The 72089-nt window shown below is 38.0% G+C and overlaps 3 protein-coding genes across 3 annotated transcripts in view; all 3 read right to left on the bottom strand.

Moving 5' to 3' along the window:
* The window catches only part of LOC138843074 (UDP-glucuronosyltransferase 2B13), a 13054-nt gene extending 40 nt beyond the window's left edge, over positions 1-13014 (bottom strand). The window contains exons 1-6 of the mRNA XM_070047221.2: positions 12249-13014; positions 11503-11651; positions 9314-9445; positions 6575-6662; positions 4266-4485; positions 1-2454 (exon numbers count right to left, since the gene is read on the bottom strand). The exon at positions 1-2454 is cut by the window's left edge and continues 40 nt beyond it. Of these exons, the coding sequence (XP_069903322.2) occupies positions 2175-2454; positions 4266-4485; positions 6575-6662; positions 9314-9445; positions 11503-11651; positions 12249-12975 (1596 nt within the window). The 5' untranslated portion in view covers positions 12976-13014 and the 3' untranslated portion in view covers positions 1-2174. The remainder of the gene's footprint in view (positions 2455-4265; positions 4486-6574; positions 6663-9313; positions 9446-11502; positions 11652-12248) is intronic.
* An 18650-nt stretch (positions 13015-31664) lies between these two features.
* Positions 31665-44978, bottom strand: LOC138843393 (UDP-glucuronosyltransferase 2B13). The gene is made up of 6 exons (XM_070047218.2): positions 43831-44978; positions 43079-43227; positions 39898-40029; positions 37398-37485; positions 35970-36189; positions 31665-34162 (listed from the first exon to the last, which is right to left on the bottom strand). The coding sequence occupies exons 1-6, from the start codon at positions 44555-44557 to the stop codon at positions 33883-33885; spliced, it is 1596 nt and encodes a 531-aa protein (XP_069903319.2). The 5' UTR covers positions 44558-44978; the 3' UTR covers positions 31665-33882.
* A 20289-nt stretch (positions 44979-65267) lies between these two features.
* Positions 65268-72089, bottom strand: part of UGT2B13 (UDP-glucuronosyltransferase 2B13) — a 12709-nt gene continuing 5887 nt past the window's right edge. Inside the window, 3 exon segments of the mRNA NM_001171014.1 lie at positions 65268-65705; positions 67512-67731; positions 70832-70919. Coding sequence (NP_001164485.1) covers positions 65426-65705; positions 67512-67731; positions 70832-70919 — 588 coding nt within the window. The 3' untranslated portion in view covers positions 65268-65425.

Genomic DNA, 72089 nt, shown 5'->3' with positions numbered 1-72089 from the left:
TAAATGACAAGTCTCATAGTTATACAATTAGTCTCTGACAGAGATATTCTAAGAACATATCATTTGCAAGATGAAGTTCACTATTTATTGAAATTCCTCCAGGTTCTGTGGAGTTTGCCTGTTCATACCTTTAAGTAGTGTATTTGATATAAGCAAGAAATACACAGATAGTAATAAAAATGAAGAATTTTGTACAAGTTCTGTTTTTCCGATTCTATCAATCTGACTTGACTATATTTAAAATGTTTGAATACTAAAACATTTGAATTTTATAGTAATCAATAAATATTGAAACAAGAAACATAGAAACCATTTTATGATTTTGAAGATTTAATGTTTAATTGGATTTTTATGATCCACTGCTAAGTGTATCATGTCTGCATATATCCTAATTATGTCTATGTAGTTTGCTTCATGTGAAAAGATTTCTCAAATAATAAAACAATTGACAAAACTGCTTAGATCACCACTATATATTTATATACATATATATTCAAATATATTTATTTCTCTGACTCAATTTTAAAACAAAGCTCGGTTTTAACAACATCATTAATGAATCTGTATTGGTTACTTCATGAGTATATAGAAAGATACTTGAATTTTTCTTTGGCAATGTATGTAGAACTTCATTATTCATGACAATGGACATGTATAAGTTTCCCCTCTTCTAACAATACCTTAATGAAAAATTTAATAAAAGAAAGCACTTGTCCATTTATTATTCTGGACATAATTATCACAGGTAGTTACATTAACAATTATTGTTAAAAACTATTTTGTAGTGTAGAGAGCGCTTGCAAATCTTATGCAGGCTTCTGTTCCACATGAATGTTAAAAACATCTCTTGTCAGGCTAAAAAGTGTCATCCACTTGTTTTCTTTGTTCTCTCTGTTTACTTTTCCATCTGCATTCTGTGTCCAAATGCTTTGGTTAACAATGTTTAAAGGCAAGACATGGAGATATTTTTACTTTTAAACAACTTTCTCCAAAATAGGTTTTAAAATTGGTGTGCATGATAAGTAGTTTTTCATGCCATCCACAATGGCATGTGGATGTACTGCGAGGGGAGACTACATTAAAAAAAACTTCTAGTTTCCATATCCTCAGTGTCCTGGTTATTAAATTAGTTGGAAGTATCTGATTTGAAAAGGCAGGGCGAAGTAATGGAAATCTTCCTATAGGAGGAGGGAACTCTAGCATTGTATATATTGAATAAAGCAAACATTGTAACTCAAGCATTTTCAAGACATAGTGTAGAAAATATATCTCACCTTTCTAACCAAATAATTTACAGGATATTACACAGATTTAATTAGTAAGTGTTAGGGCCGTCTAAACAAAAAAGAATTTTTCTTGATGACATGTTTTGTATTTCAGGAGAAATGTGAACTGTGAACCCCATGTAGTACAAAAGAGCATCCTAAGCACCGTGCTAAAAGACTTGAGCAATGTTGCTCAGTCTTGCATCTGCCCTGAGTCACGTGCTATATCCCTACAAGTGAACCTGTCATCATGTCTTGGTTTTTGCTGAGGAAAACACAATTCTGTCAAATTACAAAATGGACTTTTTCTAACATACCTTGATAATCACTTTTAGTGATTTTCTACTTCATTCTTCTCTAATGTTCCTTTTACACAAAATTCTTTTCTTACTTGTGGTTCACACTCTTTCTACTCAACCCTCACTTTTCAACTTTTTTAATATCATAGTCACTTTGAGTTAGTTAAAGTTCAGGTCAGTTTATCCTGGAATCTCTCTAGATTCATGGAAATCTTGGTAAAATCTGTGTACCCCCCTTTACAAGGATCTGGCTCTGGTTTTCTTTGGTTTGGATACGAATGTTCTACTTGATTGTATGGAATTCAATAGATGATGTTTCTGGAAATACACATGAACACCTCAGGCTTCACTCCTCAACCACCACCAGGTTAAAGTGCCAGTGAGTCTCATTTTTCAGTGCTGTGGTTAAAGTAGTATTACTTGAGGATCTGTGCAATTTGAGTTGTGTGTTTCTAAAGGTTTAATCAAGAATAAAACATCTGGAAAAATCAGGAAGGCACAGGTCTGACCAAATGAGAAGGACCATCTTCCACACAATGATACATAGTCTTTGATATCAAAGGAATGATTTCAACTCTGGTAAATTAATAGCCTCAGAAATTAACAAGCTCTAATCCCTCTTTTTCTTCTTTCCTGCCCCAAGAACATTTCGATAAACAAGAAGGCAACATTTCATGATAAGGTAAGTAGTGATTGCCACACAGGCCAGCAGGAACCCAATCACATCCAGAGAGTGGTACTGGTACCAGGTGAGGTCATGGGCTGCAACCCGGAGATGTTTGGCTCCTTTGTGGCGCATGACGTACTCGATCCAGAAGACTGCTCGGTCCAGCGGCTTCATGGGCTGATCGTGGTGAATTCTTGATAACGTCATGGTGTTCTCCTTATAGCTGAAGGAAAATTAATGGACATCATCTTATAGAGTGAACTAGGAATTGTGGGTCTATACTTTTCATGTAGATGGGAAAGATGAGTGTCAAGAAAATGTAGAAGAAAAATTATCTCTTCAGAAGGCATTATAGAGACCTTACATTTATAGGCTGGAATTTGTTGAATACATAAAATGTGAAGATGCAGAGAGAGGTTTGGAAAGATCCAGGATTTCTAACATCCCAGTCTAGAATTTGAAATTAGTTACGTCCTCTGGATAAAGGGAAGCTAGTGAAAGCAAAACAAGCAAAACCAACAACAAAACTATTTGAGATGTGGAGCTGGCATTATTCAGTAAGCAATTGTGAATGGACCTGACATACAATGTTCAAAATAGTTCAAAATTTTAAATGTAGGCTGCTGGTCCGTCACATTGGTTAAGTAAATGTCTGTACAATGTTAATAAGTAGTTGGTATCAACCAGGAGTTGGTATAGTGTTGAAACGTTAATCATTGGCCGGCGCCGCGACTCACTAGGCTAATCCTCTGCCTGCAGCGCTAGCACCATGGGTTCCAGTCCAAGTTGGGGCACTGGGTACTAGTCCTCATTGCTCCTCTTCTAGTCCAGCTCTCTGATGTGGCCCGGGAGGGCAGCGGAGGATGGCACAAGAACTTGGGTCCCTGCACCAGCATGGGAGACCTGGAGAAAGTATCCGGCTCCTGGTTTTGCATCGGCACATTGCTGACTGTCGAGGCCATTAGGGGAGTGAACGAATGGAAGGAAGACCTTTCTCTCTGTCTCTCTCTCTCACTGCCTAACTCTGCATGGCAAAAAAAAATAATCTTTAATGAATGAAGTTATGATTAAAGCCATGAAAGTATGAAAACATATTGCCTTTCTTTGAATCCTGACTCTTACTGACATTTTCTTGACCTTTTTTCAAATTTCTGTGATCTCAGTTTTTATTGTTAGATGAAATAATGTTGGAAGAAAATATCTCTACTTTAAAAAAAGGATTATTCCATCTTCTGTATTGCAAATCAGTTAAATCTTTATTTTATAATCTTCCAGGTAGGACAGCAATAACCACAGCCATAGACCTAAGAATATCCCCATATGTAACAGAAATATCTCCTTTGTGTTCAGGAAGTTTTAACTGAGTAAACTTGAAAATCCTAGTTGCTACTATCTATCCGTGACAGCACTGCAGCATTAGATTAGAAAATTTGAGAACCTTGGAGTGTCACTGAAAATATGATTTGATAGTTCCATGCAGATTTACTGAAAACAAATCAGAATAATTTTTTTAAAACACAACTATATGAATATATATATGAAATAATGGCACATATACTGGTACACTATTGTTTACTATTAATATGTATTCCACATATCAGGTTTTATATCTTGTATCAACACAACAAAATTGATTTTGAAATACAATTTTAAGAGTTCTTATGCTGAAAGAAAATTGTAACTGTGAAGATCGTAAGTTTGTACAATTATAACATTCCTGCTTCCTGGCTGCAACTCTGTTCCTAATACTTCCTTGTCATCCTCTGTTAACCTTCTTCATTGATGTTCCACATTTCAATCATTGGCTAATTCAAAATTTGTGCACTGTTATTAAGCCTCTGAAAATCATTCTATATATCCATCACAAAAAGTTACAGTGATACTCCCAGTGAATTATTGATGATTATCCTCTAGCATTAAGCAAATCTGTACTCAATCTGATGTTCATGTTCTAAATTAGAATTGAGTCCTTATTCCTCCACTGAAAATTGATCTGAAAACACTGTGTAATTTTAAAGAAACAGTAATACTCACGAAGGGTCATTAATGACTGTCTTCAAGGCATTGAGCAAATCTGCACTGGACATTGTCTTCAAGTTCAACTTAACAGCTGCTCCCTTGGCCTTCATGTAGACAATGTTATCAAGTTGATCTCCAAACAAAGGAATGCCCACCATGGGAATGCCATGGTAGATTGCCTCGAAGACACCATTGGCTCCACCATGAGTTATAAAAGCCTTGGTTTTTGGATGACCTGGAATTGAGTGATTTTTAGAAAATTATTAATTATAAATCTTACAAATGAAATGAGAAATGTATAATATGAGGCACTAAAAGCGCAGTGTACTCTAACAACACAGTATCAATGTCAATGAAAATGAATTTAAATAGCTTTTAGATCAAGAGAAAGAGGCACCTAAGTGCACTGGGGAGGTAAGGGAATGTCACGTGGAAGAGGTGGTGTGTGACATGAGGCTTGTACTGTATGCAAGATTGCCAAATGGGTATGAACGAGTACATTCTGGAAAAAAGGAACTGTATATGTGTCAAATTAAAAGGTCGAGTGCCTGTTAGAACATGCTCTCTCCAAGAAACCATGCCATCACTAAATGTGATTTATAGGTTGTAGAAGGTTGCCCACACGCTATCTTGAAATTCCTTATTACTTTAATTTAAAGGTTGTTGATGTTTCCCACAGAAAACATAGAATTATGCATAATAACAGAAGGGTATTAGTTTTGGTGGTATTTGTAAATTTCTATATTAGGGGAAAAGGCAGATGACAAATGTAATGTTTGAATTAGAATTCAATCTGACAAGCCAAGAGATTATTATTATTTAATTAATATGTTTGTAAGAAACAGATCAAGCACTAGACACACACATACACACATACACTTACACACACAGTGCAAGGGAAGTCCTTAGAGCAACAAAGAGAGAAGGAGATCTTACTATGGTTCATTCATCAAATGCACCAAACAGCTGGGAATGGGCCAGGCCGAAGCCAGGAGCTGGGACTCAATCCAGAACTCCTGTGTGGCTGCCAGTGACTCAAATATTTTAGCCATCAGCTGCTGCCTTCTTCATCTAGGGTGAGTCAGCAGGAAGTGGGCATCAGAATTGGAGCTGGAACTTGAATCCAGGAACTCCAGTATAGGAGGCATGTGTCCCAAAAGCATCTGAACCCTTCAGTGAAACGCCTTCCCCCCTGGAAATTACTGAGACATTCTCTCTGAGAGGTACATACACTGAAAATAAGGATACTTTGATTCTGGGCCTACAAATTTTGTATCATAAAATTCCAAATCTTATAATACATTTACCCTAGGACTGGGCAAGGATTGCAAAGCCATTTGGTTGATTCTTTAGTTTTTTTTTCTTTTATTTAATGAATATAGATTTCCAAAGTACAGCTTATAGATTACAATGGCTTCCCCCATCCCCATGACTTCCCTCCCACCCGCAACCCTCCCCTTTCCCGCTCTCTCTCCCCTTCCATTTATATCAAGATTCATTTTAAATTTTCTATATATACAGAAGATCAGTTTGGTATACATTAAGTAAAGATTTCAACAGTTTGCTCCCACACAGAAACACAAAGTGAAAAATACTATTTGAGTACTCGTTATAGCATTAAGCCTCAATGTACAGCACATTAAGGACAGAGATCCTACATGAGGAGTAAGTGCACAGTGACTCCTGTTGTTGACTTTACAAATTGACACTCCTGTTTATGGCATCAGAAATCTCCCTGTGCTCCAGTCATGAGTTTCTAAGGCTATGGAAGCCTTTTGAGTTCTCCAACTCTTATCTTATTTAGATAAGGTCATAGTCAAAGTGGAAGTTCTCTCCTCCCTTCAGAGAAAGGGACATCCTTCTTTGAAGACCTGTTCTTTCCGCTGGGATCTCACTAACAATCTTTCATTTAGGTCCTTTTTATTTTTTTTCCAGAGTGTCTTGGCTTTCCATGCCTGAAATGCTCTAATGGGCTTTTCAGCCAGACCCAAATGCTTTTAGGGCTGATTCTGAGGCCAGAGTGCTGTTTAGGACATCTGCCATTCTATGAGTCTGCTGTGTATCTTGCTTCCCATGTTGGATTGCTCTCCCCTTTATTTATTCTATCGGTTAGTATTAGCAGGCACTAGATTTGTTTATGTGATCCCTTTGACTCTTAGTCCTTTCATTATGATCAATTGTGAACTGAAATTGATCACTTGGACTAGTGGGATGGCATTGGTACATGCCACCTTGATGGGATTGAATTGGAATCCCCTGTTATGTTACTCTCATCTTGATCGACTGTTACTAGTGTTTTCAGTGTCTGTTCTCCAGAGTCTTACCAAGAAGGTCATTCTGGGGGATCCACTTATAGAGCCGAGTGTTGGATCCTAACATGTCTGGTTCCTTGCCTTCAAATCGCCAAAGAACCTGTTTGGTAAAGTAATAGCAATTTCATGAATTGGATTTCTAATTATGGCATGTTAAAATTCTAAGGAGGTTGGGAGATCACTCTTAAATACCTTGGATTGGAATGACAAAGAATAGAGGGTAAGAGAAATTAAGTAATGATAATTAAATGATGAAAGCCTTCATGTCTCATGTACTCTTGCTGCATTCAGTCAGATTTGGAATGTATTCATGTTGTGTGACATATAGGATATAACCCAAGTACGATGATGTGTGATGAATTCAAGTATTTAAGAAATTATTAGGTGGTATTCATTCAAATGAAAGAAGAGGAACTGGCTGGTGCCATGGCTGACTAGGCTAATCCTCCGCCTTGCGGCGCCGGCACACCAGGTTCTAGTCCTGGTCGGGGCACCGGATTCTGTCCCATTTACCCTTCTTCCAGGCCAGCTCTCTGCTGTGGCCCGGGAGTGCAGTGGAGGATGGCCCAAGTGCTTGGGCCCTGCACCCGCGTGGGAGACCAGGATAAGCACTTGGCTCCTGCCATCGAATCAGCATGATGTGCCGGCACAGCGTGCTGGCTGTGGCAGCCATTGGAGGGTGAACCAATGGCAAAAAGAAGACCTTTCTCTCTGTCTCTCTCTCTCTCACTGTCCACTCTGCCTGTCAAAAAAAAAAAAAAAAAAAAAAAAGAAAAAAAAAGAGGAACTCATTACCAGTTTACATGTAATCTACATCATCTATATATCTGTAAGTCTATATAGATAGAGATATATAGATATGTGCGTGTATGTTTGTTTGTACATGTGTTTGTGTTCACCATGTGAGACGCATCTTCCAAACCTATTAACATTTTTAAATTTAAAAAATGGAAACAAGGTTTTATTTGCATCTACTGTTCCATTTTTTTTATGAGAATCTGATTTTTTTTTAAGATTTATTCATGTATTTTTAAAGCAAAATTACAGAGTGGAAGAGGCAGAGAGAGAGACAGAGAGAGAGAGGTCTTCAAGCCACTGGTACACTCCCCAGAGAAGTGCAATGGCCAGAGCTGAGTAGATCCTAAGCCAGGAGACAGGAGCCTCCTCCATGTCTCCCACACGGGTGGAGGAATCCAAGGACCTGGGCCATTCTTCATCACCCTCCCAGGCCACAGCAGAGAGCCAGAGCAGAAGTGGAGCAGCCAAGACCCAAAGCAAAGTCAACACGGGATTCTGGCATTGCAGGTAGTGGCTACACCAGCTATGCAATCGCTCAGGCCCAGAAAATTTGTCATCTTTTAATTTGAGAAATAAAATAGGTTGGCACTGAGGAACTACATTTAATTTGTTATGTAAAAATTTTAAGATACATTTTTGATATGAAACCCTAATAGTATCGCTACTGCTAGAACTGGAATTTCTTTTAATATAGGAAGAAAGAGTCAGTTCATAAGCATACAGTGTCTGAAAATGTCCATTATTGTGATAACGCTAAATTTTATTTAACTGACTATTAGGTTTTCCACGATGTATTGAAAGCATTGACAGCTGTTAATGCTGATTACTACTATAGCCAGATTATTTCCATGTCAGCTACCAAAATAAGGTACTGATGTTAGAAATCTGAATTTATCCTCATAAACTGGAGTATTTATCCTCATAAACTGGAGTGTACCATTTCTATTTGCTTTAGGAGAGGTAAAGTAATTTCTGATTCTCTTTGTGATATTAACATAGGGAGTTACTAGAGGGATTTATCAGCTAGAAAGCTAAAAAGTAGTTGCTGAATACCAAGAGTTCAAAGGTGTCTTGTATATATCAGAAATGTAGTTCCTACTATTACTTAAAGAAGGGGACATCGGAACTCCATCACGTGTCAGGCTCACTTTGAAATGATTCCTTCTTGTACTGCCATCTCCATCCTCAATCCAGAGGAATTGCACTCATGAGTTAGGATCACAGTTCTGTGGAGTGATCTTTTTATAAAGTACAACAGGTGCCTTCAGAACAGGACCCATCTCCAATTTTTCTGCTTCTATCTCTCTGCGAAGCCACTGCTAGGGTCCAGTAGTGAGAGGCAGATTAATTTTTCTGTTTCTCTAAATCTATGTAGATGAGTGCATAGCTGGATTCAGGCTTTGTTAGCTCTGGACTTCTGTTCTCTGAATAGGCTCCTGATTAGTATCTTAAATACCCCTACATACAAATTATGGAAAGTAAAGAGGCATGGATTATATCAGAATCCTAAACTTTATAATGCTCTTAAGATGTGTTTCAGTATTCCCTTAATGTTATTGAGGTAGTGCAGTCAGTAATGAAAACTCAGCTTCTGTCTGAATACAGCTTTAGTGTACACAGTGGCTTCACAATCCCACAAGGCAAAGAAGCCAACAGCAGGGTAGAATTCAGAGATTTCTCTTTATCTGCCTGCTAAATGATTGAGTTTTCCAAGGTTTCACAATTCACCTGTTAGGTACATTTCTGATCAAAATGTCAATGTCAAAGTTATCTACAATGTAATATACTCTGTGCTATTTTTGGACCTGTGAAGGAAGAGTTTAACAGATGTCTGAAGAAAATTAAAGATATCATAAGTATCTCCACTTCACATAGGAATATGTGTAATGAGACACTTTGCAGAGTTTAGCAGGCTCATTCAGCGGTTGCCTGCCCTTAGGGCACATTTCTGACCTTTTGTGGCAGCTGGGCAAAGGCTGATGCAATCACATTGGCCCTTTCTTCAGTCAGGTTACTGATCATGGACCCCAGGGAAAACACCACCACTCCCTCTTCTCCAGAGCTCTGCACAAAGTCTTCCATCTCCTGTGAAGAGAAAATTGGGTCTGTCATAAAGAGCAGCATTGTTGGTTATCAGGGTCTCAAAACCCTTTCTCTTCCCAAACTAAAACTCCATGCCCTATGGACATTATGTGATACGTGTTTAGAGCACTGAAATCCCAATTTATATTCATCTTGTATTTTACAGAAAATATGTGATATTTTTATCTTCTTTGTTCTTCTGTTTGCAACTAACCCTTCTATTTTAGCTGATTTAGTGTTATTAAAAGTTCTTTGGTGGAACAATTTATAATGGTGTGATAAGTATGTGTTGCATATATTTGTGTATATATAAATTTTAATCATTCCTTAATATTCAGTTTAGGTTACTAAAAATGTATTCTTATAAATAAATGCTACAGATACTGATCTGGCACTTACTAGTTCCTTTTATGTCTTATAAAACCAAAGTGTATTCTTTTAAGTTATTCTATGTTATTTGTTAAATTTCTGTCTTCTCTTACAAAAGGATAGAGATTATATTAGCTTATGATAATTAATAAAAGTAAGTTGGTAGGGGAAACAGATGCTTTAACAGAATATGTAATTAAGTTTCAGAATTCTGTATTTGGTTTCAATATTGTTTATGCAACTAAATCCATGAAGTCTGAGAACCTGAATTCTGCAAATATTTGAACAGAATTGACACTGGTGCATTAAAAATGTTGGAAACCATAATTGAGAGTTATATCTTTTATTATTATTAAGAATAAAAATGTAATTGTGAAAGGACAATAGAACAATGTCTCATATGTAGGTCACCTTATAAATAGGACATTGGACAAATATGAAACTTTTCATGTATTGCATAATAGCAAATAAATGACTTTCATTACTAGTACAATTATTTTCAGTGCAAAGATGCAAAATACTTTAAGAAAGCATTCCATCACATTTATGGCAATATGTTGTTGGATTCATGTGACACAGCTTGTTTGGACAGTGTCATTGGTCTTACCAATTTTGAATAATATGAGTTCTCATGTCAAATCATCTTAGACAGTAAAGGGTCCAAGCATTTTATACTTTCTTCCTCTTGAAATGTCCTGATTTAAATAATTTTAGGTATGTTAAGCAGTTTTTTCTTTTTAAATCTAACACATTTAAGAAATCTTTCCTGTCTTTTTCACAACTTTGTGAATAATCCATGCATTTACTAGACTCATATCAATTATTTGTTTGAAGAAAGTCTTGTACAATTTTAAACCTTTAAAAATTTTTTCAAGAACTGCACAGATAGAGATGGGAAACATTACTACTTGTCAGCAACAACAACGAATAGCAATATGAACCAGTGGATTAAAGATCTCTGTATCTCACTCTGTATGCATGTGTGTGTATGTCTGCCCCTCTCTTTGTAATTCTAATTTTGAAATAAATAAATCTTTAAAAAAAGCCCTTTTTTGTATATTTCTTCTTCCCTCTTCTCTACACCTATTCCTGCACATCCTTCATATTTCACCTTTATCAGTGGCTCCTGGACATCTCTTATGATCCTTACTAGATACTCTCCCAGCACTGTCCTTTCCAATCTAAATATTTCCACTGAAGTTTAATTATTTGCTCATAGTGTATCCTAAAAGGATCTAAAGGAGATGGAGGAGAGCAGACACTGTGTCTACCTTGCTTCTGTATATGTCCAACATATGCTTCTGTTATATCTAGTTACTTCATGAATATACATCAAAAAAGTGACTTGTATTTTCTTATGTGTTGAATAATGAAGACCTTAATTTAACAGAGTCTTGTCTCAAAGTCTCCCAGATATTGCATTTTACTCTGTAATGAAGGTGAATTCTGGATACTTGTGATGGTGTTGAAATACAAGCACTTTTTAAATTGTCCATGGAAAGTGTACATTGGCTTCTTATTCAAATTTCCATGAACTTTTAAGTCCCCTCATGTGAATTTCCCCCTGGAAGGATTTTTGCACCACTTCCTATATCTCTCCATTTGAATCAAATGTTGTAAATGAAGAATGCAGAGCCATTTCCACGTAAAATACGAAGCGAACCAAATATAGCACACAGGAACTTACTTACCTGAGGCAGAGGTTTGGCAGGTTTGCAGTGGAGCCCTCCGATGAAATCAAAGTTTGGTAAAAGTGGCCGAGGAAACTCCAAGTCCCAGTAGCTTCGAATGAGCCACATGTCAGCTTTCCCCATTAGCTCCAAGAACGTAACAGGTCTTCCTGAATGTGAGAAAAAGAAAGAAGAGGGAGAGTAGTGAGGGAAATGTGATGTGAAGTACATTATGTCAAATTCTGAAAGGCGTTGGAATTATGCAGTGAATGATGTATAAAGTACACAGTGTGAAACCGAATATGTTCTATAGGCATCGTATAATTTACATGTAAAATTTATGCATGGTTCTCATTATATATATGTGTGTGTGTGTGTGTGTATGTGTGTGACAATACCAGGGAATAATAAACATAGAATCTCACCTCAATAGGCTCATAATCATAAGTAACCATTAAAATAGAGCACTATAGAATCAAACATGGAAAATGTAGAGTAAAATAGGCATGGAAAAGCTTGGTGAAATCCTCCGTATTTCTATTTGTGGTTGTATGCCGCCCTGGAACACCCTAATCTAGTGATGGTCCATTGGCTTAAACTGACCCTGTGATGTAAACACTATTGCATTACATTTGTGAGAATGACAAATCTTTTTATATTTTTATTTCATTATTTTACCTATAAAAGATGAATTCCTTTGATTTTGCATTCATACAAGCTCACATTCAAAGTCACAAAAGTTAGGATCAATTAAAAAGATGACTTACCCAGTACTTCACTGTAAAATCGATTCCATCGCTTCTCGTTAAATTTTGGGAACCAAAAGTCAAAGTAAAGCACGCAGAGCAGATTTTGTACCCTCTCCATGAATGTCATTTGACTGCCTAGACCAGACATCATAACAGGTACATAGGAAGGAGGCAGTAAGAGTCCTCCACCATGCTTTTGCAACATGTAGCCAAAAAAGCCACGAAGACTGTACACAAGGGGTATTTTAAGTAGCTCAGCCAGCAGCTCACCACCAGGACTAACAGGATCTGCAAGAACAACATCAAATCTTGATTCCTGCAGCTTTGTCATGAGTTTCTTGTTCAAAATGACTTCTTTACAGATGTCTTCACAAATGTCAGAATATTTTAAAACAACCATTTTCGTTAATGAAAATGTTTCCCAGTAACTCTCTATTGACACATTATTTATCATTTTATAGACCCAATCCATGAAAAAATTCTCGATATCATCTTTACTGTAGGATGTATGGAAAGTTTCAAATTTAATTCCCGATTCATTGTTGGAACCAATTACAACAGAAGCTGAAGATCTCAGGACAGTGACTTCATGGCCTCGCTGGACAAGTGCATCTAGGATTGTCTTCATATTCATCCAGTGACTGAATTCCATAGGCCACACCAGCACCTTCCCACAACTCCCAGAGCTGAAGCAGCAGCTCAGCTGTAGCAGCAGCAGTAGAATTGAAATGCATTTCACAGACATCCTGGTGAAGTGCAGTGCTTCCTCTCCAATTGCTTTTCCTTTCTTAGCTAGTCAAACTTGAATCCATGAAGAAATTCATCATATAGTTAAAATATAACCTGAATTAGTCATAGTAAATATATCTCAATCAGATCTGTACACTGAAATGGCATTTGGAAAAAGTTAAGGTAGATGACCTTCTGTGTATATCAGTGTGTTTAGAGACTCCCCCACATTTTTAAGGACTTACAGAGAGAGGGAAAAATAGCGAAAGACACCTTCCATCCACCAGTTTACTCCTTTAATGTTCATAACTGGGGACTAAGTCCAAGCTGAAGCCATGAGACTGTGGAATTCCTTGGGTTTCCTATTTGAGCAACAAGGCCCTAAAATACTCATGCAATCTTTCTATGCCTTCCCAGGACATTATTGGGAGTTCAATCAGAAATGGATCAGATAGGACTTGAACTTCTGTCACTTGAACTTATGCCAGTGTTGCGGACAGCGGCTTATCAGTTGTGCTTCACTGGTGACCCCTGGAGTCTCTTTTATGATTAAGTGCTGCCACCTCTCTCATATTCTCTGACATGCTTGTGTAAGGCTGTTGGGTTATGTAAGAGATTTTAGAGCAGTGACCCTAGCAGCAGCAAGTGAGAGGTGACTTGCATCTGCAGTCTCTGTGACACAGAACATGATAATGTTTCTTAGCCTGGTTCAGGGCATTTTTTGGGTAGAATCTGATAATACACATGCATCCATTTTGCTAAAGTAATGTGTATAATTTAGTGTTTCATGGTATTCTCATATAAATATGTAAACACAATCACTAATCAATTTTTGGGCTTTTCATAACTCCAAAAAAGAAACCCAATACCCTTTATCCTTTGTGCTTCCCCTTCCAATGTCTGATTCCTACAGTCATAACAAGTACTCATCTACTTTCTGTTTCTAGAGATTTGCTGTTGCCGGAATTTCATGTTAGTGAAATACTACAGCATTTGAGGTGGAAACACTGACGTACCTCTCTGTCAGTGACCTCCCTGACTGATGAGTAAGTCTGCAACCTCTTTTCTTTTCTTTTTTTTTTTTTAAAGATTTTTGTTTATTTATTTGAGAGCTAGAGTTACAGACAGTGAAAGGGAGAGGCAGAGAGGTCTTCCTTCCATTGGTTCACTCCCCAAAGGGCCGCAATGGCCAGAACTGAGCCAATCTGAAGCCTGGGGCCAAGTGTTTCTCCCAGTCTCCCAAGAGGGTGCAGGGGCCCAAGCCCTTGGGTCTTCCTCTTCTACTGCTTTCCCAGACCACAGCAGAGAGGTGGATTGGAAGAGGAGCAGCTGAGAATAGAACCAGCGCCCATATGGGATGCTGCACTGCAGGCGGATTAGCCTACTGTGCCACGGCATGGGCCCCCTGAAACCTCTTTTCTTAGGTTGCTTCTCTTATCATAGAAGCTCCAATGTTTGAGTGAGCTGTGCAATGATTATTTGGGAGTTGGATTCTCAGAATGCAGTGCTTGAATAGAACATCTATGTTAAGAATACAACTAGTCAAAGTGATCAGTTTCAGTTCATAACTGATCATAATTATAGGATTAAGAGTCAAAGAGATCACATAAACAAGAGTAGTGCCTGCTAATACTGAGAGATTTAAAAAGGAGAGAACAATACAACATGGGAAGCAGATACACAGCAGACTCATAGAATGGCAGATGTCCTAAACAGAACTCTGATCTCAGAATCAGCCCTTAAGGTATTTGGATCTGACTGAAAAGCCCATGAGAGTATTTCAGGAATGGAAAGCCAAGACACTCTGGCAAAAACAGAAAAAATGATCTAAATGAAAGATCTCTGTGAGTGAGATCCCAGTGGAAAGAACAGGTCATCAAAGAAGGAGGTACCTTTCTCTGAAGGGAGGAGAGAACTTCCACTTTCACTATGACCTTGTCTAAATTAGATCAGAGTTGGCGAACTTGAGAGGCTTCTATAGCCTTGGTAACTCATGACAAGAGCCTAGTGTGATTACTGACGCCATAACCAAGAGTGTCAATTGTTAAATGAACAATAGGAGTCACTGTGCACTTATTCCCCATGCAGGATATTTGTCCTTAATGTGTTGTACAATGTGCATTAATGGTATAACTAGTTTTCAACCAGTACTTTACGCTTTGTGTTTCTGTGTGGGTGCAAACTTTTGAAATATTTACTTTGTATGTACTGAATTGATCTTCTGTATGTAAAGATAATTGAAAATGAAAAAAAAAAAAGGGATACAACATGAGACCCTTCTTAGTTACTGGAATTAACCCTGACACATAGGAGACCTCTGTTTATAAGAAAGCCACAAGTACTGTTGTCCTCAATCTGGCTAATGGAAGTACAACTTATGTCATAATTATAAACTGAAAGCTGTTGAGCAGAGGACACTGGTGATCCAGTCAGCATCTACCTGCGGTGAAATTACTATACACTTGGCTAGAAAGTGGGGAGAAGGGACAGGGCAAGGGTTAAAAACCACAGGCTCTCACTGCTTTTACCAAGTCTTTGAATCTCTCTCTCTCTCTGGCTCTCTCTCTCTCAATATTATATGCTCTATGTCCAAATTCGAGAGCTATTAGTTGACTGTGCTTTTAAATACTTTTCCCTAGTTATTCCTGCCTCCCCTGAAAGCTCATCTATGGAGATTTTCACACTGCTATATGAAATTTTTCTTTTTCTTCTTACTATTTGTTGAATTCTTTACAATCAAGCTTCGATTATAAATATTAAAAGCATTTCGGGGCTGGCTCTGTGGCGTAGTGAGTTAAGCTGCCGCCTGCAGTGCTATCACTCAAAATAGGTGCGAGTTAAATACCTGGCTGCTCCATTTCTTTCTTTTTTTTTTAACTTTCATTTAATGAATATAAATTTCCAAAGTACGGCTTATGGATTACAATGGCTTCCCCCCCATAACGTCCCTCCCACCCGCAACCCTCCCCTTTCCCACTCCCTCTCCCCTTCCATTCACATCAAGATTCATTTTCGATTCTCTTTATATACAGAAGATCAGTTTAGCATAAATTAAGTAAAGATTTCAACAGTTTGCTCCCACACAGAAACATAAAGTGAAAAATAATAGATGATTTTTTAAATGATGATGAAATCAGATCAGACCTATTGTCATGTTTAATCCCAGTGAGAGTCAAGCTGAGAATTGATAATTTCTTTTTCTTTTTTTTTTTTACAGAAGATCAGTTTAGTATACATTAAGTAAAGATTTCAACAGTTTGCACCCCCATAGAAACAGAAAGTGAAATATACTGTTTGAGTACTCGTTATAGCATCAAATCTCAATGTACAGCACATTAAGGACAGAGATCCTACATGAGGAGTAAGTGCACAGTGACTCCTGTTGTTGACTTTACAAATCAACACTCCTGTTTATGGCATCAGTAATCTCCCTATGCTCCAGTCACGAGTTTCCAAGGCTATGGAAGCCTTTTGAGTTCTCCAACTCTTATCTTATTTAGATAAGGTCATAGTCAAAGTGGAAGTTCTCTCCTCCCTTCAGGGAAAGGTACCTCCTTCCTTGAAGACCTGTTCTTTCCATTGGGATGTCACTCACAGAGATCCCTCATTTAGTTTTTTTTTTTTTTTTTTTTTTTTTTTTTTTTTTTTTTTTTTTTTTGCCAGAGTGTCTTGGCTTTCCATGCCTGAAATACTCTCATGGGCTTTTCAGGCAGATCAGAAGCCTTTAGGGCTGATTCTGAGGAGAGAGTGCTGTTTAGGACATCTGCCATTCTGTGTGTCTGCTGAGTATCTCGCTTCCCATGTTGGATCACTCTCCCCTTTATTTATTCCATCGGTTAGTATTAGCAGGTACTAGACTTGTTTATGTGCTCCCTTTGACTCTTAGTCCTTTCATTATGATCAATTGTGAACTGAAATTGATCACTTGGAATAGTGAGATGGCATTGGTACATTCCACCTTGATGGGATTAAATTGGAGTCCCCTGGTATGTTTCTAACTCTACCAATTGGGGCAAGTCAGCTTGAGCATGTCCCAAATTGTACATCTCTTCCCTCTCTTATTCCCACTCTTATGTTTAACAGGGATCACATTTCAGTTAAATTTCAACACTTAGGAATAACTGTGTATTAATTACAGAATTAAACCAGTCATATTAATTAGAACAGACAAAAAAACTACTAAGAGGGATAATGTATTAAGTTGTTCATTAACAGTCAGGACTATGCTGATCAAGTCACCATTTCTCATAGTGTCCACTTCACTTCAACAGGTTTCCTTTTTGGTGTTCAGTCAGTTGTACCGATCAGGGAGAACATATGGTATTTGTCCCTTTGGGACTGGCTTATTTCACTCAGCATGATGTGTTCCAGATTCCTCCATTTTGTTGCAAATGACTGGATTTCATTGTTTCTTACTGTGGTATAGTATTCTAAAGAGCACATATCCCATACTTTCTTTATCCAGTCTACCGTTGATGGGCATTTAGGTTGGTTCCAGGTCTTGGCTATTGTGAATTGTGCCGCAATAAACATTAGGGTGCAGACCGCTTTTTGTTTGCCAATTTAAATTCCTTTGGGTAAATTCCAAGGAATGGGATGGCTGGGTTGAACGGTAGGGTTATATTCAGGTTTCTGAGGAATCTCCAGACTGACTTCCATAGTGGCTTGACCAGTTTGCATTCCCACCAACAGTGGATTAGTGTTCCTTTTTCCCCACATCCCACCAGCATCTGTTGTTGGTAGATTTCTGTATGTGAGCCATTCTAACCGGGGTGAGGTGAAACCTCATTGTGGTTTTTATTTACATTTCCCTGATTGCTAGTGACCTTGAACATTTTTTCATGTGCCTTTGGCCATTTGGATTTCCTCTTTTGAAAAATGTCTATTGAGGTCCTTGGCCCATCTCTTAAGTGGGTTGTTTGTTTTGATCTTGTGGAGTTTCTTGATCTCTTTGTAGATTCTGGTTATTAACCCTTTATCTGTTGCATAGTTTGCAAATATTTTTTCCCATTTTGTCGGTTGTCTCTTCACTCTCCTGACTGTTTCTTTTGCAGTACAGAAACTTCTCAATTTGATGCAATCCCAATAGTTGATTTTGGCTTTGACTGCCTGTGCCTCCCGGGTCTTTTCCATAAACTCTTTGCCTGTGCCAATATCTTGAAGGGTTTCTCCAATGTTCTCTAATAACTTGATGGTGTCAGGTCATAGATTTAGGTCTTTAATCCATGTTGAGTGGATTTTTTGTAAGGTGTAAGGTAGGGGTCTTGCTTCATGCTTCTGCACATGGAAATCCAGTTTTCCCAGCACCATTAATTGAATAGACTGTCCTTGCTCCAGGAATTGGTTTTAGTTCCTGGTCAAATATAAGTTGGCTGTAGATGTTTGGGTTGATTTCTGGTGTTTCAATTCTGTTCCATTGGTCTATCCATCTGTTTCTGTACCAGTACCATGCTGTTTTGATTACAACTGCCCTGTGGTATGTCCTGAAATCTGGTATTGTAATGCCTCTGGCTTTGTTTCTGTTGTAGAAAATTGCTTTAGCTATTCGAGGTCTCTTGTGCCTCCATATGAATTTCAGCATCATTTTTTCTAGATCTGGGAAGAATGTCTTTGATATTTTGATTGGTACTGCATTGAATCTATAAATTACTTTTGGGAGAATGGACATTTTGATGATGTTGATTCTTCCAATCCATGAGCATGGAAGATTTTCCATTTCTTGGTATCCTCTTCTATTTCTTTCTTTAAGGTTTTGTAATTTTCATCGTAGAGATCTTTAACGTCCTTGGTTAAGTTTATTCCAAGGTATTTGATTGTTTTTGTAGCTATTGTGAATGGGATTGATCTTAGAAGTTCTTCCTCAGCCATGGCATTGTCTGTGTATACAAAGGCTGTTGATTTTTGTGCATTGATTTTATACCCTGCTACTTTGCCAAACTCTTCTATGAGTTCCAATAGTCTCTTAGTAGAGTTCTTTGGATCCTTTAAGTAAAGAATCATATCATCTGCAATTAGGGATAGTTTGACTTCTCCCTTCCCAATTTGTATTTCCTTAATTTCTTTTTCTTGTTTGGTGGCTCTGGCTAAAACTTCCAGAACTATGTTATATAGCAGTGGTGAGAGTGGGCATCCCTGTCTGGTGCCAGATCTCAGTGGAAATGCTTCCAACTTTTCCCCATTCAATAGGATGCTGGCCGTGGGTTTTTCATACATTGCTTTGATTGTATTGAGGAATGTTCCTTCCATACCCAATTTGCTTAGAGTTTTCATCATGAAAGGGTGTTGAATTTTATCGAATGCTTTCTCTGCATCTATTGAGATAATCATATGTTTTTTTCTTCTGCAGTCTGTTAATGTGGTGAATCACATTGATTGATTTGCAAATGTTGAACCATCCCTGCATACCATGGATAAATCCCACTTGGTCTGGGTGGATGATTTTCCTGATGTGTTGTTGTATTTTATTGGCGAGAATTTAATTGAGGATTTTTGCGTCTATGTTCATCAGGGATATTGGTCTATAATTTTCTTTCAGTGCTGCGTCTTTCTCTGGCTTAGGGATTAAGGTGATGCTGGCTCCATAGAAAGAATTTGGGAGGATTCCATCTCTTTTGATTGTTCTGAATAGTTTGAGAAGAAATGGGATTAGTTCTTCTTTAAATGTCTGGTAGAATTCAGCAGTGAATCCATCTGGTCCTGGGCTTTTCTTTGTTGGGAGGGCCTTTATTACTGTTTCAATTTCTGTCTCAGTTATGGGTCTATTTAGGTTTTCTATGTCTTCATGGTTCAATTTTGGTAGATTGCATGTGTCCAGGAATCTATCCATTTCTGATAGATGCTCTTGTTTGCTGGCATACAAATCCTTGTATTAATTTCTGATGATTCTTTTTATTTCTGTGGTGTCTGTTGTTATGTTTCCTTTTTCATCTCTGATTTTATTGATTTGGATCTTTTCTCTTTGTTTTTTTTTTTAGTTAGTTGGGCCAATGGGGTGTAAATTTTGTTGATTTTTTAAAAAAACCCAGCTCTTCTCTTGGCTGATTTTTTGTAATTTTTTTTTTGATTCAATCCTGTTAATTTCTTCTCTGATTTTAATTATTTCTCTTCTCCTACTAGATTTGGGTCTGGTTTGCTGCAGTTTTTCTAGGTCCTTGAGATGCGCTGGAAGCTCATTTATCTAGTACCTTTCCAATTTCTTGATATAGGCACCTATTGCTATAAACTTGCTTCTCAATACTGCTTTTGCCGTATCCCATAAGTTTTGATATGTTGTGTTGTTATCTTCATTTACTTCCAGAAAGTTTCTGATTTCTCTTTTGATTTCTTGAATGACCCAGTGTTCATTCAGGAGCATGTTGTTCAGTCTCCATGTGTTTGCATACTTTCTAGGGTTTCCTGAGTTGCTAATTTCCAGCTTCATTCTGCTGTGGTCTGAGAAGCTGCATGGTATGATTCTAATTCCTTTAAATTTATGAGACTTGCTTTATAACCTAGTATGTGATCAATGCTAGAGAAGGTTCCATGCACTGCTGAGAAGAATGTAAATTCTTTAGATGTAGGATTGAAAGTTCTGTAGATATCTGTTAGATCCATTTGGGCAATAGTGTCAATTAAATCTGCTGTTTCCTTGTTGATCTTCTGTCCGGATGATCTGTCTATTTCTGAGAGTGGAGTATTGAAGTCCCCCAGTACTATTGTATTGGAATCTAAATCTCCCTTTAAGTCCCTTAACATATCTTTTAAATAGACCGGTGCCCTGTAATTAGGTGCATATACATTTATAATAGTTACGGCTTCCTGTTGAATTGAATCCTTAATCATTATATAGTGCCCCACTATGTCTCTCTTAACAGATTTTGTATTAAAGTTTATGTTGTCCGATATTAATATGGCTACATCTGCTTTTTTTTTTTTTGGTTTTTGTTTGCACGGTATATCTTTTTCCAACCTTTCACTTTCAGTCAGCATGCATCTTTGTTAGAGAGATGTGTTTCTTGTAGGCAACACATAGTTGGGTGTTGTTCCTTAAGCCAGTCAGCCAATCGGTGTCTTTAACTGAAGAGTTAAGTCCATTAACATTTAATGTGACTATTGATACATAGTGACTTTGCCCTGCCATTTTCCCAGAGATGTTTTCTAGTATATGCTTTGAGCTTCCCATGCTCTTTTACTGGTAGGTATTCTTCCTTTACGTTCTTTCATATTGATGGCCGTGTTTCTGTGTTTCTGAGTTTAGCACATCTTTAAGTATCTTTTCAAGGGCCAGAGGAGTGGTGGCAAAGTCTTTCAATTTCTGTTTGCTATGAAAGGTCTTTATTTCACCTTCATTCACAAATGAGAGCTTAGCAGGATATAATATTTTGGGCTGGCAATTTTTCTCTCTGTGCACCTGTGCTATGTCTCGCCATTCCCTCCTAGCCTGTAGTGTTTCTGATGAGAAGTCAGCTGTGAGTCTTATTGGAGATCCTCTGAGAGTAATCTGACGTTTCTCTCTTGCACATTTTAGGATCTTTTCTTTATGTTTCACTGTGGAGAGTTTAATTACCACGTGTCGTGGCGAGGATCTCTTTTGGTCATGTTTACTGGGGGTTCTATGAGCTTCCTGTACTATGATGTCTCTGTCCTTCTCCAAACCCAGAAAGTTCTCTGCTAGTATCTCACTAAAAAGGCTTTCTAATCCTTTCTCTCTCTTCATGCCTTCAGGAACTCCTAGAACCCGAATGTTTTTTTTTTTTTTTTAATAGTATCCTGTGGATTCCCAACAATATTTTTTAGATTTCTAATTTCCTCTTCTTTTCTTTGGTTTGACTGTATGTTTTCCTGTGCTCTGTCTTCTAAGTCCAATATTCTCTCTTCTGTTTCACTGACTCTGTTTTTTAGACTTTCTAATGTGTCTGTCATTTGATCTATTGAGTTCTTCATTTCATTTTGATTTCTCTTCATTATCACACTTTCCTGTTCTACTAGTTTCTGTGTTTCATTTTGATCCTTCCTTAAAATTTTATTTTCATGAGAGATTGTCAATCCTGTCCAATAAGGATTTCTGTAGTTCAAGGATTTGCTTTTGAAAACTTCTAAATGTTCTTATCATAAATTTTTTGAAATCCGTATCTTGCATTTCTTCTATCTCATCATCTTCATAATCTTGGCTTGGGTTTTTTTTGTTTATTTGGAGGCATCATAATGTCATTGTTGATCTTGTTCCCTCGATTTCTGTGTTTATTGCTTGGCATGGTTAATTCTTTTTCCCTCACTGTGAGGTGTTTTTCTTTCTTTCTTTCTCTTTTTTTTTTTTATAGTATGTCTGTGTTAAGTGGACTGCCTGCTGTTGGAGGAGCCTTGGAGGCTTGAGATGGGTGTGGCCTGAGAGCTCTGATTGGTTCTTCAGGGTTATGGGTGTGCAAAGGTGACACCCTCAGGTTTTGTGTGGTAAATCTCTCTTTATTTATTTATTCATTTATTTATTTTATTTTATTTTATTTTATTTTTTATTCCGGAGGTAAGTAATACCATACGACTGAGCAGAATTGATGGTATTTAGCTTCCAGTCTCTGGCTTCTACTCAAAGAGTCTGTACAGGCTCGGTTTCTCCTGCAGACTCCCACTGGGTTGCCTAGGCTACTGAATTGTAGGCTTAACTCTCCCCTTTTATTATGTATATCCCAAGTGGGGCTTGCTCTTTGTCTCTTGCTCGCCTTTTCAAAGTTGGCAGAGAGAGAAACTTGTCTGTATCAGTACCCCCCATCTCTTTTTTTTTTTTCCTTCTCTCCTGTAGTCAGTCTGGTGAACTTTCCCACTTCAAATCCCGCTTCCCTCTAAAATTCTGTCTGCCGTTTCCCCACCAATGTCTCTGGTTACTGAGCTCACCTCCCCTTCCAGTGCCGATGTGTGGACTCGGAGCCCTGGGTGTCCTTCCTGTCTCTGCTGGTGTCTGTGTCACATCCACTCCCCTTCCCACACTCCCGGCTGCTCCATTTCTGATCCAGCTCTGCTATGGCCTTCGAAGCCTGTACAAGATTGCCCAAGTGCTTGGGCCCCTGCACCAGTGTGGGAGACCAGGAAGAAGCTCCTGGCTCCTGGCTTCAGATCAGTGTAGCTCTGGTCATTACAGCCAACTGGGGAGTGAACCAGTGAATGGAAGACCTCTCTCCCTCTCTCTCTGCTTCTCATTCTCTCTCTGTGTAACTCTGATTTTCAAACAAAATAAATAGATTTTTTGACAGGCAGAGTTTGAAAGAGAGAGAGAGAGAGAGAGAGAGAGAGAGAGTAAGGCCTTCCTTCCATTGGTTCACCCCCCAAATGGCCACTATGGCTGGCGCCCTGCACCGATCTGAAGCCAGGAGCCAGGTGCTTCCTCCTGGTCTCCCATGCGGGTGTGGGGCCAAGGACTTGGGCCATCCTCCACTGCTTTCCAAGGCCACAGCAGAGAGCTGGACTGGAAGAGGAGTAACTGGGACAGAATCTGGTGCCCCAACTTGGACTAGAACCCAATGTGCTGGCGCTGCAGGCGGAGGGTTAGCCTAGTGAGCCGTGGTACCGACCAGATTAATATATTTTTTTTAAATTAAAAGCATGTCATTATAAAAATTAAAAGAAAGAAAGGAAGAGGGAAGGTGGGAGAATGAATGGGAAGGTGGGAAATATCACTATGCTTTTTAAATCTGCATATATGAAATACATCAAATTTTTTTCACTTTTAGAAGTAAAAATTATTTAAAATGTGGCTATTTTAAGGCTTTCTTGTCAACTTTTTGTGTTTATAAACTTTGCATGTATTTAGGTTTTTATAAGTATTGGAATCTTTAATGCTTTTTGAAATAAGTTCATTCACATATATGTAAGAAATTATATAGATTGTTTAAAAATGGGTATCAAGTGGTTCTATGTTGGATTCCTGATCAGTTGAGGCATTCTGAAGGCTATTCAATGATTAAGAGTATAATATAGTATCTTAACGCTGCTCTGTTAGATTAGTATGACTATTTTACCAATTGTTATTCTGAGTCACTAAATAGAGTTTTAAATTATCCTCATTGATTAATTTTATACATTATAGGATACTGTTTTTACCAAGTGGTGAATAAGATTCTCTTTTCTCTTTCTCAGCTATATGCAGAAAAAGAAGAAAGGTAAACATATTTTATCTATTTCTTTGAATGGTAGAGTTACAGAGACAGGCAGTGACAGAGAGAAAGGTCTTCCGTCCAATGGTTCACCCCAGATGGCTGGCTGGAGCTGAGCTGATTGGAATCCAGGAGCCTTGAGTTTTTTCTGGGTCTCCCATGTGGGGGTAGGGCCCAAGCAGTTGGACCATCCACTGCTGCTTTTACAGGCCATAGCAGAGAGTTGGATCAGAGGAGGAGCAGCTGGAGCCCATTTGGGATTCCGGTGTTCCAGGCAGAGTTTTAGCCCACTATGCTGCAGTGCCGGTCCTACCTTTTGATTCTTTTCTCCATGAAAATACTGCCATCAGTGAATCATTCCACATCTAGATTTTTCCGGAGGTTCATCTTGTAGATCAGCCTTGCTAGAATAGACCTTCTATGTGTTCTCTGCATTAGAATGAGCTTTGTTTTCATTACCTTCAGATGGCAGAAGAGCAGCTGGATTGAGGACATCGTGTACTTTGAGAGTTATTCCAGATGATTTTTATTATGACATCCTCCCGTTAATCACTAATGTCATTCAGTCTCGAACTTCTTGTATCTAGTGTTGAGTTTAAACTTTAAGTGACTGGCTTAATATTAGCTGGTGGTTTGTTTCCTGGAATATGCTGTAGCAGTTCCTGCTCTTATGCATGCAGGTCAACATGTGATCCTTTTTTTATTAGACAGGTAAAGTTACAGACAGTGAGAGAGAGACAGAGAGAAAGGTCTTACTTCTGTTGGTTCATGCCCCAAATGGTCGCTGCTGCTGGTGCTGCACTGATCAGAAGACAGGAGCAAGGTCCTTCTTCCTCATTTCCCATGCAGGTGCAGAGGCCCAAGCACTTGGACCATCCTCCACTGCCCTCTGGGCCACAGCAGAGAGCTGGACTGGAAGAGGAGAAACTGAGACTAGAACCTAGTGCCTATATGGGATGCCTGCACCGCAGGTGGAGGACTAACCGAGTTAGCCACGGTGCTGGCTCCATTCTGTGATCCTTGAAACTAGTTTCTTAGAACAGCAGGCAACTGATCATGAAAGTGGATGCAATTTCTGAGTGACCACACCCAGAGCCCTTCTCTGCTATAAACAGAGTGAAAACAAATTTCACCAACTCCCATAATAATAAATACTGAAAATTGGAGTCCAATGGGGAAACTTATTACATAATATGTGGCTCCTGTATTGATTAGTAAATCAACACTATTACACTTGACATCAGCAATCACCAAGGGCTCTTGGCCAAGGTGTTTTTCTTCTTTGTTTGCTTTTTATTTATTTATGCCATCTCACTAGTCCCAGTGATCTGTGCACTTACTCCTCATGTAGGATCTTTGTCCTTAGTGTGCTGTACATTGAGATTTAATGCTATAACTAGTACTCAAATAGTATTTTTCACTTTATGTTTCTGTATGGGAGCAAACTGTTGAAATCTTTACTTAATTTATGCTAAACTGATCTTCTGTATATAAAGAGAATCGAAAATGAATCTTGATGTGAATGGAAGGGGAGAGGGAGTGGGAAAGGGGAGGGTTGCGGGTGGGAGGGACGTTATGGGGGTGAAAAAGCCATTGTAATCCATAAGCTGTACTTTGGAATTTTATATTCATTAAATCAAAGTTAAAAAAAAAAGAAATGGACACTTGGGCCATCCTCCACTGTACTCCCCGGCCACAGCAGAGAGCTGGCCTGGAGGATAGGCAATGGGGACAGAATCCAGCGCCCCGACCAGGACTAGAACCTGGTGTGCTGGTGCTGCAAGGCGGAGGATTAGTCTATTGAGCCACAGCGCCGCCCTCCATATAGCTTTTCTAACCACAGTGGCATGAAGCTGGAAGTTAAAAAATTATAAAATGCCAGAAAATATGGAAACACATCGAGAATAACAATATGCTCCTGAATACACAGTGGCTATAGAAGAAATCAAAAAACAACCAAAAAATTCCTAGAAATGAATGATTATGACCAATCAAAACCTATGGGATACACAAAAGCTGTTTATAGCAATCAGTCCCTTTATCAGTAAATTGGAAACACATTAAGTAAGTGATTTAATAATGCATCTGAAGAACCTAGAAAAACAAGAACAAAAACCAACATTAAAAAGAGGAAATAATGAATTAAGTATAATATATATTTAATATATAGAAATATAGAATATATTTCAACAGTTTGCTCCCACACAAAAACGTAAAGTGAAAAATACCGTTTGAGTACTAGTTATAGCATTAAATCTCAATGTACAGCACACTAAGGCCAAAGATCCTACATGAGGAGTAAGTGCACAGTGTGACTCCTGTTGTTGACTTAACAAATTGACACTCTTGTTTATGGCCTCAGTAATCACCCTAGGCTCTTGTCATGAGCTTCCAAGGCTATGGAAGCCCCCTGAGTTCAATGACTCTGATCATATTTAGACAAGGCCATGGTCAAAGTGGCAGTTCTCTCCTCCCTTCAGAGAAAGGTACCTCCTTCTTTGATGACCCATTCTTTCCACTGGGATCTCACTCGTGGAGATCTTTCATTGAGTTTTTTTTTTCCCCAGAGTGTCTTGGCTCTCCATGCCTGAAATACTCTCATGGGCATTTCAGCTGGATCCGCATGCCCTAAGGGCTGATTCTGAGGCCAGAGTGCTGTTAGGATATTTGCCATTCTATGGGTCTGCTGTGTATCTCACTTCCCATGTTGGATCATTCTCTCCCTTTTTGATTCTATCAGCTAGTATTTGCAGACACTAGTCTTGTTTATGTGATCCCTTTGGTTCTTAGTCCTATCATTATGATCAATTGTGAACAGAAATTGATCACTGGGACTAGTGAGATGGCATTGGTACATGCCACCTCGATGGGATTGAATTCGAATCCCCTGGTATGTTTCTAACTCCACCATTTGAGGCAAGTCAGTTTGGGCATGTCCCGAATTGCACATCTCTTCCCTCTCTTATTCCCACTCTTATATTTAACAGCGAACACTTTTCAGTTAAGTTTCAGCACTTAAGAAGAATTGTGTATTGATTACAGTATTCAACAAAAAGTATTAAGTAGAATAACAAAAAAAATACTAAGAGGGATAACAGATTAAGCTGCTCATCAACAATCAGGGTGAGGGCTGATCAAGTCACCATTTCTCATAGTGTTCATTTCACTTTAACAGGTTTCCTTTTTGGTGCTCAGTTAGTTGTCACCTATCAAGGAGAACAGGTGGTATTTGTCCCTTTGGGATTGGCTTATTTCACTCAACATAATGTTTTCCAAATTCCTAACAGGGATCACTTTTCAGTTAAAATTTAAACACCTAAGAACAATTGTGTGTTAATTACAGAGTTCAACCAATGGTACTAGAAACATGTTACTGTTGAAATCTTTACTTAATGTATGCTAAACTCATCTTCTGTATATAAAGAGAAATGAAAATGAATCTTGATGTGAATGGAAGGGGAGAGGGAGTGGATAAGGGGAGGGTTGCGGGTTGGAGGGACGTTATGGGGGGGAAGCCATTGTAATCCATATTCTGTACTTTGCAAATTTATATTCATTAAATAATAGTTAAAAAAAAAGGCTTCCATAGCCTTGGCAACTCATGACAAGAGCCTAGGAAGATTACTGATACCATAAACAAGAATGTCAAATTATTAAGCCAACAACAGGAATCACTGTGCTCTTAACGCTCCATGTGGAATCTCTGTGCTTCATGTGTTGTCCAATGTGAATTAATGCTATAACTAGTACTCAAACAGTATTTTACACTTTGTGTTTCCATGTGGGTGCAAACTGTTGAACTCTATACTTAATATATACTAAATTGATCTTCTGTATATAAAGAGAATTGAAAATGAATCTTGATGTGAATGGAATGGGAGAGGGAGCGGGAGATGGCAGGGTTGCGGTTGGGAGTGAAGTTATACTGGGGGGACCAATGTAATCCAAAAGCTGTACTTTGGAAATTTATATTTGTTAAATAAAAGTTTAAAAAAAAGAAATATAGAATATATTTAATATACCATTAAAATGAAAAATACAAAATATCAGTGAAATTAAGAAATGGTTTCCTAAAACCAAAATAAATAAAAGTGGTAGACCATTGGTCCAACTAACCAAAAAAGGAGGGAAGACCCAAATTAATAAAATCAGAGATAAAAACGGACATGTTAAAATGGATATTACAGAAATATAAAGATTCATCACAAATTACCAATAACAACTATTTGCTAACAATTTGGAAAACCAGAAAAAATGCAGAGATTTCTGGAGACATACAATGTACATAACAGAGTCATGAAAATATAGAAAACCAAGTAGAACAATAATTAAGATTAAGATTAAACCTGTAATAAGGACCCTCCCAGCAAAGAAAAGCCCAGGAGCAGATGACTTCACTGCTGAATTCTAAAAAGTCTTTTAATGAGGAAGTAACTCCAATTCTTTTCAAGGTAGTCAAAATGTTTGATAGAGAGGGAATCTTCCCAAACTTGTTTTATGAATCCAGTATCACCAAATTCTCAAATAGGAAAAATGCAACAAATAAAAGCAATTATAAACCAATGACCTTGATGAACATACATGCAAAATCCTCAACATTATCCTAGCTAAATCCTGTACCAAGGGGGATTTATGTCTGCTATGCAGGGATGATTCAACACACACCAACTAATAAATGGATACATCACATTAACAAACTGAAGAACTCAAAACTGTATGGTTAAATCAATAGATTCAGATGAAGCTTCTGAAAAAATGCAACACCTTTTCATGATAAAAACCTTAAGCAAATTGGATATAGAAGGAACAATCCTTAACACAATCAAGACAATACATGACAAACTCACAGCCAGCATCATATTGAATTATGAAAAGCTACAAGCATTTCCACTAAGATCTGGAAATAGACAAAGATGCCAACTTTCACCATTGATATTCAATATTGTTCTGAAAGTTTTAGGCAGAGCAGTTAGGCAAGAAAAGAAATAAATGAGATACAAATTGGAAAGGAGGAAGTCAAAATATCCCCGTTTGCAGAGGACGTGATCCTAAATATAGGGGATCTAAAAGACTCTGCTAATTCTGTTGGAACTCACACGAGAATTTGGTAGAGTTGCAGGCAATAAAATCAATATACAAAACCAATAGCTTTTGTTTACATGGATAATGCCTTAGCTGAGAAGAACTTGTAAGATCAGTTCCATTCACAATAGTTATAAAAAAGTTTTAAACAATTTGGAATAAATTGAACAAAGGAAGTAAAAGATCTCTGCAGTGACAATTTCAAAACATTAAAGAAAGAAATTTAAGGCACAAAAAATGGAAAAATCTTCCAGGTTTATGAATTGGAAGAATTAACATAAACAAAATGTCCATGCTACTGAAAGCAATTTACAAATTCATGATCTGATAATTGATAGAGTAAATGAAATGTAGTGTATTGGAGTGAAATATATATTTTCATATTCAATGATTTTTTATAGCCCTTATCTTTTACACTAAGAAAGAGTGGTTTTTTTTTTTCCCTCACTTCATACTATTTGTTGAACTATTTTGCTTAAGGTAGTGATAATTAGATGATCACGAAGTATACTGAAAATAGATCTTTGTAAAAATTAAAAGTTGAAATGTGAGAGGGAGGGGGAGGAAGGGTTGGAGCATTGGGAAGGGAAGGACTTGGGCCATACTCCACTGCACTCCCTGGCCACAGCAGAGAGCTGGATTGGAAGAGGGGCAACCAGGACAGAATCCGGTGCCCCTACGGGACTAGAACCTGGTGTGCTGGTGCCGCAGTTAGAGGATTAGCCTTTTGAGCCTCAGCACCAGCTAACACTGCCTTTCAAAGAAATAAATCAAGCTTTAAATATGATCCACCCAAAGCCAGCCCCAGAACCAGGGAGATCCCAGTGTACATCTCCTGCCTCTTCCTCGAAATGCTGACTTCCAAGGGCTGTTGGCTGAGGACCTGCTTCCCAGAGCCCCGTTCACCTCACCATTTGCTCCTATTCTTTGGTGCTTCTGCCTGGTGGTTTCCATCTTGGCCTGGCTCTTGTGTCCATTTAAAGTTCTTGATGCTTGTTGGAAGAAATAGGCTTTATTTAGTCTTTAGAACATGAACAGGCTTTTCTGTTCTCTGAGCTTGTATTCACCGCTGGTAGTTCAGTGTAAGATGGTGCTGTAAATCCAGGTTGGCTTCCAGAGTGGGTGGGTGTGCTCTCACTGTTCCACTGTAGAGGTCACGTTTGGAACAAAGGAAGATGAATGGGAGGTTGGGATGAAGGTAGGGAGGCTGCTTAAAGAAAGTAGTCCATCCCTGCTTGGTCTGAGTCTATCCTTGAGCCAGGCAGTTCTGAATGCCCCACCCACAGTCATTGGGGCATCCCATTAGGGGTCAGGGTTACTGCCAGTGCTAATTTGGGTCTAAAAGTTTCTTTCAGAGTCACTCAGCTGGAGACAGTGGTTGCTCTTTTTTTCTCAGTGTTTTATTTTACTCTGGCAGGGCTATACTAAGTTCCAGTACCAAGTCATGTATTTACTTTCCTGTTCTACTCTCACTGCCACCTGAGTACATGGAACTTTCCCTAGTTCCATGTTGCCCAAGGATTGGGGAGGGAAGGTGGAGTCAGACCCCTTGACCAATAGGACTGAAGCTAAACAGGACCACCACTGAAGCTAACAGGATCAAGCCCCAGTTAAATGACAAGGGCTTTACCTGCTTCTTATATTTCCCCTAATAAATGCTTCTCTATTTGCTGTGTGTTTATAGAACAGTCATTATAGAATTTTAATGGTTGTCCTTAAAAACAGTTTTCTCTAGTTAATCCTTATTTTACTTTGGAGCTTTTTCATGGAATATTTCAGTTTTCATATTGGAAGTGGCCAAGGTTTTCTTCTAAAATTCCTCTCTCTCTTCTGTATATATTATAGAAAAGGGAAAATCTAAGGGTTAAACAACAGAATAGAATTCTGTTTAAAACAGAATAGACATTGTCTAACCAAGATTGAGATACTTACTACTGACTCCAAAAGTGCATCATGTCATTATGCCAATTCTGGTTACATATGTAAACATCAGGGAAGTGACTAGCATTGTGACTTCACACTCAAAGAACTAACTCTATGTTCATGCTTTTCAGAACCTCTGTATGCTGTCCCTTTGAAGAATTTTATTACCACGGGAAAACTATGTCTCTTACTCATATGTATCCCAGCACGATATAGTGCGCAAAGGTGTCTACTACATCTTAGCTGTTAGTAAATGAGTAATTTGAGATTTTGTTGTTTGCTGCACCAATTTTTTCACTTGTTTTGCCTTTGCCTCAAATATAACTTTGTGGTATTGAATCTAAACCCTGTAAATATTTTGTATCTGTCAGCTGGATGAATGTTGAACTTCATCAACCAAGGACCCTAGATTGTCACTGATAATTGTTAGATGCAGGAAGACACATCTCTTCCAAGGCTCCACTCTTTAAGTCTGTCGTTATTGTTGGCTTCTAAGAACTTATGTTAAAGAATATACTCAATATTATTAAGTAAAATACTTAATAATATACAAAGAAGACTTCTCGTTACTGTACTTGTATTACATATACTTTAATAAGCATTGTATTCTGTATGAAATTAAATGACAAATCTCATAATTATACAATTAGTCTCTGACAGAGATAGTCTAAGAACATATCATTTGCAAGATGAAGCTCACTATTTATTGAAATTCCTCCAGGTTCTGTGGAGTTTGCCTGCTCATAATTTAAGTAGTGTATTTGATATAAGCAAGAAATACACAGATAGTAATAAAAATGAAGAATTTTGTACAAGTTCTGTTTTTCCGATTCTATCAATCTGACTGGACTATCACTATTTAAAATGTTTGAATACTAAAACATTTGAATTTTATAGTAATCAATAAATATTGAAACAGGAAACATAGAAACCACTTTATGATTTTGAAGATTTAATGTTTAATTGGATTTTTATGATCCACTGCTAAGTGTATCATGTCTGCATATATCCTAATTATGTCTATGTAGTTTGCTTCATGTGAAAATATTTCTCAAAAAATAAAATTGACAAAACTGCTTGGATCACCACTATATATTTATATACATATATATTCAAATATATTTATTTATCTGACTCGATTTTAAAACAAAGCCCAATTTTAACAACATCATTAATGAATCTGTATTGGTTACTTCATGAGTATATAGAAAGATACTTGAATTTTTCTTTGGCAAAGTATGTAGAACTTCATTATTCATGATAATGGACATGTATAAGTTTCCCCTCTTGTAACGAAACCTTAATGAAAAGTTTAATAAAAGAAAGCACTTGTCCATTTATTATTCTGGACATAATTATCACAAGTAGTTACATTAACAATTATTGCTAAAAATGTTTTTGTTGTGTAGAAGAGTGCTTGCAAATCTTATGCAGGCTTCTACATGTATGTTAAAAATATCTCTTGTCAGGCTAAAAAGTATCATCCACTTGTTTTCTTTGTTCTCTCTGTTTACTTTTCCATCTGCATTCTGTGTCCAAATATTTTGGTTAACAATGTTTAAAAGCAAGACATGGAGATATTTTTCCATTTAAACAACTTTCTCCAAAATAGGTTTTAAAATTGGTGTGCATGATAAGTAGTTTTTCATGCCATCCACAATGGCATGTGGATGTATTGCGAGGGGAGACTACATTAAAAAAAAAAAAAAACTTCTGGTTTCCATATCCTCAGTGTCCTGGTTATTAAATTAGTTGGAAGTTTCTGATTTGAAAAGGCAGGGCGAAGTAATGGAAGATCTTCCTATAGGAGGAGGGAACTCTAGCATTGTATATATTGAATAAAGCAAACATTGTAACTCAAGCATTTTCAAGGCACAGTGTAGAAAATATATCTCACCTTTCTAACTAAATAATTTACAAGATTACACAGATTTAGTTAGTAAGTGTTAGGGCTCTCCAAGTGGAAAAGAATTTTTCTTGATGACATGTTTTGTATTTTATGAGAAATGTGAACTGTGAACCCCATGTAGTACAAAAGAGCTTCCCAAGCACCATGCTAAAAGACTTGAGCAAGGTTGCTCAGTCTTGCATCTGCCCTGGGTCACATGCTATATCCCTAAGGCGAACCTGTCATCCATGTCTTAGTTTTTGCTGAAGAAAACACAATTCTGTCAAATTGAAAATGGACTTTTTCTAACACACCTTGATAATCATTTTTAGTGATTTTCTACTTCATTCTTCTCTAATGTTCCTTTTACATAAAATTCTTTTCTTACTTGAGGTTCACACTCATTTTCCTCAACCCTCACTTTTCATCTTTTTTAATATCACAGTCACTTTGAGTTAGTTAAAGTTCAGGTCAGTTTATCCTGGAATCTCTCTTAGATTCATGGAAATCTTGGTAAAATCTGTGTACCCCCCTTTACAAGGATCTGGCTCTGGTTTTCTTTGGTTTGGATACAAATGTTCTACTTGATTGTATTGTATTCAATAGATGATGTTTCTGGAAATACACATGAACACCTCAGGCTTCACTCCTCAACCACCACCAGGTTAAAGTGTCAGTGAGTCTCATTTTTCAGTGCTGTGATTAAAGTAGTATTACTTGAGGATCTGTGCAATTTGAGTTGTGTGTTTCTAAACGTTTAATCAAGAATAAAACATCTGGAAAAATCAGGAAGACACAGGTCTGACCAAATGAGAAGGACCATCTTCCACACAATGATACATAGTCTTTGATATCAAAGGAATGATTTCAACTCTGGTAAATTAACAGCCTTAGACATGAACAAGCTCTAATCCCTCTTTTTCTTCTTTCCTGCCCCAAGAACATTTCGATAAACAAGAAGGCAACATTTCACGATAAGGTAAGTAGTGATTGCCACACAGGCCAGCAGGAACCCAATCACATCCAGAGAGTGGTACTGGTACCAGGTGAGGTCATGGGCTGCAACCCGGAGATGTTTGGCTCCTTTGTGGCGCATGACGTACTCGATCCAGAAGACTGCTCGGTCCAGCGGCTTCATGGGCTGATCGTGGTGAATTCTTGATAACGTCATGGCGTTCTCCTTATAGCTGAAGGAAAATTAATGGACATCATCTTATAGAGTGAACTAGGAATTGTGAGTCTATACTTTTCATGTAGATGGGAAAGATGAGTGTCATGAAAATGTAGAAGAAAATTATCTCTTCAGAAGTGATTTATAGAGACATTATGTCTATAAGTTGGAATTTGTTGGATACATAAAATGTCAAGATGTGGAGAGAGGTTTGGAAAGATCCAGGATTTCTAACATCTCAGTCTAGAATTTGAAATTAGTTACGTCTTCTGGATAAAGGGAAGCTAGTGAAAGCAAAACAAGCAAAACCAACAACAAAACTATTTGAGATGTGGAGCTGGCATTATTCAGTAAGCAATTGTGAATGGACCTGACATACAATGTTCAAAATAGTTCAAAATTTTAAATATAGGCTGCTGGTCCGTCATATTGGTTAGGTAAATGTATGTACAATGTTGATAAGTAGTTAGTATTAACCAGGAGCTGGTATAGTGTTTAAGTGTTAATCATTGGCCGGCGCCGCGACTCACTAGGCTAATCTTCTGCCTGCAGCGCTAGCACCATGGGTTCCAGTCCAGGTTGGGCCACTGAGTACTAGTTCTAATTGCTCCTCTTCTAGTTCAGCTCTCTGATGTGGCTCGGGAGGGCAGCGGAGGATGGCACAAGTACTTGGGTCCCTGCACCAGCATGGGAGACCGGGAGAAAGTATCCGGCTCCTGGTTTTGCTCGGCACATTGCTGACTGTCGAGGCCATTAGGGGAGTGAACCAATGGAAGGAAGACCTTTCTCTCTGTCTCTCTCTCTCACTGCCTAACTCTGCCTGGGAAAAAAAAAGTTAATCTTTGATGAATGAAGTTATGATTAAAGCCATGAAAGTATGAAAACATATTGCCTTTCTTTGAATCCTGACTCTCACTGACATTTTCTTGCCTTTTTTTCAAATTTCTGTGATCCCAGTTTTTATTTTTAGATGAAATAATGTTGGAAGAAAATATATCTACTTTAAAAAAAAGGATATTCCATCTTCTGTATTGCAAATCAGTTAAATCTTTATTTTATAATCTTCCAGGTAAGACAGTAATAACTACAGCCATAGACCTAAGAATATCCCCATATGGAAAAGAAATATCTCCTTTTTGTTCAGGACGTTTTAACTGAGTAAACTTGAAAATCTTAGTTGCTACTATCTATCCGTGACAGCACTGCAGCATTAGAATAGAAAATTTGAGAACCTTGGAATGTCACTGGAAATATTGATTGACAGTTCCATGCAGATTTACTGAAAACAAATCAGAATAATTTTTAAAACACAACTATATGAATATATATGTGAAATAATGGCACATATACTGGTACACTATAGTACCATTGTTTATTATTAATATGTATTCCACATATCAGGCATTATATCTTGAACCAACACAACAAAATTGATCTTGACACAAAATTTTAAGAGTTCTTATGCTGAAAGAAAATTATAATTTGCAGAACGTAAGTTTGCACAATTATAACATTCCTGCTTCCTGGCTGCAACTCTTTTCCTTGTCATCCTCTGTTAACCTTCTTCATTGATGCTCCACATTTCAATCATTGGCTAATTCAAAATCTGTGCACTGTTATTAAGCCTCTGAAAATCATTCTATATATCCATCACAAGAAGATACAGTGACACTCCCAGTGAATTATTGATGATTATCCTCTAGCATTAAGCAAATCTGTACTCAATCTGATGTTCATATTCTAAATTAGAATTGAGTCCTTGTTCCTCCACTGAAAATTGATCTAAAAACACTGTGTAATTTTAAAGAAACAGTAATACTCACGAAGGGTCATTAATGACTGTCTTCAAGGCATTGAGCAAATCTGCACTGGACATTGTTTTCAAGTTCAACTTAACAGCTGCTCCCTTGGCCTTCATGTAGACAATGTTATCAAGTTGATCTCCAAACAAAGGAAGGCCCACCATGGGAATGCCATGGTAAATTGCCTCGAAGACACCATTGGCTCCACCATGAGTTATAAAAGCCTTGGTTTTTGGATGACCTGAGATTGAGTGATTTTTAGAAAATTATTAATTATAAATCTTACAAATGAAATGAGAAATGTATAATATGAGGCACTAAAAGCACAGTGTACACTAAAAACACAGTATCGATGTCCATGAAACTGCATTTAAATAGCTTTTAGATCAAGAGAAAGAGGCACCTAAGTGCACTGGGGAGGTAAAGGAAGGTCACGTGGAAGAGGTGGTGTGTGACATGAGGCTTGTACTGTATGCAAGATTGCCAAATGGGTATGAAAGAGTACATTCTGGAAAAAAGGAACTGTATATGTGTCAAAATAAAAGGTCAAGTGCCTGTTAGAACATGCTCTCTCCAAGAAACCATGCCATCACTAAATGTGATTTATAGGTTGTAGAAGGTTGCCCATTCTCTATCTTGAAATTCCTTATTACTTTATTTTAAAGGCTGTTGATGTTTCCCACAGAAAACATAGAATTCTGCATAATAACAGAAGGGTATTGTTTTTGGTGGTATTTGTAAATTTCTATATTAGGGAAAAGGCAGATGACAAATATAATGTTTGAATTAGGATTCAATCTGACAAGCCAAGAGATTATTATTATTTAATTAATATGTTTGTAAGAAACAGATCAAGCACTAGACACACACATACACACATACACTTACACACACAGTGCAAGGGAAGTCCTTAGAGCAACAAAGAGAGAAAGAGATCTTCTTACTATGGTTCATTCATCAAATGCACCAAACAGCTGGGAATGGGCCAGGCCGAAGCCAGGAGCTGGGACTCAATCCAGGACTCCTGTGTGGCTGCCAGTGACTCAAATGTTTTAGCCATTAGCTGCTGCCTTCTTCATCTAGGGTGAGTCAGCAGGAAGTGGGCATCAGAATTGGAACTGGAACTTGAATCCAGGAACTCCAGTATAGGAGGCATGTGTCCCAAAAGCATCTGAACCCTTCAGTGAAACGCCTTCCCCCCTGGAAATTACTGAGACATTCTCTCTGAGAGGTACATACACTGAAAATAAGGATACTTTGATTCTGGGCCTACAAATTTTGTAATCATAAAGTGCCAACTGTTATAATTCATTGCATTTACCCTAGGACTGGGCAAGGATTGCAAAGCCATTTGGCTTGATTCTTTAGGTTTTCAATAACAAAGTCTTACTACTCCCATCTTGATCGACTGTTACTAGTGTTTTCAGTGTCTGTTCTCCAGAGTCTTACCAAGAAGGTCATTCTGGGGGATCCACTTATAGAGCCGAGTGTTGGATCCTAGCATGTCTGGTTTCTTGCCTTCAAATCGCCAAAGAACCTGTTTGGTAAAGTAATAGCAATTTCATGAATTGGATTTCTAATTATGGCATGTCAAAATTCTAAGGAGGTTGAGAGATCACTCTTAAATACCTTGGATTGGAATGACAAAGAAAAGAGGGCAAGAGAATTTAAATAATGAGAATTAAAAGATGAAGCCTTCATGTCTCCTGTACTCTTGTTGCATTCAATCAGATTTGGAATGTATTCATGGTGTGTCACATATAGGATCTAAGCCAAGTATGATGACGTGTGATAATTTAAGTATTTAAGAAATTATTAGGTGGTCTTCATTCAAATGAAAGAAGAATATCTCATTACCAGTTTACTTGTGATCTGCATTAACTATATCTATATATCTGTAAATCTATATAGATACACAAATATATAGATATGTGCATGTATGTTTGTTTGTACATGTATTTGTGTTCAAAATGTGAGACTCGTCTTCCAAATCTATTAACATTTTTATATTTAAAAAATGGAAACAAGGGTTTATTTGCATCCACTGTTCCATAAGTTGTTTTATGAGAATCTGTCATTTTTTTTAAACATTTATTCATGTATTTGTAAAGCAGAATTACAGAGGGGAAGAGGCAGAGAGAGAGAGAGAGAAAGAGAGAGAGAGAGAGGTCTTTAAGCCACTGGTACACTCCCCAGATAAGTGCAATGGTCAGAGCTGAGTCGATCCTAAGCCAGGAGCCAGGAGCTTCCTCCATGTCTCCCACACAGGTGGACGAATCCAAGGACCTGGGCCATTCTTCATCACCCTCCCAGCTCACAGCAGGGAACCAGAGCAGAAGTGGAGCAGCCAAGACCCAAAGCAAAGCCAACACGGGATTCTGGCATTGCAGGTAGTGGCCCTACCAGCTACACAATCGCTCCGGCCCAGAGAATTTGTCATCTTTTAATTTGAGAAGTAAAATAGGTTGGCACTGAGGAACTACATTTAATTTGTTATATAAAAATTTCAAGATACATTTTGAAATGAAACCCTAATAGCATCACTACTGCTAGAATTGGAATTTCTTTTAATATAGGAAGAAAGAGTCAGTTCATAAGCATACAGTGTCTGAAAATGTCCATTATTGTGATAAGGCTAAATTTTATTTAACTGACTATTAGGTTTTCCACGATGTATTGAAAGCATTGACAGCTGTTAATGCTGATTACTACTATAGCCAGATCATTTCCATGTCAGCTACCAAAATAAGGTACTGATGTTAGAAATCTGAATTTATCCTCATAAACTGGAGTGTACCATTTCTATTTGCTTTAGGAGAGGTAAAGTAATTTCTGATTCTCTTTGTGATATTAACATGGGGAGTTACTAGAGGGTTTTATCAGCTAGAAAGCTAAAAAGTAGTTGCTGAATACCAAGAGTTCAAAGGTGTCTTGTATATATCAGAAATGTAGTTCCTACTATTGCTTATAGAAGGGGACATCGGAACTCCATCACGTGTCAGGCTCACTTTGAAATGATTCCTTCTTGTACTGCCATCTCCATCCTCAATCCAGAGGAATTGCACTCATGAGTTAGGATCACAGCCCAGTGGAGTGATTTTTTTTTTTTTTTTTTTGACAGGCAGAGTGGACAATGAGAGAGAGAGACAGAGAGAAAGGTCTTCCTTTGCCGTTGGTTCACCCTCCAATGGCCGCCTCGGCCGGCGCGCCGCGGCCGGCGCACTGCGTGGAGTGATGTTTTTATAAAGTATAGCAGGTGCCTTCAGAACAGGACCCATCTCCAATTTTTCGCTCATATCTTTCTGCGAAGCCACTCCTAGGGTCCAGTAGTGAGGGGCAGATTAATTTTTCTGTTTCTCTAAATCTACTTAGATGAGTGCATAGCTGGGTTCATGTTTGGTGAGCTCTGGACTTTTGTTCTCTGAATAGGCTCCTGATTAGTATCTTAAATACCCCTACATACAAATTAGGGAAAGTAAAGGGGCATGGATTATATGAGAATCCTAAACTTTATAATGCTCTTAAGATATGTTTCAGTATTCCCCTAATGTTATTGAGGTAGTGCAGTCAGTAATGAAAACTCAGCTTCTGTCTGAATACAGCTTTAGTGTACACAGTGGCTTCACAATCCCACAAGGCAAAGAAGTCAACAGCAGGGTAGAATTCAGTGATTTCTCTTTATCTGCCTGCTAAATGATTGAGTATTCCAAGGTTTCACGAGTCACCTGTTAGGTACATTTCTGATCAAAATGTCAATGTCAAAGTTATCTACAATGAAATATACTCTGTGCTATTTTTGCACATGTCAGGAAGAGTTTAACTGATGTCTGAAGAAAATTAAAGATATCATAAGTATCTCCACTTCACATAGGAATATGTGTAATGAGACACTTTGCAGAGTTTAGCAGGCTCATTCAGCGGTTGCCTGCCCTTAGGGCACATTTCTGACCTTTTGTGGCAGCTGGGCAAGAGCTGATGCAATCACATTGGCCCTTTCTTCAGTCAGGTTACTGATCATGGACCCCAGGGAAAACACCACCACTCCCTCTTCTCCAGAGCTCTGCACAAAGTCTTCCATCTCCTGTGAAGAGAAAATTGGGTCTGTCATAAAGAGCAGCATTGTTGGTTATCAGGGTCTCAAAACCCTTTCTCTTCCCAAACTAAAACTTCGTGCCCTATGGACATTATGTGATATGTATTTAGAGCACTGAAATCCTAATTTATATTCATCTTGCATTTTACAGAAAATATGTGATATTTTTATTTTCTTTGTTCTTCTGTTTGCAACTAACCCTTCTATTTTAGCTGATTTAGTGTTATTAAAAGTTCTTTGGTAGAACAATTTATAATGGTGTGATAAGTATGTGTTGCATATATATATAAATTTTAATCATTCCTTAATATTCAGTTTAGGTTACTAAAAATGTATTCTTATAAATAAATGCTACAGATACTGATTTGGCACTTACTAGTTCCTTTTATGTCTTATAAAACCAAAGTGTATACTTTTAAGTTATTCTATGTTATTTGTTAAATTTCTCTCTTCTGTCTCACAAAAGGACAGAGATTATATGAGTTTATGATAATTAATAAAAAGCAAGTTGGTAGGGGAAACAGATGTTTTAACAGAATATGTAATTAAGTTTCACAATTCTGTACTTGGTTTCCAATATTGTTTATGCAACTAAATCCATGAAGTTTGAGAACCTGAATTCTGCAATTATTTGAACAGAATTGACACTGGTGCATTAAAAATGTTGGAAACCATAATTGAGAGTTATATCTTTTATTATTATTAAGAATAAAAATAATTGTGAAAAGACAATACAACAATGTCTCATATGTAGTTCACTTTATAAATAGGACATTGGACAAATATGAAACTTTTCATGTATTGCATAATAGCAAATAAATAATTTTCATTATAAGTACAATTATTTTCAGTGCAAAGATGCAAAATACTTTAAGAAAGCATTCCATCACATTTATGGCAATATGTTGTTGGATTCATGTGACACAGCTTGTTTGGACAGTGTCATTGGTCTTACTAATTTTGAATAATATGAGTTCTTATGTCAAATCATCTTAAACAGTAATGGGTCCAAGCAATTTATACTTTCTTCCTCTTGAAATGTCCTGATTTAAATAATTTTAGGTATGTTAAGCAGTTTTTTCTTTTTAAATCTAACACATTTAAGAAATCTTTCCTGTCTTTTTCACAACTTTGTGAATAATCCATGCATTTACTAGACTCACATCAATTATTTTTTTGAAGAAAGTCTTGTACAATTTTAAACCTTTCAAAATATAAGAGTGGGAATAAGAGAGGGAAGAGATGTGCATTTCGGGACATGCTCAAGCTGACTTACCTCAAACAGTAGAGTTAGAAACATACCAAGGGATTCCAATTCAATCCCATCAAGGTGGCATGCACCAATGCCATCTCACTAGTCCCAGTGATCAATTTCTGTTCACAATTGATCATAATGATAGGACTAAGAACCAAAGGGATCACATAAACAAGAATAGTGTCTGCAAATACTAGCTGATAGAATCAAAAAGGGAGAGAATGATCCGACATGGGAAGTGAGATACACAGCAGACCCATAGAATGGCAAATATCCTAACAGCACTCTGGCCTCATAATCAGCCCTTAAGGCAAGCAGATCCGGCTGAAAAGCCCATGAGAGTATTTCAGGCATGGAAAGCCAAGACACTCTGGAAAAAAAGAAAAACCTAAATGAAAGATCTCCACGAGTGAGATCTCAGTGGAAAGAATGGGTCATCAAAGAAGGAGGTACCTTTCTCTGAAGGGAGGAGAGAACTTCCACTTTGACTACGACCTTGTCTAAATATGATCAGAGTCAGTGAACTCAGGGGGCTTCCATAGCCCTGGCAGCTCATAACAAGAGCCTCGGGTGATTACTGATGCCATAAACAAGAGTGTCGATTTGTTAAGTCAACAACAGGAGTCACTGTGCACATACTCCTCATGTAGGATCTTTGTCCTTAGTGTGCTGTACATTGAGATCTAATGCTATAACTAGTACTCAAACAGTATTTTTCACTTTATGTTTTTTTGTGGGAGCAAACTCTTGAAATCTTTACTTAATGTATGCTAAACTGATCTTCTGTATATAAAGAGAAACGAAAGTGAATCTTGATGTGAATGGAAGGGGAGAGGGAGTGGGAAAGGGGAGGGTTGCAGGTGGGAGGGACGTTATGGGGGGGGGGGAAGCCATTGTAATCCATATTCTGTACTTTGGAAATTTATATTCATTAAATAAAAGTTTAAAAATAATTTTTTTCAAGAACTGCACAGATAGAGATGGGAAACATCACTACTTGTCAACAACAACAACAAATAGGAATATGAACCAGTGGATTAAAGATCGCTGCATCTCACTCTGTACGTGTGTGTGTGTTTCTGCCCCTCTCTTTGTAATTTTGACTTTGAAATCAATAAATCTTTAAAAAAATGCCCTTTTTTGTATATTTCTTTTTCCCTCTTCTCTACACCTATTCCTGCACATACTTCATATTTCACCTTTATCAGTGGCTCCTGGACATCTCTTATGATCCTTACTAGATATTCTCCCAGCATTTTCCTTCTTTCCATTATAAACATTTCCACTGAAGTTTAATCATTTGCCCATAGTGTATCCTAAAAGGATCTAAAGGAGATGGAGGAGAGCAGGCACTGTGTCTACCTTGCTTCTGTATATGTCCAACACATGCTTATGTTATATCTAGTCACTTCTTGATTATACATCAAAAAAGTGACTTGTATTTTCTTATGTGTTGAATAATGAAGACCTTAATTTAACAGAGTCTTGTCTCAAAGTCTCCCAGATTTTGCATTTTACTCTGTAATGAAGGTGAACTCTGGATACTTGTGATGGTGTTGAAATACAAGCACTTTTTAAATTGTCCATGGAAAGTGTACATTGGCTTCTTATTCAAATTTCCATGAACTTTTAAGTCCTCTCATGTGAATTTCCCCCTGGAAGGATTTTCACACCACTTCCTATAACTCTCCATTTGAATCAAATGTTGTAAATGAAGAATGCAGAGTCATTTCCACGTAAAATACGAAGCGAACCAAATATAGCACACAGGAACTTACTTACCTGAGGCAGAGGTTTGGCAGGTTTGCAGTGGAGCCCTCCGATGAAATCAAAGTTTGGTAAAAGTGGCCGAGGAAACTCCAAGTCCCAGTAGCTTCGAATGAGCCACATGTCAGCTTTCCCCATTAGCTCCAAGAACGTAACAGGTCTTCCTGAATGTGAGAAAAAGAAAGAAGAGGGAGAGTAGTGAGGGAAATGTGATGTGAAGTACATTATGTCAAATTCTGAAAGGCTTTGGAATTATGCAGTGAATGATGTGTAAAGTACACAGTGTGAAACCGAATATGTTATATAGGCATCGTATAATTTACATGTAAAATTTATGCATGGTTCACATTATATGTGTGTGTGTGTGTGTGTGTTTGTGTGTATGTGTGTGACAATACCAGGGAATAATAAACATAGAATCTCACCTCAATAGGCTCATAATCATAAGTAACCATTAAAATAGAGCACTATAGAATCAAACATGGAAAATGTAGAGTAAAATAGGCATGGAAAAGCTTGGTGAAATCCTCCGTATTTCTATTTGTGGTTGTATGCCGCCCTGGAACACCCTAATCTAGTGATGGTCCATTGGCTTAAACTGACCCTGTGATGTAAACGCCATTGCATTACATTTGTGAGAATGACAAATCTTTTTATATTTTTATTTCATTATTTTACCTATAAAAGATGAATTCCTTTGATTTTGCATTCATACAAGCTCACATTCAAAGTCACAAAAGTTAGGATCAATTAAAAAGATGACTTACCCAGTACTTCACTGTAAAATCGATTCCATCGCTTCTCGTTAAATTTTGGGAACCAAAAGTCAAAGTAAAGCACGCAGAGCAGATTTTGTACCCTCTCCATGAATGTCATTTGACTGCCTAGACCAGACATCATAACAGGTACATAGGAAGGAGGCAGTAAGAGTCGTCCACCATGCTTTTGCAACATGTAGCCAAAAAAGCCACGAAGACTGTACACAAGGGGTATTTTAAGTAGCTCAGCCAGCAGCTCACCACCAGGACTAACAGGATCTGCAAGAACAACATCAAATCTTGATTCCTGCAGCTTTGTCATGAGTTTCTTGTTCAAAATGACTTCTTTACAGATGTCTTCACAAATGTCAGAATATTTTAAAACAACCATATTCGTTAATGAAAAGGTTTCCCAGTAACTCTCTATTGACACATTATATATCATTTTATAGAACCAATCCATGAAAAAATTCTCGATATCATCTTTACTGTAGGATGTATGGAAAGTTTCAAATTTAATTCCCGATTCATTGTTGGAACCAATTACAACAGAAGCTGAAGATCTCAGGACAGTGACTTCATGGCCTTGCTGGACAAGTGCATCTAGGATTGTCTTCATATTCATCCAGTGACTGAATTCCATAGGCCACACCAGCACCTTCCCACAACTCCCAGAGCTGAAGCAGCAGCTCAGCTGTAGCAGCAGCAGTAGAATTGAAATGCATTTCACAGACATCCTGGTGAAGTGCAGTGCTTCCTCTCCAATTGCTGTTCCTTTCTTAGCTAGTCAAACTTGAATCCATGAAGAAATTCATCATGTAGTTAAAATATAACCTGAATTAGTCATAGTAAATATACCTCAATCAGATCTGTACACTGAGATGGCATTTGGAAAAAGTTAAGGTAGATGACCTTCTGTGTATATCAGTGTGTTTAGAGACTCCCCCACATTTTTAAGGACTTACAGAGAGAGGGAAAAATAGAGAAAGACACCTCCATCCACCAGTTTACTCCTTTAATGTTCATAACTGAGGACTAAGTCCAAGCTGAAGCCATGAGACTGTGGAATTCCTTGGGTTTCCTATTTGAGCAACAAGGCCCTAAAATACTCATGCAATCTTTCTATGCCTTCCCAGGACATTATTGGGAGTTCGATCAGAAATGGATCAGATAGGACTTGAACTTCTGTCACTTGAACTTATGCCAGTGTTGCGGACAGCGGCTTATCAGTTGTGCTTCACTGGTGACCCCTGGAGTCTCTTTTATGATTAAGTGCTGCCACCTCTCTCATATTCTCTGACATGCTTGTGTAAGGCTGTTGGGTTATGTAAGAGATTTTAGAGCAGTGACCCTAGCAGCAGCAAGTGAGAGGTGATTTGCATCTGCAGTCTCTGTGACACAGAACATGATAATGTTTCTTAGCCTGGTTCAGGGCATTTTTTGGGTAGAATCTGATAATACACATGCATCCATTTTGCTAAAGTAATGTGTATAATTCAGTGTTTCATGGTATTCTCATATAAATATGTAAACACAATCACTAATCAATTTTTGGGCTTTTCATAACTCCTAAAGAGAAACCCAATACCCTTTATCCTTTGTGCTTCCCCTTCCAATTTCTGATTCCTACAGTCATAACAAGTACTCATCTACTTTCTGTTTCTAGAGATTTGCTGTTGCCGGAATTTCACGTTAGTGAAATACTACAGCATTTGAGGTGGAAACACTGACGCACCTCTCTGTCAGTGACCTCCCTGCCTGATGAGTAAGTCTGCAACCTGTTTTCTTTTCTTTTTTTTATAAAGATTTTTTTTTATTTATTTGAGAGCTAGAGTTACAGACAGTGAAAGGGAGAGGCAGAGAGGTCTTCCTTCCATTGGTTCACTCCCCAAAGGGCCGCAAGGCCAGAACTGAGCCGATCTGAAGCCAGGGGCCAAGTGTTTCTTCCAGTCTCCCATGAGGGTGCAGGGGCCCAAGCCCTTGGGTCTTCCTCTTCTACTGCTTTCCCAGATCACAGCAGAGAGGTGGATTGGAAGAGGAGCAGCTGAGAATAGAACCAGCGCCCATATGGGATGCTGCACTGCAGGCGGATTAGCCTACTGTGCCACGGCATGGGCCCCCTGAAACCTCTTTTCTTAGGTTGCTTCTCTTATCATAGAAGCTCCAATGTTTGAGTGAGCTGTGCAATGATTATTTGGGAGTTGGATTCTCAGAATGCAGTGCTTGAATAGAACATCTATGTTAAGAATACAACTAGTCAAAGTGATCAGTTTCAGTTCATAACTGATCATAATTATAGGATTAAGAGTCAAAGAGATCACATAAACAAGAGTAGTGCCTGCTAATACTGAGAGATTTAAAAAGGAGAGAACAATACAACATGGGAAGCAGATACACAGCAGACTCATAGAATGGCAGATGTCCTAAACAGAACTCTGATCTCAGAATCAGCCCTTAAGGTATTTGGATCTGACTGAAAAGCCCATGAGAGTATTTCAGGCATGGAAAGCCAAGACACTCTGGCAAAAACAGAAAAAATGATCTAAATGAAAGATCTCTGTGAGTGAGATCCCAGTGGAAAGAACAGGTCATCAAAGAAGGAGGTACCTTTCTCTGAAGGGAGGAGAGAACTTCCACTTTCACTATGACCTTGTCTAAATTAGATCAGAGTTGGCGAACTCAAGAGGCTTCTATAGCCTTGGTAACTCATGACAAGAGCCTAGGGTGATTACTGACGCCATAACCAAGAGTGTCAATTGTTAAATGAACAATAGGAGTCACTGTGCACTTATTCCCCATGCAGGATATTTGTCCTTAATGTGTTGTACAATGTGCATTAATGGTATAACTAGTTTTCAACTAGTACTTTACACTTTGTGTTTCTGTGTGGGTGCAAACTTTTGAAATATTTACTTTGTATGTACTGAATTGATTTTCTGTATGTAAAGATAATTGAAAATGAAAAAAAAAAGGGATACAACATGAGACCCTTCTTAGTTACTGGAATTAACCCTGACACATAGGAGACCTCTGTTTATAAGAAAGCCACAAGTACTGTTGTCCTCAATCTGGCTAATGGAAGTACAACTTATGTCATAATTATAAACTGAAAGCTGTTAAGCAGAGGACACTGGTGATCCAGTCAGCATCTACCTGCGGTGAAATTACTATACACTTGGCTAGAAAGTGGGGAGAAGGGACAGGGCAAGGGTTAAAAACCACAGGCTCTCACTGTTTTTACCAAGTCTTTGAATCTCTCTCTCTCTCTGTCTCTCTCTCTCTCAATATTATATGCTCTATGTCCAAATTTGAGAGCTATTAGTTGATTGTGCTTTTAAATACTTTTCCCTAGTTATTCCTGCCTCCCCTGAAAGCTCATCTATGGAGATTTTCACACTGCTATATGAAATTTTTCTTTTTCTTCTTACTATTTGTTGAATTCTTTACAGTCAAGCTTCGATTATAAATATTAAAAGCATTTCGGGGCTGACTCTGTGGCGTAGTGAGTTAAGCTGCCGCCTGCAGTGCTATCACTCCAAATAGGTGCGAGTTAAATACCTGGCTGCTCCATTTCTTTCTTTTTTTTTAACTTTCATTTAATGAATATAAATTTCCAAAGTACGGCTTATGGATTACAATGGCTTCCCCCCCATAACGTCCCTCCCACCCGCAACCCTCCCCTTTCCCACTCCCTCTCCCCTTCCATTCACATCAAGATTCATTTTCGATTCTCTTTATATACAGAAGATAAGTTTAGCATACATTAAGTAAAGATTTCAACAGTTTGCTCCCACAGAGAAACATAAAGTGAAAAATAATAGATGATTTTTTAAATGATGATGAAATCAGATCAGACCTATTGTCATGTTTAATCCCAGTGAGAGTCAAGCTGAGAATTGATAATTTCTTTTTCTTTTTTTTTTTTTTTACAGAAGATCAGTTTAGTATACATTAAGTAAAGATTTCAACAGTTTTCACCCCCATAGAAACAGAAAGTGAAATATACTGTTTGAGTACTCGTTATAGCATCAAATCTCAATGTACAGCACATTAAGGACAGAGATCCTACATGAGGAGTAAGTGCACAGTGACTCCTGTTGTTGACTTTACAAATCAACACTCCTGTTTATGGCATCAGTAATCTCCCTATGCTCCAGTCACGAGTTTCCAAGGCTATGGAAGCCTTTTGAGTTCTCCGACTCTTATCTTGTTTAGACAAGGTCATAGTCAAAGTGGAAGTTCTCTCCTCCCTTCAGGGAAAGGTACCTCCTTCCTTGAAGACCTGTTCTTTCCACTGGGATGTCACTCACAGAGATCCCTCATTTAGTTTTTTTTTTTTTTTTTTTTTTTTTTTTTTTTTTTTTTTTTGCCAGAGTGTCTTGGCTTTCCATGCCTGAAATACTCTCATGGGCTTTTCAGGCAGATCAGAAGCCTTTAGGGCTGATTCTGAGGAGAGAGTGCTGTTTAGGACATCTGCCATTCTGTGTGTCTGCTGAGTATCTCGCTTCCCATGTTGGATCACTCTCCCCTTTATTCCATCGGTTAGTATTAGCAGGTACTAGACTTGTTTATGTGCTCCCTTTGACTCTTAGTCCTTTCATTATGATCAATTGTGAACTGAAATTGATCACTTGGACTAGTGGGATGGCATTGGTACATTCCACCTTGATGGGATTAAATTGGAGTCCCCTGGTATGTTTCTAACTCTACCAATTGGGGCAAGTCAGCTTGAGCATGTCCCAAATTGCACATCTCTTCCCTCTCTTATTCCCACTCTTATGTTTAACAGGGATCACATTTCAGTTAAATTTCAACACTTAAGAATAACTGTGTATTAATTACAGAATTAAACCAGTCATATTAAGTAGAACAGACAAAAAAACTACTAAGAGGGATAATGTATTAAGTTGTTCATTAACAGTCAGGACTATGCTGATCAAGTCACCATTTCTCATAGTGTCCACTTCACTTCAACAGGTTTCCTTTTTGGTGTTCAGTCAGTTGTCACCGATCAGGGAGAACATATGGTATTTGTCCCTTTGGGACTGGCTTATTTCACTCAGCATGATGTGTTCCAGATTCCTCCATTTTGTTGCAAATGACTGGATTTCATTGTTTCTTACTGTGGTATAGTATTCTAAAGAGCACATATCCCATACTTTCTTTATCCAGTCTACCGTTGATGGGCATTTAGGTTCGTTCCAGGTCTTGGCTATTGTGAATTGTGCTGCAATAAACATTAGGGTGCAGACCGCTTGTTCTTTGCCAATTTCATTTCCTTTGGGTAAATTCCAAGGAATGGGATGGCTGGGTTGAACGGTAGGGTTATATTCAGGTTTCTGAGGAATCTCCAAACTGACTTTCATAGTGGCTTGAGCAGTTTGCATTCCCACCAACAGTGGGTTAGTGTCCCTTTTTCCCCACATCCTCTCCAGCATCTGTTGTTGGTAGATTTCTGTATGTGAGCCATTCTAACTGGGATGAGGTGAAACCTCATTGTGGTTTTTATTTACATTTCCCTGATTGCTAGTGACCTTGAACATTTTTTCATGTGCCTGTTGGCCCTTTGGATTTCCTCTTTTGAAAAATGTCTATTGAGGTCCTTGGCCCATCTCTTAAGTGGGTTGTTGGTTTTGTTTTTGTGGAGTTTCTTGATCTCTTTGTAGATTCTGGTTATTAACCCTTTATCTGTTGCATAGTTTGCAAATATTTTTTCCCATTCTGTCGGTTGTCTCTTCACTCTCCTGACTGTTTCTTTTGCAGTACAGAAACTTCTCAATTTGATGCAGTCCCAATAGTTGATTTTGGCTTTGACTGCCTGTGCCTCCCGGGTCTTTTCCATAAACTCTTTGCCTGTGCCAATATCTTGAAGGTTTTCTCCAATGTTCTCTAATAACTTGATGGTGTCAGGTCGTAGATTTAGGTCTTTAATCCATGTTGAGTGGATTTTTTGTAAGGTGTAAGGTAGGGGTCTTGCTTCATGCTTCTGCACGTGGAAATCCAGTTTTCCCAGCACCATTATTTGAATAGACTGTTCTTGCTCCAGGAATTGGTTTTAGATCCTTGATCAAATATAAGTTGGCTGTAGATGTTTGGGTTGATTTCTGGTGTTTCAATTCTGTTCCATGGGTCTATCCATCTGTTTCTGTACCAGTACCATGCTGTTTTGATTACAACTGCCCTGTGGTATGTCCTGAAATCTGGTATTGTAATGCCTCTGGCTTTGTTTCTGTTGCAGAAAATTGCTTTAGCTATTCGAGGTCTCCTGTGACTCCATATGAATTTCAGCATCATTTTTTCTAGATCTGGGAAGAATGTCTTTGATATTTTGATTGGTACTGCATTGAATCTATAAATTACTTTTGGGAGAATGGACATTTTGATGATGTTGATTCTTCCAATCCTTGAGCATGGAAGATTTTTCCATTTCTTGGTATCCTTTTCTATTTCATTCTTTAAGATTTTGTAATTCTCATCGTAGAGATCTTTAACATCCTTGGTTAAGTTTATTCCAAGGTATTTGATTGTTTTTGTAGCTATTGTGAATGGGATTGATCTTAGTGGTTCTTTCTCAGCCATGGCATTGCTTGTGTATACAAAGGCTGTTGATTTTCGTGTATTGATTTTATATCCTGCCACTTTGCCAAACTCCTCTATGAGTTCCAATAGTCTCTTAGTAGAGTTCTTTGGATCCTCTAAGTAAAGATTCATATCATCTGCAATTAGAGATAGTTTGACTTCTCCCTTCCCAATTTGTATTTCCTTAATTTCTTTTTCTTGTTTGATGGCTCTGGCCATGTTATATAGCAGTGGTGAGAGTGGGCATCCCTGTCTGGTGCCAGATCTCAGTGGAAATGCTTCCAACTTTTCCCCATTCAATAGGATGCTGGCCGTGGGTTTTTCATAAATTGCTTTGATTGTATTGAGGAATGTTCCTTCCATACCCAATTTGCTTAGAGTTTTCATCATGAAAGGGTGTTGAATTTTATCGAATGCTTTCTCTGCATCTATTGAGATAATCATATGTTTTTTTCTTCTGCAGTCTGTTAATGTGGTGAATCACATTGATTGATTTGCAAATGTTGAACCATCCCTGCATACCATGGATAAATCCCACTTGGTCTGGGTGGATGATTTTCCTGATGTGTTGTTGTATTTTATTGGCGAGAATTTAATTGAGGATTTTTGCGTCTATGTTCATCAGGGATATTGGTCTATAATTTTCTTTCAGTGCTGCGTCTTTCTCTGGCTTAGGGATTAAGGTGATGCTGGCTCCATAGAAAGAATTTGGGAGGATTCCATCTCTTTTGATTGTTCTGAATAGTTTGAGAAGAAATGGGATTAGTTCTTCTTTAAATGTCTGGTAGAATTCAGCAGTGAATCCATCTGGTCCTGGGCTTTTCTTTGTTGGGAGGGCCTTTATTACTGTTTCAATTTCTGTCTCAGTTATGGGTCTATTTAGGTTTTCTATGTCTTCATGGTTCAATTTAGATAGGTTGCGTGTGTCCAGGAATCTATCCATTTCTGATAGATGCTCTTGTTTGCTGGCATACAAATCCTTGTATTAATTTCTGATGATTCTTTTTATTTCTGTGGTGTCTGTTGTTATGTTTCCTTTTTCATCTCTGATTTTATTGATTTGGATCTTTTCTCTTTGTTTTTTTTAGTTAGTTGGGTCAATGGTGTGTAAATTTTGTTGATTTTTTAAAAAAACCCAGCTCTTCTCTTGGCTGATTTTTTGTAATTTTTTTTTTGATTCAATCCTGTTAATTTCTTCTCTGATTTTAATTATTTCTCTTCTCCTACTAGATTTGGGTCTGGTTTGCTGCAGTTTTTCTAGGTCCTTGAGATGCGCTGGAAGCTCATTTATCTAGTACCATTCCAATTTCTTGATATAGGCACCTATTGCTATAAACTTGCTTCTCAATACTGCTTTTGCCGTATCCCATAAGTTTTGATATGTTGTGTTGTTATCTTCATTTACTTCCAGAAAGTTTCTGATTTCTCTTTTGATTTCTTGAATGACCCAGTGTTCATTCAGGAGCATGTTGTTCAGTCTCCATGTGTTTGCATACTTTCTGGGGTTTCCTGAGTTGCTAATTTCCAGCTTCATTCTGCTGTGGTCTGAGAAGCTGCATGGTATGATTCTAATTCCTTTAAATTTATGAGACTTGCTTTATGACCTAGTATGTGATCAATGCTAGAGAAGGTTCCATGCACTGCTGAGAAGAATGTAAATTCTTTAGATGTAGGATTAAAAGTTCTGTAGATATCTGTTAGATCCATTTGGGCAATAGTGTCAATTAAATCTGCTGTTTCCTTGTTGATCTTCTGTCCGGATGATCTGTCTATTTCTGAGAGTGGAGTATTGAAGTCCCCCAGTACTATTGTATTGGAATCTAAATCTCCCTTTAAGTCCCTTAACATATCTTTTAAATAGACCAGTGCCCTGTAATTAGGTTCATATACATTTATAATAGTTACAGCTTCCTTTGAATTTAATCCTTAATCATTATATAGTGCCCCACTATGTCTCTCTTAACAGATTTTGTATTAAAGTTTATGTTGTCCGATATTAATATGGCTACATGTGCTTTTTTTTTTGGTTTTTGTTTGCACGGTATATCTTTTTCCAACCTTTCACTTTCAGTCTGCATGCATCTTTGTTAGAGAGATGTGTTTCTTGTAGGCAACAAATAGTTGGGTGTTGTTCCTTAAGCCAGTCAGCCAATCGGTGTCTTTAACTGAAGAGTTAAGTCCATTAACATTTAATGTGACTATTGATACATAGTGACTTTGCCCTGCCATTTTCCCAGAGATGTTTTCTAGTATATGCTTTGAGCTTCCCATGCTCTTTTACTGGTAGGTATTCTTCCTTTACGTTTTTTCATATTGATGGCCGTGTTTCTGTGTTTCTGAGTTTAGCACATCTTTAAGTATCTTTTCAAGGGCCAGAGGAGTGGTGGCAAAGTCTTTCAATTTCTGTTTGCTATGATAGGTCTTTATTTCACCTTCATTCACAAATGAGAGCTTAGCAGGATATAATATTTTGGGCTGGCAATTTTTCTCTCTGTGCACCTGTGCTATGTCTCGCCATTCCCTCCTAGCCTGTAGTGTTTCTGATGAGAAGTCAGCTGTGAGTCTGATTGGAGATCCTCTGAGAGTAATCTGACGTTTCTCTCTTGCACATTTTAGGATCTTTTCTTTATGTTTCACTGTGGAGAGTTTAATTACAACGTGTTGTGGCGAGGATCTCTTTTGGTCATGTTTACTGGGGGTTCTATGAGCTTCCTGTACTATGATGTCTCTGTCCTTCTCCAAACCCAGAAGGTTCTCTGCTAATATCTCACTAAAAAGGCTTTCTAATCCTTTCTCTCTCTCCATGCCTTCAGGAACTCCTAGAACCCGAATGTTGTTTTTTTTTTTTAATAGTATCCTGTGGATTCCCAACAATATTTTTTAGATTTCTAATTTCCTCTTCTTTTCTTTGGTTTGACTGTATGTTTTCCTGTGCTCTGTCTTCTAAGTCCGATATTCTCTCTTCTGTTTCACTGACTCTTTTTTTTAGACTTTCTAATGTGTCTGTCATTTGATCTATTGAGTTCTTCATTTCATTTTGATTTCTCTTCATTATCACACTTTCCTGTTCTACTAGTTTCTGTGTTTCATTTTGATTCTTCCTTAAAATTTTATTTTCATGAGAGATTGTCAATCCTGTCCAATAAGGATTTCTGTAGTTCAAGGATTTGCTTTTGAAAACTTCTAAATGTTCTTATCATAAATTTTTTGAAATCCGTATCTTGCATTTCTTCTATCTCATCATCTTCATAATTTTGGCTTGGGTTTTTTTTTGTTTATTTGGAGGCATCATAATGTCATTGTTGATCTTGTTCCCTCGATTTCTGTGTTTATTGCTTGGCATGGTTAAATCTTTTTCCCTCACTGTGAGGTGTTTTTCTTTCTTTCTTTTTTTTTTTATAATATGTCTGTGTTAAGTGGACTGCCTGCTGTTGGAGGAGCCTTGGAGGCTTGAGATGGGTGTGGCATGAGAGCTCTGATTGGTTCTTCAGGGTTATGGGTGTGCAAAGGTGACACCCTCAGGTTTAGTGTGGTAAATCTCTCTTTATTTATTTATTCATTTATTTATTTTATTTTATTTTATTTTTTATTCAGGAGGTAAGTAATACCATACGACTGAGCAGAATTGATGGTATTTAACTTCCAGTCTCTGGCTTCTACTCAAAGAGTCTGTACAGGCTTGGTTTCTCCTGCAGACTCCCACTGGGTTGCCTAGGCTACTGAATTGTAGCCTTAACTCTCCCCTTTTATTATGTATATCCCAAATGGGGCTTGCTCTTTGTCTCTTGCTTGCCTTTTCAAAGTTGGCAGAGAGAGAAACTTGTCTGTATCAGTACCCCCCATCTCTTTTTTTTTTCCTTCTCTCCTGTAGTCAGTCTGGTGAACTTTCCCACTTCAAATCCCGCTTCCCTCTAAAATTCTGTCTGCTGTTTCCCCGCCAATGTCTCTGGTTACTGAGCTCACCTCCCCTTCCAGTGCCGATGTGTGGACTCGGAGCCCTGGGCATCCTTCCTGTCTCTGCTGGTGTCTGTGTCACATCCACTCCCCTTCCCACACTCCCGGCTGCTCCATTTCTGATCCAGCTCTGCTATGGCCTTCGAAGCCTGTACAAGATTGCCCAAGTGCTTGGGCCCCTGCACCAGTGTGGGAGACCAGGAAGAAGCTCCTGGCTCCTGGCTTCAGATCAGTGTAGCTCTGGTCATTACAGCCAACTGGGGAGTGAACCAGTGAATGGAAGACCTCTCTCCCTCTCTCTCTGCTTCTCATTCTCTCTCTGTGTAACTCTGATTTTCAAACAAAATAAATAGATTTTTTGACAGGCAGAGTTTGAAAAAGAGAGAGAGAGAGAGAGAGAGAGAGAGAGACAGAGAGTAAGGCCTTCCTTCCATTGGTTCACCCCCCAAAGGCCACTATGGCTGGCGCCCTGCACCGATCTGAAGCCAGGAGCCAGGTGCTTCCTCCTGGTCTCCCATGCGGGTGTGGGGCCAAGGACTTGGGCCATCCTCCACTGCTTTCCAAGGCCACAGCAGAGAGCTGGACTGGAAGAGGAGTAACTGGGACAGAATCTGGTGCCCCAACTTGGACTAGAACCCAATGTGCTGGCGCTGCAGGCGGAGGGTTAGCCTAGTGAGCCGTGGTGCCGACCAGATTAATATATTTTTTTTTAAATTAAAAGCATGTCATTATAAAAATTAAAAGAAAGAAAGGAAGAGGGAAGGTGGGAGAATGAATGGGAAGGTGGGAAATATCACTATGCTTTTTAAATCTGCATATATGAAATACATCAAATTTTTTTCACTTTTAGAAGTAAAAATTATTTAAAATGTGGCTATTTTAAGGCTTTCTTGTCAACTTTTTGTGTTTATAAACTTTGCATGTATTTAGGTTTTTATAAGTATTGGAATCTTTAATGCTTTTTGAAATAAGTTCATTCACATATATGTAAGAAATTATATAGATTGTTTAAAAATGGGTATCAAGTGGTTCTATGTTGGATTCCTGATCAGTTGAGGCATTCTGAAGGCTATTCAATGATTAAGAGTATAATATAGTATCTTAACGCTGCTCTGTTAGATTAGTATGACTATTTTACCAATTGTTATTCTGAGTCACTAAATAGAGTTTTAAATTATCCTCATTGATTAATTTTATACATTATAGGATACTGTTTTTACCAAGTGGTGAATAATATTCTCTTTTCTCTTTCTCAGCTATATGCAGAAAAAGAAGAAAGGTAAACATATTTTATCTATTTCTTTGAATGGTAGAGTTACAGAGACAGGCAGTGACAGAGAGAAAGGTCTTCCGTCTAATGGTTCACCCCAGATGGCTGGCTGGAGCTGAACTGATTGGAATCCAGGAGCCTTGAGTTTTTTCTGGGTCTCCCATGTGGGTGTAGGGCCCAAGCAGTTGAACCATCCACTGCTGCTTTTACAGGCCATAGCAGAGAGTTGGATCAGAGGAGGAGCAGCTGGAGCCCATTTGGGATTCCGGTGTTCCAGGCAGAGTTTTAGCCCATTATGCTACGATGCCGGTCCTACCTTTTGATTCTTTTCTCCATGAAAATACTGCCATCAGTGAATCATTCCACATCTAGATTTTTCCGGAGGTTCATCTTGTAGATCAGCCTTGCTAGAATGGACCTTCTATGTGTTCTCTGCATTAGAATGAGCTTTGTTTTCATTACCTTCAGATGGCAGAAGAGCAGCTGGATTGAGGACATCGTGTACTTTGAGAGTTATTCCAGATGATTTTTATTATGACATCCTCCCGTTAATCACTAATGCCATTCAATCTCGAACTTCTTGTATCTAGTGTTGAGTTTAAACTTTAAGTGACTGGCTTAATATCAGCTGGTGGTTTGTTTCCTGAAATATGCTGTAGCAGTTCCTGCTCTTATGCATGCAGGTCAACATGTGATCCCTTTTTTTATTAGACAGGTAAAGTTACAGACAGTGAGAGAGAGACAGAGAGAAAGGTCTTACTTCTGTTGGTTCATGCCCCAAATGGTCGCTGCTGCTGGTGCTGCACTGATCAGAAGACAGGAGCAAGGTGCTTCTTCCTCATTTCCCATGCAGGTGCAGAGGCCCAAGCACTTGGACCATCCTCCACTGCCCTCTGGGCCACAGCAGAGAGCTGGACTGGAAGAGGAGAAACTGGGACTAGAACCTAGTGCCTATATGGGATGCCAGCACCGCAGGTGGAGGACTAACCAAGTTAGCCACGGCGCTGGCTCCATTCTGTGATCCTTGAAACTAGTTTCTTAGAACAGCAGGCAACTGATCATGAAAGTGGATGCAATTTCTGAGTGACCACACCCAGAGACCTTCTCTGCTATAAACAGAGTGAAAACAAATTTCACCAACTCCCATAATAATAAATACTGAAAATTGGAGTCCAATGGGGAAACTTATTACATAATATGTGGCTCCTGTATTGATTAGAAAATCAACACTATTACCCTTGACATCAGCAATCACCAAGGGCTCTTGGCCAAGGTGTTTTTTTTCTTTGTTTGCTTTTTATTTATTTATGCCATCTCACTAGTCCCAGTAATCTGTGCACTTCCTCCTCATGTAGGATCTTTGTCCTTAGTGTGCCGCACATTGAGATTTAATGCTATAACTAGTACTCAAACAGTATTTTCCACTTTATGTTTCAGTGTGGGAGCAAACAGTTGAAATCTTTACTTAATGTTTGCTAAACTGATCTTCTGTATATAAAGAGAATCGAAAATGAATCTTGATGTGAATGGAAGGGGAGAGGGAGTGGGAAAGGGGAGGGTTGTGGGTGGGAGGGACGTTATGGGGGTGAAAAAGCCATTGTAATCCATAAGCTGTACTTTGGAATTTTATATTCATTAAATCAAAGTTAAAAAAAAAAGAAATGAACACTTGGGCCATCCTCCACTGTACTCCCCGGCCACAGCAGAGAGCTGGCCGGGAGGATAGGCAACGGGGACAGAATCCAGCGCCCCGACCAGGACTAGAACCTGGTGTGCCGGTGCAGCAAGGCGGAGGATTAGTCTATTGAGCCACGGCGCCGCCCTCCATACACCTTTTCTAACCACAGTGGCATGAAGCAGGAAGTTAAAAAATTATAAACTGCCAGAAAATATGGAAACACATCGAGAATAACAATATGCTCCTGAATACACAGTGGTTATAGAAGAAATCAAAAACAACCAAAAAATTCCTAGAAATGAATGATTATGACCATATCAAAACCTATGGGATATACTAAAGCTGTTTATAGCAATCAGTCCCTTTATCAGTAAATTGGAAACACATTAAGTAAGTGATTTAATAATGCATCTGAAGAACCTAGAAAAACAAGAACAAAAACCAACATTAAAAAGAGGAAATAATGAATTAAGTATAATATATATTTCATATATAGAAATATAGAATATATTTCAACAGTTTTCTCCCACACAAAAACATAAAGTGAAAAATACCATTTGAGTACTAGTTATAGCATTAAATCTCAATGTAAGGCACACTAAGGACAAAGATCCTACATGAGGAGTAAGTGCACAGTGTGACTCCTGTTGTTGACTTAACAAATTGACACTCTTGTTTATGGCATCAGTAATCACCCTAGGCTCTTGTCATGAGCTGCCAAGGCTATGGAAGCCCCCTGAGTTCACTGACTCTGATCATATTTAGACAAGGCCATGGTCAAAGTGGAAGTTCTCTCCTCCCTTCAGAGAAAGGTACCTCCTTCTTTGATGACCCATTCTTTCCACTGGGATCTCACTCACAGAGATCTTTCATTGAGTTTTTTTTTCCCCAGAGTGTCTTGGCTTTCCATGCCTGAAATACTCTCATGGGCATTTCAGCCAGATCCGCATGCCTTAAGGGCTGATTATGAGGCCAGAGTGCTGTTAGGACATTTGCCATTCTATGGGTCTGCTGTGTATCTCACTTCCCATGTTGGACCATTCTCTCCCTTTTTGATTCTATCAGCTAGTATTTGCACACACTAGTCTTGTTTCTGTGATCCCTTTGGTTCTTAGTCCTATCATTATGATCAATTGTGAACAGAAATTGATCACTGGGACTAGTGAAATGGCATTGGTACATGCCACCTCGATGGGATTGAATTCGAATCCCCTGGTATGTTTCTAACTCCACCATTTGAGGCAAGTCAGTTTGGGCATGTCCCGAATTGCACATCTCTTCCCTCTCTTATTCCCACTCTTATATTTAACAGCGAACACTTTTCAGTTAAGTTTCAGCACTTAAGAAGAATTGTGTATTGATTACAGTATTCAACAAAAAGTATTAAGTAGAATAACAAAAAAAATACTAAGAGGGATAACAGATTAAGCTGCTCATCAACAATCAGGGTGAGGGCTGATCAAGTCACCATTTCTCATAGTGTTCATTTCACTTTAACAGGTTTCCTTTTTGGTGCTCAGTTAGTTGTCACCTATCAAGGAGAACAAGTGGTATTTGTCCCTTTGGGATTGGCTTATTTCACTCAACATAATGTTTTCCAAATTCCTAACAGGCATCACTTTTCAGTTAAAATGTAAACACCTAAGAACAATTGTGTGTTAATTACAGAGTTCAAACAATGGTACTAGAAACATGGTACTGTTGAAATCTTTACTTAATGTATGCTAAACTCATCTTCTGTATATAAAGAGAAATGAAAATGAATCTTGATGTGAATGGAAGGGGAGAGGGAGTGGATAAGGGGAGGGTTGCAGGTTGGAGGGACGTTGTGGGGGGGAAGCCATTGTAATCCATATTCTGTACTTTGCAAATTTATATTCATTAAATAATAGTTTAAAAAAAGGCTTCCATAGCCTTGGCAACTCATGACAAGAGCCTAGGAAGATTACTGATACCATAAACAAGAATGTCAAATTATTAAGCCAACAACAGGAATCACTGTGCTCTTAACGCTCCATGTGGAATCTCTGTGCTTCATGTGTTGTCCAATGTGAATTAATGCTATAACTAGTACTCAAACAGTATTTTACACTTTGTGTTTCCATGTGGGTGCAAACTGTTGAACTCTATACTTAATATATACTAAATTGATCTTCTGTATATAAAGAGAATTGAAAATGAATCTTGATGTGAATGGAATGGGAGAGGGAGCGGGAGATGGCAGGGTTGCGGTTGGGAGTGAAGTTATAGGGGGGGGACCAATGTAATCCAAAAGCTGTACTTTGGAAATTTATATTTGTTAAATAAAAGTTTAAAAAAAAGAAATATAGAATATATTTAATATACCATTAAAATGAAAAATACAAAATATCAGTGAAATTAAGAAATGGTTTCCTAAAACCAAAATAAATAAAAGTGGTAGACCATTGGTCCAACTAACCAAAAAAGGAGGGAAGACCCAAATTAATAAAATCAGAGATAAAAACGGACATGTTAAAATGGATATTACAGAAATATAAAGATTCATCACAAATTACCAATAACAGCTATTTGCCAACAATTTGGAAAACCAGAAAAAATGCATAGATTTCTGGAGACATACAATGTACACAACAGAGTCATGAAAATATAGAAAACCAAGTAGAACAATAATTAAGATTAAGATTAAACCTGTAATAAGGACCCTCCCAGCAAAGAAAAGCCCAGGAGCAGATGACTTCACTGCTGAATTCTAAAAAATCTTTTAATGAGGAAATAACTCCAATTCTTTTCAAGGTAGTCAAAATGTTTGACAGAGAGGGAATCTTCCCAAACTTGTTTTATGAATCCAGTATCACCAAATTCCCAAATAGGAAAAATGCAACAAATAAAAGCAATTATAAACCAATGACCTTGATGAACATACATGCAAAAATCCTCAACATTATCCTAGCTAAATCCTGTACCAAGGGGGATTTATGTCTGCTATGCAGGGATGATTCAACACACACCAACTAATAAATGGATACATCACATTAACAAACTGAAGAACTCAAACTGTATGGTTAAATCAATAGATTCAGATGAAGCTTCTGAAAAAATGCAACATCTTTTCATGATAAAAACCTTAAGCAAATTGGATATAGAAGGAACAATCCTTAACACAATCAAGACAATACATGACAAACTCACAGCCAGCATCATATTGAATTATGAAAAGCTTCAAGCATTTCCACTAAGATCTGGAAATAGACAAAGATGCCAACTTTCACCATTGATATTCAATATTGTTCTGAAAGTTTTAGGCAGAGCAGTTAGGCAAGAAAAGAAATAAATGAGATACAAATTGGAAAGGAGGAAGTCAAAATATCCCCGTTTGCAGAGGACGTGATCCTAAATATAGGGGATCTAAAAGACTCTGCTAAGTCTGTTGGAACTCACACGAGAATTTGGTAGAGTTGCAGGCAATAAAATCAATATACAAAACCAATAGCTTTTGTTTACATGGATAATGCCTTAGCTGAGAAGAACTTGTAAGATCAGTTCCATTCACAATAGTTATAAAAAAGTTTTAAACAATTTGGAATAAATTGGACAAAGGAAGTAAAAGATCTCTGCAGTGACAATTTCAAAACATTAAAGAAAGAAATTTAAGGCACAAAAAATGGAAAAATCTTCCAGGTTTATGAATTGGAAGAATTAACATAAACAAAATGTCCATGCTACTGAAAGCAATTTACAAATTCATGATCTGATAATTGATAGAGTAAATGAAATGTAGTGTATTGGAGTGAAATATATATTTTCATATTCAATGATTTTTTATAGCCCTTATCTTTCACACTAAGAAAGAGTGGTTTTTTTTTCACTCACTTCATACTATTTGTTGAACTATTTTGCTTAAGGTAGTGATAATTAGATGATCACGAAGTATACTGAAAATAGATCTTTGTAAAAATTAAAAGTTGAAATGTGAGAGGGAGGGGGAGGAAGGGTTAGAGCATTGGGAAGGGAAGGACTTGGGCCATACTCCACTGCACTCCCTGGCCACAGCAGAGAGCTGGATTGGAAGAGGGGCAACCAGGACAGAATCCGGTGCCCCTACGGGACTAGAACCTGGTGTGCTGGTGCCGCAGTTAGAGGATTAGCCTTTTGAGCCGCGGCACCAGCTAACACTGCCTTTCAAAGAAATAAATCAAGCTTTAAATATGATCCACCCAAAGCCAGCCCCAGAACCAGGGAGATCCCAGTGTACATCTCCTGCCTCTTCCTCGAAATGCTGACTTCCAAGGGCTGTTGGCTGAGGACCTGCTTCCCAGAGCCCCGCTCACCTCACCATTTGCTCCTATTCTTTGGTGCTTCTGCCTGGTGGTTTCCATCTTGGCCTGGCTCTTGTGTCCATTTAAAGTTCTTGATGCTTGTTGGAAGAAATAGGCTTTATTTAGTCTTTAGAACATGAACAGGCTTTTCTGTTCTCTGAGCTTGTATTCACCGCTGGTAGTTCAGTGTAAGATGGTGCTGTAAATCCAGGTTGGCTTCCAGAGTGGGTGGGTGTGCTCTCACTGTTCCACTGTAGAGGTCAAGTTTGGAACAAAGGAGGATGAATGGGAGGTTGGGATGAAGGTAGGGAGGCTGCTTAAAGAAAGTAGTCCATCCCTGCTTGGTCTGAGTCTATCCTTGAGCCAGGCAGTTCTGAATGCCCCACCCACAGTCATTGGGGCATCCTATTAGGGGTCAGGGTTACTGCCAGTGCTAATTTGGGTCTAAAAGTTTCTTTCAGAGTCACTCAGCTGGAGACAGTGGTTGCTCTTTTTTTCTCAGTGTTTTATTTTACTCTGGCAGGGCTATACTAAGTTCCAGTACCAAGTCATGTATTTACTTTCCTGTTCTACTCTCACTGCCACCTGAGTACATGGAACTTTCCCTAGTTCCATGTTGCCCAAGGATTGGGGGGGGAAGGTGGAGTCAGACCCCTTGACCAATAGGACTGAAGCTAAACAGGACCACCACTGAAGCTAACAGGATCAAGCCCCAGTTAAATGACAAGGGCTTTACCTGCTTCTTATATTTCCCCTAATAAATGCTTCTCTATTTGCTGTGTGTTTATAGAACAGTATTACAGAATTTTAATGGTTGTCCTTAAAAACAGTTTTTTCTCTAGTAAATCATTATTTTACTTTGGAGCTTTTTCATGGAATATTTCAGTTTTCATATTGGAAGTGGCCAAGGTTTTCTTCTAAAATTCCTCTCTCTCTTCTGTATATATTATAGAAAAGGGAAAATCTAAGGGTTAAACAACAGAATAGAATTCTGTTTAAAACAGAATAGACATTGTCTAACCAAGATTGAGATACTTACTACTGACTCCAAAAGTGCATCATGTCATTATGCCAATTCTGGTTACATATGTAAACATCAGGGAAGTGACTAGCATTGTGACTTCACACTCAAAGAACTAACTCTATGTTCATGCTTTTCAGAACCTCTATATGCTGTCCCTTTGAAGAATTTTATTACCACGGGAACACTATGTCTCTTACTCATATGTATCCCAGCACGATATAGTGCGCAAAGGTGTCTACTATATCTTAGCTGCTAGTAAATGAGTAATTTGAGATTTTGTTGTTTGCTGCACCAATTTTTTCACTTGTTTTGCCTTTGCCTCAAATATAACTTTGTGGTATTGAATCTAGACCCTGTAAATATTTTGTATCTGTCAGCTGGATGAATGTTGAACTTCATCAACCAAGGACCCTAGATTGTCACTGATAATTGTTAGATGCAGGAAGACACATCTCTTCCAAGGCTCCATTCTTTAAGTCTGTCGTTATTGTTGGCTTCTAAGAACTTATGTTAAAGAATATACTCAATATTATTAAGTAAAATACTTAATAATATACAAAGAAGACTTCTCGTTACTGTACTTGTATTACATATACTTTAATAAGCATTGTATTCTATATGAAATTAAATGACAAATCTCATAATTATACAATTAGTCTCTGACAGAGATAGTCTAAGAACATAGCATTTGCAAGATGAAGCTCACTATTTATTGAAATTCCTCCAGGTTCTGTGGAGTTTGCCTGTTCATAATTTAAGTAGTGTATTTGATATAAGCAAGAAATACACAGATAGTAATAAAAATGAAGAATTTTGTACAAGTTCTGTTTTTCCAATTCTATCAATTTGACTGGACTATCATTATTTAAAATGTTTGAATACTAAAATATTTGAATTTTATAGTAATCAATAAATATTGAAACAGGAAACATAGAAACCACTATATGATTTTGAAGATTTAATGTTTAATTGGATTTTTATGATCCACTGCTAAGTGTATCATGTCTGCATATATCCTAATTATGTCTATGTAGTTTGCTTCATGTGAAAAGATTTCTCAAAAAATAAAATTGACAAAACTGCTTGGGTCACCACTATATATTTATATACATATATATTCAAATATATTTATTTATCTGACTCGATTTTAAAACAAAGCCCAATTTTAACAACATCATTAATGAATCTGTATTGGTTACTTCATGAGTATATAGAAAGATACTTGAATTTTGCTTTGGCAAAGTATGTAGAACTTCATTATTCATGATAATGGGCATGTATAAGTTTCCCCTCTTGTAACGAAACCTTAATGAAAAGTTTAATGAAAGAAAGCACTTGTCCATTTATTATTCTGGACATAATTATCACAAGTAGTTACATTAACAATTATTGCTAAAAATGTTTTTGTAGTGTAGAAGAGTGCTTGCAAATCTTATCCAGGCTTCTACATGTATGTTAAAAATATCTCTTGTCAGGCTAAAAAGTGTCATCCACTTGTTTTCTTTGTTCTCTCTGTTTACTTTTCCATCTGCATTCTGTGTCCAAATATTTTGGTTAACAATGTTTAAAAGCAAGACATGGAGATATTTTTCCATTTAAACAACTTTCTCCAAAATAGGTTTTAAAATTGGTGTGCATGATAAGTAGTTTTTCATGCCATCCACAATGGCATGTGGACGTATTGCGAGGGGAGACTACATTAAAAAAAAAAAAAAAACTTCTGGTTTCCATATCCTCAGTGTCCTGGTTATTAAATTAGTTGGAAGTTTCTGATTTGAAAAGGCAGGGCGAAGTAATGGAAGATCTTCCTATAGGAGGAGGGAACTCTAGCATTGTATATATTGAATAAAGCAAACATTGTAACTCAAGCATTTTCAAGGCACAGTGTAGAAAATATATCTCACCTTTCTAACTAAATAATTTACAAGATTACACAGATTTAGTTAGTAAGTGTTAGGGCCCCCAAGTGGAAAAGAATTTTTCTTGATGACATGTTTTGTATTTTATGAGAAATGTGAACTGTGAACCCCATGTAGTACAAAAGAGTTTCCCAAGCACCATGCTAAAAGACTTGAGCAAGGTTGCTCAGTCTTGCATCTGCCCTGGGTCACGTGCTATATCCCTAAGGCGAACCTGTCATCCATGGCTTAGTTTTTGCTGAAGAAAACACAATTCTGTCAAATTGAAAATGGACTTTTTCTAACACACCTTGATAATCATTTTTAGTGATTTTCTACTTCATTCTTCTCTAATGTTCCTTTTACATAAAATTCTTTTCTTACTTGAGGTTCACACTCATTCTCCTCAACCCTCACTTTTCATCTTTTTTAATATCACAGTCATTTTGAGTTAGTTAAAGTTCAGGTCAGTTTATCCTGGAATCTCTCTTAGATTCATGGAAATCTTGGTAAAATCTGTGTACCCCCCTTTACAAGGATCTGGCTCTGGTTTTCTTTGGTTTGGATACGAATGTTCTACTTGATTGTATGGAATTCAATAGATGATGTTTCTGGAAATACACATGAACACCTCAGGCTTCACTCCTCAACCACCACCAGGTTAAAGTGCCAGTGAGTCTCATTTTTCAGTGCTGTGATTAAAGTAGTATTACTTGAGGATCTGTGCAATTTGAGTTGTGTGTTTCTAAACGTTTAATCAAGAATAAAACATCTGGAAAAATCAGGAAGACACAGGTCTGACCAAATGAGAAGGACCATCTTCCACACAATGATACATAGTCTTTGATATCAAAGGAATGATTTCAACTCTGGTAAATTAACAGCCTTAGACATGAACAAGCTCTAATCTCTCTTTTTCTTCTTTCCTGCCCCAAGAACATATCGATAAACAAGAAGGCAACATTTCACGATAAGGTAAGTAGTGATTGCCACACAGGCCAGCAGGAACCCAATCACATCCAGAGAGTGGTACTGGTACCAGGTGAGGTCATGGGCTGCAACCCGGAGATGTTTGGCTCCTTTGTGGCGCATGACGTACTCGATCCAGAAGACTGCTCGGTCCAGCGGCTTCATGGGCTGATCGTGGTGAATTCTTGATAATGTCATGGCGTTCTCCTTATAGCTGAAGGAAAATTAATGGACATCATCTTATAGAGTGAACTAGGAATTGTGGGTCTATACTTTTCATGTAGATGCGAAAGATGAGTGTCAAGAAAATGTAGAAGAAAAATTATCTCTTCAGAAGGCATTATAGAGACCTTACACTTATAGGCTGGAATTTGTTGAATACATAAAATGTGAAGATGCAGAGAGAGGTTTGGAAAGATCCAGGATTTCTAACATCCCAGTCTAGAATTTGAAATTAGTTACGTCCTCTGCATAAAGGGAAGCTAGTGAAAGCAAAACACCAAAACCAACAACAAAACTATTTGAGATGTGGAGCTGGCATTATTCAGTAAGCAATTGTGAATGGACCTGACATACAATGTTCAAAATAGTTCAAAATTTTAAATGTAGGCTGCTGGTCCGTCATATTGGTTAGGTAAATGTCTGTACAATGTTAATAAGTAGTTGGTATCAACCAGGAGCTGGTATAGTGTTTAAGCGTTAATCATTGGCCGGCGCCGCGACTCACTAGGCTAATCTTCTGCCTGCAGCGCTAGCACCATGGGTTCCAGTCCAGGTTGGGGCACTGAGTACTAGTTCTAATTGCTCCTCTTCTAGTTCAGCTCTCTGATGTGGCTCGGGAGGGCAGCGGAGGATGGCACAAGTACTTGGGTCCCTGCACCAGCATGGGAGACCGGGAGAAAGTATCCGGCTCCTGGTTTTGCTCGGCACATTGCTGACTGTCGAGGCCATTAGGGGAGTGAACCAATGGAAGGAAGACCTTTCTCTCTGTCTCTCTCTCTCACTGCCTAACTCTGCCTGGGAAAAAAAAAGTTAATCTTTGATGAATGAAGTTATGATTAAAGCCATGAAAGTATGAAAACATATTGCCTTTCTTTGAATCCTGACTCTCACTGACATTTTCTTGCCTTTTTTTCAAATTTCTGTGATCCCAGTTTTTATTTTTAGATGAAATAATGTTGGAAGAAAATATATCTACTTTAAAAAAAAGGATATTCCATCTTCTGTATTGCAAATCAGTTAAATCTTTATTTTATAATCTTCCAGGTAAGACAGTAATAACTACAGCCATAGACCTAAGAATATCCCCATATGGAAAAGAAATATCTCCTTTTTGTTCAGGACGTTTTAACTGAGTAAACTTGAAAATCTTAGTTGCTACTATCTATCCGTGACAGCACTGCAGCATTAGAATAGAAAATTTGAGAACCTTGGAATGTCACTGGAAATATTGATTGACAGTTCCATGCAGATTTACTGAAAACAAATCAGAATAATTTTTAAAACACAACTATATGAATATATATGTGAAATAATGGCACATATACTGGTACACTATAGTACCATTGTTTATTATTAATATGTATTCCACATATCAGGCATTATATCTTGAACCAACACAACAAAATTGATCTTGACACAAAATTTTAAGAGTTCTTATGCTGAAAGAAAATTATAATTTGCAGAACGTAAGTTTGCACAATTATAACATTCCTGCTTCCTGGCTGCAACTCTTTTCCTTGTCATCCTCTGTTAACCTTCTTCATTGATGCTCCACATTTCAATCATTGGCTAATTCAAAATCTGTGCACTGTTATTAAGCCTCTGAAAATCATTCTATATATCCATCACAAGAAGATACAGTGACACTCCCAGTGAATTATTGATGATTATCCTCTAGCATTAAGCAAATCTGTACTCAATCTGATGTTCATATTCTAAATTAGAATTGAGTCCTTGTTCCTCCACTGAAAATTGATCTAAAAACACTGTGTAATTTTAAAGAAACAGTAATACTCACGAAGGGTCATTAATGACTGTCTTCAAGGCATTGAGCAAATCTGCACTGGACATTGTTTTCAAGTTCAACTTAACAGCTGCTCCCTTGGCCTTCATGTAGACAATGTTATCAAGTTGATCTCCAAACAAAGGAAGGCCCACCATGGGAATGCCATGGTAAATTGCCTCGAAGACACCATTGGCTCCACCATGAGTTATAAAAGCCTTGGTTTTTGGATGACCTGGGATTGAGTGATTTTTAGAAAATTATTAATTATAAATCTTTTTTTTTTTTTTTTAAATTTTTTATTTATTTTTTATTTTTTTTTAACTTTTATATAATGAATATAAATTTCCAAAGTACGATTTATGGATTACAATGGCTTCCCCCCCATACCGTCCCTCCCACCCACAACCCTCCCCTTTCCCACTCCCTCTCCCCTTCCATTCACATCAAGATTCATTTTCGATTATCTTAATATACAGAAGATCAGCTTAGTATACATTAAGTAAGGCTTTCAACAGTTTGCTCCCACACAGAAACATAAAGTGAAAAATAATAGATGATTTTTTTTAATGATGATGAAATCAGATCAGACCTATTGTCATGTTTAATCCCAGTGAGAGTCAAGTTGGGAGTTGATAGTTTCTTTTCTTTTCTTTTTTTTTTTTTTTTTTTACAGAGGATCAGTTTAGTATGCATTAAGTAAAGATTTCAACAGTTTGCACCCCCATAGAAACACAAAGTGAAATATATTATTTGAGTACTCATTATAGCATTAAGTCTCAATGCACAGCACATTAAGGACAGAGATCCTACATGAGGAGTAAGTGCACAGTGACTCCTGTTGTTGACTTTACCAATTGACACTCCTGTCTATGGCATCAGTAATCTCCCTATGCTCCAGTCATGAGTTTCCAGGGCTATGGAAGCCCCTTGAGTTCTCCGACTCTTATCTTGTTTAGACAAGGTCATAGTCAAAGTGGAGGTTCTCTCCTCCCTTCAGAGAAAGGTACCTCCTTCTTTGAAGACCTGTTCTTTCCACTGAGATCTCACTCACAGAGATCTTTTGCCAGAGTGTCTTGGCTTTCCATGCCTGAAATACTCTCATGGGCTTTTCAGCCAGATCCGAGTGCCTTTAGGGCTGATTCTGAGGCCAGAGTGCTATTTAGGGCATCTGCCATTCTATGAGTCTGCTGAGTATCTCACTTCCCATGTTGGATCACTCTCCCCTTTATTTATTCTATCGGTTAGTGTTAGCAGGTACTAGACTTGCTTATGTGCTCCCTTTGACTCTTAGTCCTTTCATTATGATCAATTGCGAACTGAAATTGATCACTTGGACTAGTGAGATGGCATTGGTACATGCCACCTTGATGGGATTGAATTGGAATCCCCTGGTATGTTTCTAACTCTACCATTTGGGGCAAGTCAGCTTGAGCATTGGCTCACATTCAGAAATCTACCAACAACAGATGCTGGCGAGGATGTGGGGAAAAAGGGACACTAACCCACTGTTGGTGGGAATGCAAACTGGTCAAGCCACTATGGAAATCAGTCTGGAGATTCCTCAGAAACCTGAAGATAACCCTACCGTTCGACCCAGCCATCCCACTCCTTGGAATTTACCCAAAGGAATTTAAATTGGCAAACAAAAAAGCGGTCTGCAGCCTAATGTTTATTGCAGCACAATTCACAATAGCTAAGACCTGGAACCAACCTAAATGCCCATCAACGGTAGACTGGATAAAGAAATTATGGGATATGTACTCTTTAGAATACTATACTGCAGTAAGAAACAACGAAATCCAGTCATTTGCAACAAAATGGAGGAATCTGGAACACATCATGCTGAGTGAAATAAGCCAGTCCCAAAGGGACAAATACCATATGTTCTCCCTGATCGGTGACAACTGACTGAACACCAAAAAGGAAACTTGTTGAAGTGAAAGGGACACTATGGGAAACGGTGACTTGATCAGCATAGCCCTGACTGTTAATGAACAACTTAATACATTATCCCTCTTAGTAGTTTTTTTGTCTGTTCTACTTAATATGACTGATTTAATTCTGTAATTAATACACAGTTATTCTTAAGTGTTGAAATTTAACTGAATTGTGATCCCTGTTAAACATAAGAGTAGGAATAAGAGAGGGAAGAGATATATAATTATAAATCTTACAAATGAAATGAGAACATATAATATGAGGCACTAAAAGCACAGTGTACACTAAAAACACAGTATCGATGTCCATGAAACTGCATTTAAATAGCTTTTAGATCAAGAGAAAGAGGCACCTAAGTGCACTGGGGAGGTAAAGGAAGGTCACGTGGAAGAGGTGGTGTGTGACATGAGGCTTGTACTGTATGCAAGATTGCCAAATGGGTATGAAAGAGTACATTCTGGAAAAAAGGAACTGTATATGTGTCAAAATAAAAGGTCAAGTGCCTGTTAGAACATGCTCTCTCCAAGAAACCATGCCATCACTAAATGTGATTTATAGGTTGTAGAAGGTTGCCCATTCTCTATCTTGAAATTCCTTATTACTTTATTTTAAAGGCTGTTGATGTTTCCCACAGAAAACATAGAATTCTGCATAATAACAGAAGAGTATTGTTTTTGGTGGTATTTGTAAATTTCTATATTAGGGAAAAGGCAGATGACAAATATAATGTTTGAATTAGGATTCAATCTGACAAGCCAAGAGATTATTATTATTTAATTAATATGTTTGTAAGAAACAGATCAAGCACTAGACACACACATACACACATACACTTACACACACAGTGCAAGGGAAGTCCTTAGAGCAACAAAGAGAGAAGGAGATCTTACTATGGTTCATTCATCAAATGCACCAAACAGCTAGGAATGGGCCAGGCCGAAGCCAGGAGCTGGGACTCAATCCAGGACTCCTGTGTGGCTGCCAGTGACTCAAATATTTTAGCCATTAGCTGCTGCCTTCTTCATCTAGGGTGAGTCAGCAGGAAGTGGGCATCAGAATTGGAGTTGGAACTTGAATCCAGGAACTCCAGTATAGGAGGCATGTGTCCCAAAAGCATCTGAACCCTTCAGTGAAATGCCTTCCCCCCTGGAAATTACTGAGACATTCTCTCTGAGAGGTACATACACTGAAAATAAGGATACTTTGATTCTGGGCCTACAAATTTTGTAATCATAAAGTGCCAACTGTTATAATTCATTGCATTTACCCTAGGACTGGGCAAGGATTGCAAAGCCATGTGGTTGATTCTTTAGGTTTTCAATAACAAAGTCTTACTACTCCCATCTTGATCGACTGTTACTAGTGTTTTCAATATGTGTTCTCCAGAGCCTTACCAAGAAGGTCATTCTGGGGGATCCACTTATAGAGCCGAGTGTTGGATCCTAACATGTCTGGTTTCTTGCCTTCAAATCGCCAAAGAACCTGTTTGGTAAAGTAATAGCAATTTCATGAATTGGATTTCTAATTATGGCATGTCAAAATTCTAAGGAGGTTGAGAGATCACTCTTAAATACCTTGGATTGGAATGACAAAGAAAAGAGGGCAAGAGAATTTAAATAATGAGAATTAAAAGATGAAGCCTTCATGTCTCCTGTACTCTTGTTGCATTCAATCAGATTTGGAATGTATTCATGGTGTGTCACATATAGGATCTAAGCCAAGTATGATGATGTGTGATAATTTAAGTATTTAAGAAATTATTAGGTGGTCTTCATTCAAATGAAAGAAGAATATCTCATTACCAGTTTACTTGTGATCTGCATTAACTATATCTATATATCTGTAAATCTATATAGATACACAAATATATAGATATGTGCATGTATGTTTGTTTGTACATGTGTTTGTGTTCAAAATGTGAGACTCGTCTTCCAAATCTATTAACATTTTTATATTTAAAAAATGGAAACAAGGGTTTATTTGCATCCACTGTTCCATAAGTTGTTTTATGAGAATCTGTCATTTTTTTTAAACATTTATTCATGTATTTGTAAAGCAGAATTACAGAGGGGAAGAGGCAGAGAGAGAGAGAGAGAGAGAGGTCTTTAAGCCACTGGTACACTCCCCAGATAAGTGCAATGGTCAGAGCTGAGTCGATCCTAAGCCAGGAGCCAGGAGCTTCCTCCATGTCTCCCACACAGGTGGATGAATCCAAGGACCTGGGCCATTCTTCATCACCCTCCCAGCTCACAGCGGGGAACCAGAGCAGAAGTGGAGCAGCCAAGACCCAAAGCAAAGCCAACACGGGATTCTGGCATTGCAGGTAGTGGCCCTACCAGCTACACAATCGCTCCGGCCCAGAGAATTTGTCATCTTTTAATTTGAGAAATAAAATAGGTTGGCACTGAGGAACTACATTTAATTTGTTATAAAAAATTTCAAGATACATTTTGAAATGAAACCCTAATAGCATCACTACTGCTAGAATTGGAATTTCTTTTAATATAGGAAGAAAGAGTCAGTTCATAAGCATACAGTGTCTGAAAATGTCCATTATTGTGATAAGGCTAAATTTTATTTAACTGACTATTAGGTTTTCCACGATGTATTGAAAGCATTGACAGCTGTTAATGCTGATTACTACTATAGCCA

This window comes from Oryctolagus cuniculus, chromosome 8 (genome assembly GCF_051225735.1).
Source record: "Oryctolagus cuniculus isolate XC-2025 breed Fujian yellow rabbit chromosome 8, ASM5122573v1, whole genome shotgun sequence".
Classification (NCBI taxonomy): domain Eukaryota; kingdom Metazoa; phylum Chordata; class Mammalia; order Lagomorpha; family Leporidae; genus Oryctolagus; species Oryctolagus cuniculus.
This window is presented reverse-complemented; position numbering and strand designations above follow the sequence as displayed.

Bases quoted from the DNA above. Each gene is read 5' to 3' on its own strand.
- LOC138843393 (XM_070047218.2), bottom strand. From the start codon at position 44,557: ATGTCTGTGAAATGCATTTCAATTCTACTGCTGCTGCTACAGCTGAGC. The intron at 40,030-43,078 runs GTAAGTAAGTTC...TTCTCTTCACAG, and splicing joins CTGCCAAACCTCTGCCTCAG to GAGATGGAAGACTTTGTGCA. The intron at 36,190-37,397 runs GTAAGACTCTGG...ACTCAATCTCAG, and splicing joins CCCCCAGAATGACCTTCTTG to GTCATCCAAAAACCAAGGCT.